Source organism: Cupressus sempervirens, chromosome 9 (genome assembly GCF_028749045.1).
Source record: "Cupressus sempervirens isolate cs-2001-9-10 chromosome 9, ASM2874904v1, whole genome shotgun sequence".
In the NCBI taxonomy this organism is placed as follows: domain Eukaryota; kingdom Viridiplantae; phylum Streptophyta; class Pinopsida; order Cupressales; family Cupressaceae; genus Cupressus; species Cupressus sempervirens.
Genome location: NC_143126.1, coordinates 222,941,496 through 223,013,584, shown reverse-complemented (window position 1 = coordinate 223,013,584; position 72,089 = coordinate 222,941,496). Strand labels below are relative to the sequence as shown.

Genomic DNA, 72,089 nt, shown 5'->3' with positions numbered 1-72,089 from the left:
TTTTGATTTATTTTGACATCTAAGGGACCTAGGATTTATTTTGGTGGTAAACGATTCACCTCTCACTCTCAGTTACTCTTCTTATAACATAGGAGTGGGTTATCTCAACCATAAATTATTCATTTCTAATCTTTGTGACTTGAACTATACTTGATTTCCTCAACACCATACAACCCTTCCTCTTAGTAAGGATTATTTCATTGAAACTTATACACCACAACCTTTGTACATTTTCATACAAGGTAGAATAGTAAGTTGTAATTCATATATAATTAATTGTATACAAAATCCACTTCAAAACTATAGCCAAAGAAGAGAAAAGCCACTCCTTGTTCTTTTCCCAAATGGAGTTCCAACCTTTAATATAAAAGAATCGACCATATATGCATCTCTCAATATTCCAATTAGATAAATAAAACCACTACAAGAACATACGTTGAAAGCATTCATGAAGAAATGAAAATAATATAATACATTCTCATCAATGACTAAAGCTATTATTGGAAATTGATAGTAGATTGTGGGAAATAATCCCATGTAAATAATACCTTCCCTTTGGTGGCATTTCTACAACTTTAATTGGAGACCTTTTCCAACTCTCACATTTTATGGATAAACTTATCTATCACATTCACATGTCATAAATATATGGCAAAACTTTAGTATTGATTTAACATTTCATATGATCTATTGACAAGAAGGTAATGATCATTAAAAAATATGTCCAATGTAGAACCAACTGAACATGATTTACAATACTTAATGAAGCACACAAACTAGAAATTAAGTTTAATTAAAAGAGAAGAGTTTGACCAAACAACACATGTATTTTCTACTAATGTACTAGTGGTATATCATAATAAGAAATAGCTAAAAGAACTACATGTACCTATTGCACTCCTTGTTTCACTAAATTCACAACGTCTATCTATAGGCCTTGATAATGACCTTGATAATGTAATGACCCTTTTTGGTGATTCATTTATTTACAGCTTTTTCTTTTCTACTTTTCAAATTTTAATCATTCCATTACTACCAAGACTTAGCCTCAGGTAAAACAGCCCCGTCGAATACTTCTTATCTTGCATTTGTACATGGCACGATCAGTTATACAAGTTTATTCTCCATTCTAGTAGAATGCGTGAGATTTAAATTTTCTTGGTCCTCAATATTTGATAGTCAATTTCCAACGATTTGGTTTGTTACTCAAGACAAAGTTTGACATTGTGTACATCCATGAAGGGTAAGCCCTCGTACATCTTCCTAACACCTTGCCGATCATGGTGAATATTGATCCCACGGTGAATAGTGAATGACAAATATGTTATGAGGTTGCTTGGTTACGTGGAAACCTCTATCATTTTGTTTGATATACCTTCCTATATTCTAGCTTTGTCTTACTTTTTGAATGTCTTCCAATCTTCTCAAATCAATGATGAATGTAGTAGTGTCAGGCTTATTTCTTTAATGACTGATGTTTCAAACTAATCTTCTCTTTCATTTGACATCAACCTCTATACATCTTACACTCTGTCCAATTTGGAATCAACTTTATCTCCTATCTTGTTGACTGATACACATTTGTCCTCTAATTTCCTATGATTAGCCAGTGAGTATTGTGGGTACAGTGTAACTTTCTTATCATGACCAAAATGTAGTTTTATTTTCTGAGCCTCTTCCTTCCTATTATATGTCACCAAGAGGAACCTTGTGACTCTTCATTTAACAATCACATCTCTTCATTTTAACACCCACATCTCTTTGGCTAATGAATATTGACTTCAATAGATTGTATCTTTTTCCATATCATAATCATTATCCTTAATTTGGCATCCCCCTTCTCCTTCTAATCATAAATATGTTTCCTTTTATATCTAAAATTTGGCCCAAAGAGCCACGAGGAATAATTGCTGTCCTTATTGATGATAAACTTGCACCCTTTTGATATTTTGCCATGGATATACTTGTGAAGTTAGTCTACCATGGCTTCCAAATTAGATTACTATCTTTCATTATACAAATAGTATTCTAAGGTATTATTATTGTTTATTTAATAATTATTATTATAAATTCTAATTATATTTTATATTAATTATTAACATTGTATTGATTAATTTATTAGTTATTAATAGTGCTTATATTTGAATGTGATAATAGTTAGATATATTATTGTCTTATCCATTTATAATGGAATTATAACATTATTGTTTTTATCATGTGTACAATTGATATCCATCAATCTTGATTACCTTACTAATATTATCAATCTTTTATTTATTATATTTTAATACTATTATCACATTATAATTATAATGTAATATCATACTGTATGATAATGACATTATTATTATTATTATATTTATTAATAATGATTTGACCTTTAATATTACCTTAGTAATGTATTATTATATCCATAATATATTATTATTTATTCTTTAATAATATATTATACCATTAATAATATATCAATATTTCTTTTAATATATTATAACATTAAGAAATAATATATTTATTTATTCATAATAATTTACTTATATTACTCTAATTAGGGGTGATTCAATATATACAAGTTATATATTGGAATGAAAGAATACATAAGGTATGCATGTAGTTAATGTCGTAATGCATGAAGTAAATATCTGAGTACTTGCAAATGTGAAGCATACATGAAGAAGACACATTAATGCATGAAGACACGAAGTATACATGGTGCAGACACATGATGCATGAAGGAAAAAAGCATACATGATGCAGACACATCATACATTTTTTGTTGATTTTCACAATGAAGTAGAGTAAAAGGATAAATATACTTCCCCAATATGCCTTTTGATCTTGGATCCTGCAACACAAATAATTATTAGAATATAATAGCTCCAAAGAAAAATGATTCTTGTGGTGATTCCTTCCCTCCTTATTACGATCATCATAAGATGGTAGATTTACAGTGCAAAGGATGCATGAAACAAGCTACAAGTGGTTCCCTAGAGGATATCTGTCATGTGCCCAAATTTACTCTGCCTCTCCCTCCACCAACTCCCTACCTTAGGATATCATAATGTGGATGAGAAGATGAGTGTTAAATTTAATTTACTTAGCTCATTTGAAAGATTTCCTCTTATAATACACAGAAAACTTTCTCTTGGTTATGATCATCTCAAGATGTTAGATTGACGGTCCAGAGGTGCGTGAAACAAGCTACAAGTGATTCCCTAGAGGATATCCGTCAGGTGCTCGAATTTACTCTACCTCTCCCTCCACAAACTCCCTATCTTAAGAGATCTTAATGTGGATGAGATGATGAACATAATTATTTGACATAGGAATCTTTCTCTATCCTTATTACAATCATCCTGAGATGGTAGATTGAGTGTGCAAAGGGCACATGAAAAAAGCTACAAGCAGTTCCCTGGAGGATATCCATCAAGTGATCGAATTTATTCCACCTCTCCCTCCACCAACTCCCTATCTTAAGAGATCTTAATGTGGATGAAAAATAGATCCCTATTTCATCTGTATGAGTTTTATAATCTTCTATCTGATCATTATTTAATCCTAATTATCATATTATATTATAATTATCATATTATAATATGATAATTGATTATTTCCTATTTATTTGAAAATTGATCCCATTTTATTATAACTATTTAGTCAAGATATTGATAGTAGGAGTTAGACTATTCAATAACAAAATATGTCAATAATGGGAAAGATACTAATAACTATATCTTGTTTTAACAACTTTTCATATAATAACAATATAACAATTTTCCATATAATAACAATATATGAATAAGATATAACTTACCTCCTTACCATACCTTATTACCATTATGCATTTGAAGTGGTGATTTAGAAGTATGGGATAACTTCTTATCCACTTTCCCTTGTGTATTTATATACTCAATGTATATATTTTAATATGTTTACTCGTTATCATTAGAAAATACATTGAGTAATCTATCATTCACTTAAATCATAGATTCATAATGAAATAAATAAATAGTACTTACCTTAACATTACGTCAATATTACCTTTAACAATATTCTCTGTAATCTTTTCCCGTGCTTTCCTTGTAACTCTTTGTATTTATATCTCTTCTGATATCACTTACCATTGTAATAATAGATTTATATCCTTTATATGATTTTGTAGTCCTGGTCGATTAAGCATCCTCAAGTATTTAATAAATTTGTTATTAGACTGTAGTCTTAAATACTCAATAATTATAATATTGAGACAAGTAATTTCATCTCTATCATCAAACACTAATTTTATCTTTTTCTGATTATTTAAAAAATAACATTTATATTTATATTCATCTTGACCATTATGAATTATTTCATATACCTAATAATATTATTAGAATTTTGTTTCAAAATAATATTATCATAAAAATTAACATAATTTTATAAATAGATAATTTGAATTGATACTCTTTCAATTAAATAATCATACTTACCTTATGGAAGTCATTTTTGTACTTACCAAGCATTTTCCTTTGTTTCTTTAAATTGCCTTTATCCTCTCTTCGCAATCAACTTAGTAAAATCCTTGTTGCTGCTTCAAATTCCAATAATGCATTTATATGGATACTTTTATCTATGCTTTAGTTGGGTTTCTCATTGTAATTGACCTAGCAACCATTCCATCAGATGGTATGCAAACTTTAAGCAATGTTTTTACTTGGTACTTACTAAGATCTAGTCATCCATGACCCATTATTTATGCACCCATTTTGAGCATGAACTCAACTTTGCATATCATGGGTATATTCACATCAACTAATGCACAGGGTTTTGATTGGTTTGAATAGGCTCTGATAAACTTCTCTCTTTTTAACAACGCCTTATATCATTCCAAATCAGACTTATCTTTGCGGGATGGTTAACACTTGGGATCTTTATCTATCTTGAGCAAACAATTACAATTCATTATATGTGCTCCCCTAATTTGATGAGGCATTTCATAAATAACTCTTCTAAAGTCTACATGATATGGGGTTTGATTATCCACTGCAATCAATAATGCTTGTAGCTACTCATTCCTCCAACCAAGATGACTAGGGACTGTGCTAAAGTTTTTGAGATATGGGTACAAATGAGATTCCATCCATTCCATTCCCCTTATGTCATTTTGAATCTATGTCGATTCATTTTATTTGTATGGAAACATTTTGTAATAGAATACTAAAAATGGTACCTTCCAATGTGAATGGTAATTCTTCTGAGTTGTGATAAGCGAATGTTGCAGGCAAAAAAAAAGAAGATTCTAGCATTGCAGAAAATATGATTTCTCTATGGTTAATTTTTTCAACTGTCAGTGTCTTTAGTCATAATCCATATGCATTGATATGTCATAGTCCATACATAATATTGGTTGAAGGTCCACTTGTATTATATTATTATTTTTATTCCAAACTTCACTGCACTCCATGATGCAGGTTCGTATGTAAGAGCAAATCCTTCACCATATGTGGAGGACAATATTTATTACATCCTTCCTTGTTTTATTCCAACTTTCACTTTTGATATGCATATGACCACATATTCCTGATATTCTAGGACCTGTGACAGCCATTTGATATGTCCGTACTTTTCAATAATAATTGGCATTCATCTTTCAGCAATTCTAAATTTTCAGAGAACATCTTCAACTTCTATATCCTGATCTTCCACCATTTCTGCTGCAATTCCCAAAACTCTATAGCATCTCCACATGGAAACTGCTTCTAGTTTTGACTGCATGTTTTTTTTTTGTAAGCTTTTCTCTAGGCTCTAATTTTTGCATTTCTGCAACCTATTTTCATTATGCTTTTCCAATAGTATTTCTTAATACAAACATTCTTGAGGCCCTCGCTGTTCTATAGTTTTCAAAAACAACTTACATTGATCGTTCAACAATTCTACGTGTGCAAAATATATCTTCATCTTCTATATATTGATCTTGTTCCACTTCTACAATTCTTGAGGCCTTGCAACGTCCACACCCTAAAATTGCTTAGAAAAATCTATCATTTCGGTCATTCTTCTGGTCACACTTGAAAATCCATAGGGGGGCAAGATCGATGCTCTGATACCAATTGTAATGACCCTTTTTAGGTCATTCATTTTTTTGGCTTTCTCTTTGACTATGACTCCTCTCCTTGCATGTAGGTTTCCTTTCTTGGGGTGTGTGGGTTTCTTTCACATCTCTGCGTTGAGTATGTTGGCATCCATATATGTACATGATCAACCAACTATTCATTTATGTGATATGCCCATCCTTGGACTTCTCCAATCTTATTTTATCTTATCCACATTGTATGGTGGTTTGGGTACTGACGCAACTCCTTGCCAGAGTTTGTTTGTAATGATTCAGTTTATTTAACTCTCTTATTTGCTTTGATTTCTTTATTTGAGTATGTATGCATTTGTGGATTTGATTGGCAGTAGTGGAAACATCCACGTTATCCTCACAATTGACAAGATTTTCCCATCATTAAGTCTGTTCTTTCTCCATTGCTGATTGGTGTCCCGTTAGTTTCTATTATGTTCTTTGTCCTTCGTATTTGGTCCATGCATCTTCATTGTTATTGCTTCAGTAATTTGTTAGAGATGTAATCAATTCCATCTCTTCCTTATTCACCCTCCACATATAACATTTGATTGGATTTCTTTATACGTGTTGGTCGGTATTGGCCAATAGTCACATCCTTAGGTGTTAACTAATTCATAGTTATATTAAAATATATATATTTATATGTTATTTAAATATGATGGTTATCATATATATTTACTTATATTATATGTTATTATAACATATTTGATTGTATTATCTTTTATATTAACTCTTGTATCATTTATATAATTTTATATTGATTATTTTATTAATCAATTAATATTATATATATTCAAATGTGATAATATCTAGATATGTTATTATTTCATTATTTATAATGTAATTGTAACATTTATTTATTCTTATATCTTAATCTTATTATTATGAATAACCATAATTTATATTATTACTATGAATAATAGAAATGATTAAGTAAAATAAATAGATCATAAGTATTTATCAATATTATTTCTTTTGTGAACAATCGATAATAGCGTATGAACTATTATTATATTTTATCCAATTATAGGATTCCCTCTTAAAGTATGATATAAGAATAAGGTAATATATATGTATTAAGGTACATATATACAAAGGCATGATAGTAATACGTTTGATATAGTTACGTAATATTGAAGAATCATTCTAATCAATGAAATGTCGACTTGTTTGATTTTGAATATAAACTCATTTAATATTAGAATTGAGGTCGATGAATAATAATCTACAAATGATGTGATAGATATCCTTTCTCTTGGAGACAAGCACATATTAATATGTTTACTTAATGAAAAATTATATCATTATTATTAATACTTAATTTATCATTAAATTTTATAAATATGGGGACATAACATATAGTGATAAACAAATTTTACAAGAGTCCTTATGTAGATTCCATCATGTTAAACACAAAAAATCTATGGATATAAGTTGGACTTGTTAATGGATCTCTTGGAGAGGTCAAAGATATTGTACATACATTTGATTCTAAGCCCCCAAGATTACCAACTTGCATTATTGTTGAATTTTATAACTATTGTAGTACATCCTAGGACATGAACAACATCCAAAAAATATTCCAAGACAACCCATCATTTGAGGAAAGAATAGATGACTACCTTTAGCTATAGTCTAGGCTATCACTATACACACATCATAGGGCCTTACTCTAGATAGAGCCACCATTGATATAGGTAGAACTTTAAGGAAATACCTCACATTCATAATGATCTCAACCAAGTCCCTAAAATTCCTTTGCATTGAGTTTACCTTCTCTTATGAATGCTAGTACAAACTAAAAAATATTCCATAGAAAATTATTAGGAATATATACAAAGCTTTCCTACAATTACTCTAGCATGATGCTCTTGCATTGGATGTTTCTTGAACAAACTCTTCTATAATTTGATACTCCATGTTTCCTTTCTTGACATTCAACCATGTTTTTGTAGCTGATCCTTTATAATTTTTCCTCTTCTATAGGTTCATCCCTATCATGAAGAATGATAAACTAGATGAAATTATTGTGTCGCATCCATTTAACTGTAATAGTTACAATACTACCTTCTATAATGATAGTTTTGTGTAAATTGACACTTTAATAACTTCCTTCTATTTGAAAGCATTTAATTTTTCTCATAAATTAAGTTGAAGATATTTAAATGGTCTTGTATTATAAATTTGATAATTTTATTACTCTATTTGATGCAATTCACATTTATAAGATTATGGAATAACCTTTATTTGTGAGTATATATCCACTCATTCAAGTATGGAGTTGCATCTATGAAATTTGACAATTGAAAGAAAATATTAAAGTTTTTTTATCTTCTTCAATTTATATACTCAAGTAGTTATATATATTTTTATTTATTTTACAAATTTAGAGTGTGCTATGGAAATAAACCTTTATTTTCTCCTATGGTTTTCGACATATCACCTTTCTTGTGTTCTATATTCCACTTTTTCTCTTTATTGATACTAATTGTGGAATATGTAAAACACAATGTGTATAGTGATATTGCTATTAGGATTTAACTGTGTATTTTTTGAGTCAAACTCATTGACCCATATATCATGAGTAGTGATTCACACATTAACCCATCTCTCATGAGAACAAATGGACTACTTAGCAATCATTGGATATAGGTGATGTTCATAGAGGTGAACCACAAGGACTTCCCAAAAGGCCGCCCATCGCAATACTACTCTAGCTTAAGTGCTCTTAACTACTTGGTTCCCTCAATGGCTAAACCCACTCTTCTTGTAATCCCATTTACAAAACCTTCACCAAGTGTTGTGCTTTACGAACCATTAATTAGAAATCTCCTTAAGCTCATCAAGTGATAAGTAGGAGATATTTTCTATAGCAAGTCAAATTGTGATATTGCTATTAGGACTTAACTTTGTAGTTTTTGAGTCAAACTCATTGACCCGTATATCATGAGTAGTGATTCACACATGAATCCATCTCTCATTAGAACAATTAGAACACTTAACATAGATTGAATCTAGGTGATGCTCATAGATGTGATGTACCAAGACTTCTCGAGAGGTCACCCACCCCACTCCTACTCTAGATTGAGCACACTTATCTAGAGAGTTCCCTCCATGGTTAAACTCACTATCCTAGTAACCTCATTTTCAAAACCTTCACCAACTATTGTGCCTAATGAACCATTCATTAGAAAGCCCCTTAAGCTCATCAAGTGATAATTAGGAGGTATTTTCCATAGCAAGTCAAATTGTGATATTGCTATTAGGATTTAACTATGCAGTTTTTGACTCAAACTCATTGATCCATATATCATGAGTAGTGATTCACACATGAATCCATCTCCCAATAGAAAAAATGGAACACTTAGCACTCATTAGATCTAGGTAATGCACAGAGTGGTTAAGCACTGAGACTTCCTGGGAGGTCACCCATCCCAGTACTACTCCAACTTAAGCGGTCTTAAAAATAGAGTTCCCACCATGGTTAAATCCACGCTACTTCCAACCCCATTTGAAAAACCTTCAAAAAGTGTTGTGCCTTATGAACCATTCATTAGAATGCCCTTTAAGCTCATCAAGTGATAAGTAGTAGATATTTTCCATAGCAAGTCAATTTGTGATATTTCTATCAGGACTTAACTATGTAGTTTTTGAGTCAAACAAATTGCCCCATATATCATGAGTAGTGATTCACACATGAATCCATCTCTCATGAGAACAAATGAAACACTTAGAACTCGTTGGATTGGGATGATGCTCATAGAGGTGAAGCAACGAGAGGTAATCCATCCCAATATTACTCCAGCTTGAGGAAAATATCACAATATTATAATTTGACTTGGTGTATAAAATATCTCCTACTTATCACTTGATGGGCTTAAGAAGGTTTCTAGTGAATGGTTCATAAGGGACAACACTTGGTGAAGGGTTTTCAAATAGGGTTGTAAGCAGAGTGGATTTAACCATGGAGGGAACTTTGTAGTTAAGCGCACTTGAGCTAGAGTTGTAGTGGGATGGGTGATCTCCTGGGAAGTCCTGGTGCTTCACCTTTGTGAGCATCACCTAGATCCAATGTGTGTTAAGTGTTTCATTACTACTCATGATATATGGGTTAATGAGTTTGACTCAAAAACTACACAGTTAAATCCTAATAGCAATATCATCATTTGACTTCTTGTGAAAAATATCTCCTACTTATCAATAGTATATGTAGTATTTAACTATTCAAATCCGTTAACATGCGTCTAACTTGTTGGTAAACAGATTTGTTCTTCTTCCAATTCTCCTTTTAATATTCCCAATTTGTAATAAAGAACAACGTTACACAACATTTGGGAAACTATTTCTGAGAATAACTAGTTACCCTCAGAATTAAGGTATAGCTCCCTATGTGAATGGTATTCAAAGAATTATGTTTTATCCCTAAAACTAATGTGGGGTATGCTCTTAACCCAAGAGCAGAAGAGGCAAACCAAATTAAACCTAAATAGAACTTAATTCAGGCAAGAAATATTTCTAAATACCAAAAAAAAATTCACGTATCCACACCTCTTATGAATCCATAAATCTATTCGCATAAGACTTAGAACAAATTGAAAATCAAATCAAGACTATGACAGATGGATCAGGAAAAATTAACAGAATCCTTTCATCAAATGAATTATAACAATACTTATTACATTCATTCACATTTTGAAAAATAGGGGAAATGAAACTCTGTTCTTCCTTAGTTCTCTGTAACACAGAAAGGAAATACTAGCTAATGACAATACTACTGGAATGAAAAATGATTGAAACGAAGTGCCATTCAATTGTCTTTGCAACAAATAGTACTTCATACCAAAATTTTGTTGACCTTTGATTAACAATTAAATTTCATACATATAGGATTTGAGAGATGACCATTACAATAGGAATATCAATCGGTTCATCTTCTCTGGATGACAAATGGCAAAATGCCAATTTATCATATCAAAACATTAACAAAGATTTCAAAATTTACAATAGAAAATGATAGGGGGGTATTCTAAATCACTTGGACTTCTTCCCCTTTTCATTTTTCATCCTATATGTTTTAGCAGCCACTATGATGGGAATCAATTCTTCATGATTGGATACTTACACGTTAGTGTATCTCAAAAACCACCTTGAATGTTCTAGAGCTAGCTCTTTTACTTCATTCAGCTGACTTGTCACTTCTTCAGCAGCCACATGCATGCACCCGCCAAGTGTTTGTGTCATGTCCCTCTTTTAGCAACATAATTATAACAGGGGATTTGCCTATCATTGACCCTCGTAGGCAAATAATTATGGGAAAAGGGTCGATTCTGTCTTCCAATTAAGTAAGCGGGGCCTACTCATTCCAATATTTAATAAAGGTTGTATTCTAACTTTATAAAGTTAATTATTTAATTTTATAAAGTTAATATTTTTAGTGCAAGATTATTCCGGATAATTTCCAGAAACTTCTCGGCAAGGAGATAAATAGAGGACATAGGGCTCCCTTCTGAAAGCAAGCGATTTGTGGATTCAATTTCTTTTTCAATTGAGGCAATTTGTAGCCATTGGTCTGCAAATTCCCATGAGATCTCTGAGAACGAAAATTCTCTTAGATCTTCATAACTAAGGAGGTGGGATATCTTCCGAAGGGTTGCACATTGGAGATGGTCTTCAGCCATTTCATGCTGAAACTATTTTGGATCGTTGCTGGAGTGACGTCTTGGAGCTCCGAGGATTGGTGAAATTAGAATCATTTAGCCAACAACAACAGTCAGGGTATTTGTGAAGAACAAACGATGAGCCAACCAACACATCAGGAGCAGATTAATCGTGCATCCGTTTGGGAACATTTGATTTCATGAACGAAATCGTTTTAACAAGAAGCGCATTGGATTTACATACTGGTCAAACTTACCCTACAATCTGTGGACTTTACATTCCCGTTGGGGGCGCGATAACCAGCACAGTCTTCCCTCATCGCCACCGAATCGCTAGGGATACTGTGGGCACGAAATGATGATCCGTCGGCCGACCAGATGATTGGGATCGACGGTTAGATTAGCAGATTTCCAAGTTTATTTTGCGGAGGGCCGGCAAAAGGTTTAGGGGTGCACTCGTTTCCTATTGGCTTCTTCCCTCCTTGCAACCACTAGCTCCGCCTCTTGACAGAGCGGGTAAGTAGCAGATGAAGCGCATCCTTAAGGAACAGGGTAGCCGCAGCAGAAGAAGATACAATCCATCGACCAGCAGACTTCCCACGGCAGGCTGTACAGAGAAGAGACAACCTACATTCCCTCCAACCTAGGATAGCTGAATCAAAATCATTCGATTTCTAGGTTTTGTTTATTGTTCAGTTGTAATGCTTCCAGACTATTATTTTCCAATTAATTGCTAATATAAGTAAGGGAATCATATTTCTTGCATATTCATTGTGGCATAAAGATTCAATGTGATGAATCGACATTATCAAGTATCGTTACTTTAGTGTCTCATCCTGAGAGGTTTACTCAGAGGTGATCCAAGACTGAATGCAGACTGATTGACCCAAAGTGTCGAACTCCTAAAGTAACAAGTTTTTCTTGGGGAGCTGAAGAGGATATAATAACTGGTTAGGGTTATTTCAGTGGTATCAGAGCAGTAGTCCTACCATCCTGATTGGGTAAAAGTACTTTAATTTTCAGAGTTGTACTCGAGAACAGTATTCAAGAACAGGGATATGGGTGAAAGACAGAGTCTGCCAAGATTTCCCAGAGTCAACGAGGATGAAACCAGAGAATTTTATAGAACCATGACTATTGGACAACAAGAAATAACTCAGACACTACAGGCTTTGACTACCATAATGGAAAGAGTTATTCAGGATCAAGGAAGAGGCACATCTGATCACGATGATAGGAGTGTGGCCGGATCACAAGGTGCTCCTAGGCGCAGATCATGGACAGCAAATAGGCCTACTCGTCCCACCTTCCTAAGGGAAGAGGCTCAGGAGATGGGAGAAGACGATGCACCAGAAGATTTCCAGGATGATCTTAGGGCTGCTACAGCAGAATGGCAGCCATTACCCCCGCATGTGCGTGAATTATTAAACTTCGATCGATATCTAAACCAAAGAAGGGAACATATGAGGAACAGTCACCAAAATAGGAGACCTAGAGGAGGTTATGATAGTGAGTTACAGCGAGCTGTCAGTAAACTTACTTTACCCTTTTTCGATGGAAGTGGTCAGATGACGGCACAAGCTTGGATTCATAAGTTGGACACCTTTCTAGCGTTAAGGCTTATGTCTGAAATAGATGCCATCAGATATGCTACCTTGCATCTGGAAGGCGCAGCTCATGACTGGTGGTCACATGGAATGGTTACTTTGCAACACAACCAGGTAACAACGTATCAAGACTTTGTAGATAGATTAGTTGAACGTTTTGATAAGAAGGATCCAGAAATTTATTTTTGCGACCTTGCACAATTAAGACAAACTGGCAATATCAAGGTTTATATTAGTGAATTTCAGAGGTTGTCAGTCATGGTACTAGATGTATCGGAAAGGAGGTTAGTTATCTTATTTACAGAAGGATTGTCTAAACCCCTCAAGGGATGGATTAAGGCATTTGATCCACCAACACTGTAGGAAGCCATGAGGAAAGCACGAAGTATGGAACTTACAGCTCCTTCTAGCCGGTTCACTCCCAGGAGTACTACCTCTTTCAAAGACAACAGGAAGTTTGATAAAAATAAAGGGAAGAGCATTGAAACCAAAGGGAAATCTACCACGCCCCTAGATATAGAGGCATTAAATGACTTGCGAAGGAAGAAATTATGCTTCTATTGCAAAGGCCCATATGACAGGAATCATGATTGTCCCTTGCGACCAAAAGGAAAAGCCAATAGAGTTATGTGGGCATATTACGAAGGATCAGACTCTGACAGTACGGCAAAAGAGGATGAACACACTGGTTCAAAATCTGAGGAAGAGACAGGAAAGTTAGAACAGAAAGAAGAACCTGAATTACATCTACAGCAAGGGCATTTGTCTAGTATTCAACAGGAAGGATCTTTCAGGTTACGTGGTGTCCTAGCAGGGTACAAGGTGATTACATTGGTGGATACCGGAGCCACACATAACTTCATTGATGCAAGATTGGTCGAGCATCGTGGTATTAAGACAGAAGAATTTGAAGGTCTTCGTGTACAGGTTGCTGACGGATACACTCTTAAGTGTAACAAGATAGTCAGAGACATGCCTTTACGCCTGAATAATTATGAGTTCAAAGCGGATTACCACGTGGTCAATATGGGTGATTTGGATATCGTTTTAGGCATGACATGGTTACATTTATTGGGTGAAGTTACCTTTCGTCTCAGGGACATGGAGATTAAGTTCGAAGTAGATGGGAGGCAGCATGTATTGAGAGCTATTCAGAATAGTGATATCCGAACAATCTCTCTTAGACGATTGGAAAGATTGGTGAGACATGAGGATCTTGAATGGGCAGCCATGTGTACTCTCATGCCTACACGGGAGGAACAACCAAAGACAAAATATCATCCCGACATACAGATACTGAGGAAAAAGTATAGTAAGGTATTCAGCGATATTCCACCTGGTACGCCACCTGATAGAGGGATCGAGCACATCATCGAACTAGAAGAAGGCGCTAAACCAGTTATGATCACTCCATACAGGCATCCCAAAAGGCTTAAAGATGAGATAGAAAAAACCATCAAGGAGCTTCTCGCAATGGGACACATCAGACCTAGTAAGTCTCCTTTTGCTTCTTCAGTAGTTTTGGTTAAGAAGAAAGATGGTTCATTACGGATGTGTATAGATTACAGGATGTTGAATAAGAAAACCATTAAGAATAGATATCCTATCCCACAGATTGATGAGCTAATAGATGAACTGCATGGGGCATGCTACTTTAGTAAGATTGATTTGAGATCAGGTTACCACCAGATTAGAGTCAGAGAACAGGACATTAAGAAGACTGCATTCAGGTGCCATTGTGGACATTTTGAGTTTGTAGTAATGCCATTTGGATTGACCAATGCACCAGCCACTTTCCAGTCCACCATGAATAAGGTCTTCCATCATCAGCTGAGAAAATTCATGTTGGTATTCTTTGATGATATCTTGGTATACAGTCGAACATGGCAGGAGCACATGACGCATCTAGAAACCGTATTGAAGACCTTGCAAGAAGAGTCCTTGTATGCCAAGGAGTCCAAATGTGATTTGGGAATGATTGAGTTGTTGTACTTAGGCCATATTATCAGCCGAGAAGGAGTACGGATGGATCCTGATAAGATTCGTGCTATTGTGGAGTGGCCTACTCCTGAGAACCTAACTTAGTTAAGAGGATTCCTTGGGTTATGTGGCTTCTACCACAGATTTGTTTGCGGGTATTCACGACACGCGGCCCCTATAACAAATTTGCTTAAAAGGGGAGCTTTCATTTGGACAGCAAAGGCATAGGCTTGTTTTGACAGATTCAAGGAGATCATGACTTCATGTCCGGTACTAGCATTGCCTGATTTTTTGAAACCATTTGAACTCCAGTGTGATGCCTCAGGAGATGGTATTGGGGATGTTTTAATGCAGGATAAACACCCAATTGCATATGAAAGCAGGAAACTCTGTGGGCTAGAGAGATCATTCAGCATTTACGATAAGGAGATGTTAGCTATCATGCATGCACTAGCTAAGTTCAGGCAGTACTTAGTAGGTGGCAAATTCTGCATAAAAACTGACCACAACAATTTAAGACATTTCCTCGGGCAAAGGGATCTCAATGATAGGCAGCAGAAATGGGTCAGTAAGTTACAGGCATATGACTTCGATATATCTTATGTTAAGGGCACCCAGAATGTGGTAGCAGATGCCTTGTCACGCAGACCACATCTTAGTTCAATGATTGAGATCTCTGAGAATTGGAAGCATTTGATTATTGCAGAATATGCCAAAGATTCATGGGCATCTAAGATAGTTGATGGGACACTTGTTGATACCAGGTATACACTTGTGGATGAATTGATTATTTACAAGAGCAGGGTATTTTTAGTCCCAGGATCGAAGGTGAGGCAGTTCATTATGCGAGCTCTTCATGATTCACCTATAGCTGGTCACCCCAGATACTTTAAAACATATAGACAGGTGCGAGAACGGTTTACATGGAAAGGACTTAAGAAGGATGTTTTGCAGTATGCTCGTGAGTGTTCCATTTGCCAACAGAATAAACAGGAGCACACTTTTCCAGCAGGGCTGCTACAGCCACTTCCCATTCCATGTCAGAAGTGGGAATGCATATCCATGGACTTCACTACCGGATTGCCCAAGGCTCAAGGACGTGATTGCATTTATGTGGTGGTGGATAGGCTAACAAAATATGCTCATTTCTTTCCCATCACCACTACTTACACCGTAGTACAGGTAGCTGAAGTATTCTTCAGGGAGGTTTTCAGGTTACACTGGATACCCCGCAGTATTGTCAGTGACAGGGATAGTAGATTCTTGAGTCATTTCTGGCAAGAGGTGTTTTGATTATGCGTCACTGAGCTCACACCCAGTACTAGTTATCATCCGCAAATCGATGGACAGACAAAAATTGTAAACAAATGGGTGGAAGGCTACTTGAGGAATTACGTAGCTGATCAGCAGAAGGCTTGGGTAAGATGGATTTATTTGTGTGAGTATTGCTATAACACCACTTTCCATATGTCTATCCAAATGACACCTTTTCGAGCATTATATGGCTATGATACACCCAGTTTCATTGACTTATTGATGAGTGATGTTTGGGTTCCACGTGCTGGGGATTTACTGCAAGAAACTAAAGATATCATTAACTCTCTACGTGATAACATCGCTCGAGCACAGAATCAGTATAAGCAATACGCAGATCAAAAGAGGACGGAGAGAAGCTTTGAGGTGGGCGACATGGTTTACTTAATGCTTCAACCATTTCGACAATCTACTCTCAAAAGGAGTGGGTCAGAGAAGCTTAAACCCAGGTATTATGGACCTTTCAGGATCATTAGGCGAATAGGGGAATTGGCTTATGAACTTGAGCTTCCAGCAGACAGCAAAGTATATAATGTGTTTCATGTATCACATCTCAAAAAGGCATTGGGACAGAATGTGATACCTTCTGCAGTCTTGCCGCCTCTGGATGATGAAGGGAAATTGATCATGGTACCGGAATTCATTTTAGGAAGCAGAGAAAAACAGCTCCGCCGAAGAGTAATCAGAGAATATTTGGTTAAATGGAAGGATCTACCAGTCGAAGATGCTACTTGGGAGAATGAGACCATTTTGCAGCATCCAGCTCTGAGATTGCTTGAGGGCAAGAAATATCTGGAAGGGCGGACTGTCATGTCCCTCTTTTAGCAACATAATTATAACAGGGGATTTGCCTATCATTGACCCTCGTAGGCAAATAATTATGGGAAGAGGGTCGATTCTGTCTTCCAATTAAGTAAGCGGGGCCTACTCATTCCAATATTTAATAAAGGTTGTATTCTAACTTTATAAAGTTAATTATTTAATTTTATAAAGTTAATATTTGTAGTGCAAGATGATTTCGGATAATTTCCAGAAACTTCTCGGCAAGGAGATAAATAGAGGACATAGGGCTCCCTTTTGAAAGCAAGCGATTTGTGGATTCAATTTATTTTTCAATTGAGGAAATTTGTAGCCATTGGTCTGCAGATTCCCATGAGATCTCTGAGAACGAAAACTCTCTTAGATCTGCATAACTGAGGAGGTGGGATATCTTCCGAAGGGTTGCACATTGGAGATGGTCTTCAGCCATTTCATGCTGAAACTATTTTGGATCGTTGCCGGAGTGACGTCTTGGAGCTCCGAGGATTGGTGAAATTAGAATCATTTAGCCAACAACAACAGTCAGGGTATTTGTGAAGAACAAACGATGAGCCAACCAACGCATCAGGAGCAAATTAATCGTGCATCCGTTTGGGAACATTTGATTTCATGAACGGAATCGTTTTAACAAGAAGCGCACTGGATTTACATACTGGTCAAACTTACCCTACAATCTGTGGACTTTACATTCCCGTTGGGGGCGTGATAACCAGCACAATCTTCCCTCATCGCCACCGAATCGCTAGGGATACTGTGGGCACGAAATGATGATCCGTCGGCCGACCAGATGATTGGGATCAGCGGTTAGATTAGCAGATTTCCAAGTTTATTTGCGGAGGGCCGGCAAAAGGTTTAGGGGTGCACTCGTTTCCTATCGGCTTCTTCCCTCCTTGCAACCACTGGCTCCGCCTCTTGACAGAGCGGGTAAGTAGCAGATGAAGCACATCCTTAAGGAACAGGGTAGCCGCGGCAGAAGAAGACACAATCCATCGACCAGCAGACTTCCCACGGCAGGCTGTACAGAGAAGAGACAACCTACATTCCCTCCAACCTAGGATAGCTGAATCAAAATCATTCGATTTCCAGGTTTTGTTTATTGTTCAGTTGTAATGCTTCCAGACTATTATTTTCCAATTAATTGCTAATATAAGTAAGGGAATCATATTTCTTGCATATTCATCGTGGCATAAAGATTCAATGTGATGAATCGACATTATCAAGTATCGTTACTTTAGTGTCTCATCCTGAGAGGTTTACTCAGAGGTGATCCAAGACTGAATGCAGATTGATTGACCCAAAGTGTCGAACTCCTAAAGTAACAAGTTTTTCTTGGGGAGCTGAAGAGGATATAATAACCGGTTAGGGTTATTTCAGTTTGCAGTTCTGTCGCTCTGTTTTGACTGCTCAAAGCTATCCCAGATAGATTACTCAAATATGTAGAGAAATCATTTTTCATCACTTCTACATTAATAAAGGATTTCTCTTGCCCGCTTGTTTGTGGCTCAGTGTGCAATCCTTGCATAAGCTCAAATGCTCTGTCCTAGGTCTTCTTCATTTCGTCCCTTGTTCCTCTAAGTCCTTTCTCAACTTCTTGAATCATCTCCAGCTTCAACTGCATACTCTGGAGCCATTCATTCAGGGGCTCATTTCCTTTTTGCAGAATCTTTGCTTCAGCTGCATCCTTTGCTTTCATCTAAATAACCATTTTTTGGAGGGAAATGCAATCTATACACCTCTCCCTTTCTCAAGCTAAGGCATTACCGTTAGATATAATATTATCCTTCTTGGTTTCTAGTCGAAGGATAATGTTTCCAATTTGATCGATTAGGGAAACTCCATCTACATTGAGTTTCTCGATCCATTCTTTTCCAATCTAACCCAAATGCCTATCTTTCTGGAGCTGTGATATGAAAGCTTGTACCTCTTCTGCTAAAGGATTTTCAGTAGCAGGCACACCAGTAATAGTTTCCAATGGAATAATTAATTGCCTAATAAACCTTCTTAACTCTTCTATTTCATCTTTCATTTTGATCTTTGACAACTTGAGGTTCTCCAGTTGCTCTTCTATCACCTCATTACCCAATTTCCATAGGCATAATTTTGTATCATGTAGAGCCTCTCCAAGATCGATTGAATGTAGAGTGAAGTCCTTTGGTGTCATATCTTCAATTCTCCCTACCTTGTTTGGTTTTGCTACCTCCATAGTTAAGTGCCCTGTTTCTGGATCTTGTCCCACAATTGGCAAGGTCTTCTGCTTTTTAGCTCTCACTATGGAAGATCCTGAGCGAACCGCTTGTGATACAACTCCTTTGAAGGAAAAGTTTCATCTTTCCTTTTCCTCTTCTTTTCCAAAGTGTCTTCGAGGCAAGAATCTTTACTAATCACTTTGGAGGCTGTTCCAAGTGATTCAATGCTGAACATCTTCTTCTTTACTGGAGTCATTGTCACTATAGTTGTGGAAAAGAGGTTCTTCAAATCTTAAGAAAGAAGCTCAGATGAACCTGGAGCTTTTTCTTCTTCTTGAGTTCTCTTTGCAAGATCATTAGACTCAGTGGATTCACTACTACTACTTTTATCATCTCCAATCTCTACTATTTGAATAGGAGAACTAGCGACCTTTAGAACAGGAGCACTTATAGATGGAGTAGGGCTATGATGAAGGGATAAGACAGGGGTACCATGAGGAGATGGAGTTGGAGAAGGCTGAGGGGATGAGGGTAGAGTGGCATGTAGAGATAAGACTGGAGCAAGAGCTCCATCTCTCTGCTCTTCCATTCCTTTTTCAGCTTCAACTTGAGCTCCAATGACTAGTAGTGATCCACCTTGACAGGTTGGGGCTATTGGAATATTCTTTTTTAGGGGTTGATCACCTCCTCCTATGGATTGGGTTGGTCCTTGAGTAGCTATGGTAGTAGCACTGGGTGTGGCACTTTGAGATGAAGTAGGAGTAGCTGTAGGTGGAGAAGCTTGAGTAGTTTTGCTCTTGCTCTAGCATTTCTTAGCTATCCACTCAACCCACTTCCCAGTCCTTTTGATAATTCTTGCCATCATGACATCAAAGTCTTCTTCTGTATCAACATATGGTTTGGAACTAATGGGAGTATTCCTCAGCTTAGTCAAATATGTATTACTGTACATATTTTGACCATCATCTTCTAGTCCCTCCACATCTAAATTTATACCACATGTCTTTACCTGATCAATTGTAAATCTGGCAAAGGCACGATCTCGACTCTCCAATTCGTTCTTACAATCTGCCCAATAATCCTCCATGTTTGTCACATGTTTAATTGTGCTTCCCATTTGGAGTACATCTCTAGCATATCCATTAGGATCAAATAGGGGCCTTACTGCTTCATACTCTTCCAATTTGTATTTACTCTCAAATGCTTTGAGTATATTCTTTGCATCTGAACTGGTTTCTCAACTGTATGCTCCAACTTTTATAGGGAACTCATACCCTTTCTTCCTCAAGTTGGGACTTAGCATGTTCACTTGGATTGCTTGCCTCACTATCTCCATGAGCATGATCATATCATCTGGATACCTGGGTAGCTTCAGTGGAAATCCATCAAACGCTACAAGACGCAAATAAAAAAATGATGAGAACTAAATGAAATAACTGCAAAATTGACCGATAGTCTCCATTACTTCCAGATCGAATCTCCACTTTGGACACCCTTGGAGCTCCCTACAAATCCTCATGGTGAATGCATCATTTACTCGAATATACTCCGCATAACTATTTTGTAATTGCAAGCATGGGTAAAACTCATAACTTTTTACATTATCAGGAAAATTCTCAATTCTAGGGAGTCCTGACCACAATTGAAGTGAAGCCAACATGTATATCCAAAAAGAGGACATATAAAATGAGTTATAAAACTTAGCTGCACTGAGAACCCTAGAAAGATGCTCACTGACCTCATACGCCTAGTCAATAAACTGTGTATCTGAGCAAATAACTTGCACCAAAAAGAAGTACTCCTCTACAAAATTAAAAGCTTCTACCTAACCTTTGAGTCAATACAACAAAACCAAAATGTCAACAATTTTTGGTTTGAGGTTTGTGCCAAAAAGAGTTTTAGGGACTTTACTCTTAGCTCTCCTTGGCTTTTGAAACCAAGCTTGCATGATCTCCTTCCTCTAGACCATCTTCTTTAGAGAGAACTTAGACATAGCTCCTCCCATCGTCAAATCAGAGAACTCCTCCCATTTTGGAATCCGCAAGAAATTCACTAGCACTTGACGATCAATTGAAATCAACACCATTTGATCATGCAATAGAATTTTCTTTGTATCCGGGTTGTAATGATTGATGCATTACAAAATCAACTTTGGAGCTTGTACCGCTAAAGGGAACCCAGCCACTTCCACTAATCCGCTTCCCCGAAGCTTCTCCATTATGGGATGAGCTGGCTCTACTCTTAATCTCTTTTGAAAATCTTGCATATCATAAAAATGGAGTGAAGTATCTGTGATAGTTGACCACGCCGACTTAATTCCACCGAATCCATCGAAACTTGCGAATCTTGTTGCCATTTTATTTGATGTATGATAGCAAAAATTCAAACAATTGCAAATAATACAAGAGGAAAACTCTATAACTTTGAAAATTACTTGAAAGCACTATCCAATACAATAGTATAATAGTAAAACGGTAGTTTGAAAATCTGTTACTTCCCTCTTTATAAAATAACCCTAGATTTTCCCATTGAATTTCAAAAATCGTGCCACATGAGCGAAATTAAGGGTAAATCCGTTGGATTGGTGGATGTAAAGGTTCTAATGGATTTATCTTTGTCTTTTCACTATTTCTATTGGCTCAACAGTAACTTTCATTAATTATCGATTTACTTTCTGTTTCATTCGTCTTTCGAAAAAACAAGAATGGAGTACTTTTTAGGGTAAAATCTGCTTAACTCAATTATGCTCGCAAAAACCTTATCAATTCACTAATTTGCTTCTATTTATTTGCCCAAAATAATCTGCAATCAATTCACATACTTACCATGCTTGCAGGAATGATTTTTCATCAAATGCGAAAAATGACCTTCGAGGGTAGAAAACCCGCGACGGAGAAGCTAAATTTTGATTTTCCTCTTGAGCTTTCATTTTACCTTTTCTACCCTAAGCACTTTACTACAAAGCCCTTGGAAAACATAGAAGAGGCTTTGCAAGCGAAAAATGGGACCCGCTAGAAATTTTACCCTTCTATTTAGGCCTTTGCGGAAAACTTACTTCTTGGTTTGAAGCCCGCCAAAGGAGAAAGTACTTCTGAGTTTTCTGCCGATGTTTATCCTGCTCATCCCAATGAGTTTTAAGTAATTTGCATTATTGAAAACATGATGATATTTGAATGATTTAACCATAATGTGGCTTACCTATCCTTGTTTTAGCCTACAATTAGCAGCTATGGATCCCTGCAGAGTTTCACCTTCTGGGTGCGAAACCTTGTTGTGGAGAAGAAGAAATTTGATTTTCTGCCAATGCCCATCGTTTTACTTCCTCTGCCCTATCCACTTTAATTTAAGCCTTTGAAAAAAAAAATGGACTTCGCAAGTGAAAGGTGGGGCCCACTGGTGCTCCTTATACCTTTACATACTTCTTTTTGGAAAACTAATTTCTAACTTTGGAACTCGCCCCAGAGAAGCTCTTTCCTAATTTTCCACTGATCACTGTTTTGGTTATTTTTCGAACTTTAAAATGATTCTCGCTGTGAAATCATGACATCATTTGAATGATCTTTTCATAACATGATTTGTTTTACTTCAATAAAGCTTACAAATAACATTCGCCAGCCTTTGCAAAAATTCACCTTCGGGGTGCGAAAACCCACTAAGGAGAAGTCAGAATTTGATTTTCTACCAATTTCATTTTCTCTATCTCCAGATTAAATGAGCTGAAAGAAAATCAAATGACGTAGCACAATTTGAGAATCTCTATCGAGTATGGCTCTAAATTACCCCTAAGACTCATGACAATCAAGAAATACCCACCTGAGCTATATGTGACACGGGAGAAGGAAAAAGATGAAAACCTGATGGAGAAACTCAACACCTAAAGAGGAAAGACATATTGACCAGACTTTGACAAAACATGACATTAGTTCACTTTCCACTTTGCAAAATTTGTATATGGTGAAAAGTGGGGCAACACAACTATACTTGTGCAAGATTCAAGTTAATTTCCATCCATTATTTTTGAAATATAATTTCCTACATTAGTTCTTTTCTTTTCACATCTACAACCCATAGACACCTATAGACGTATCCTTGCACCTTCTTCATATCCCTTGCACCTACGTCCCATAACACAATTCCAAATTCCTCTCTTCTACATGATTTAATTCATAGATTTAATAATATTTTTTTCTTTTTACTGCACTCATGCATTGACGCACATTCACTACTTCCAAATGTAAATGATCAAATGCATTGTAGACCATTCACATCTCTGCATCTTTCGTCGCTTTTCAGTACCACGTAACATCAAAACCTACAAAGTGCAATTATATCAAAGTAGAAATAGAATCCTACGTAGCCTGCACTACCTAAGAAGTTGCCCATTTTTGTTGACCAAATTGGGCTGGTTCACACCACTCGAGATTTTCTGGTTTTTCCAAGTTGATATCATCTTTGACGCAATGAATAGAATGTAATAGATATCTAGAAGGGCCAGCCTTAAACATCACACACAAACCAAAAAAGTAAGCTTGGAAAAGTAAGTCAAACTTTGACTATTTAACACTTTTACTCTAGGAATGAAGCATTAGTGTGTGATGTTTAAGCCATTCGATCTAGAAGCTCTACGCCATTGTGTCTACAAAGCCAACGTTTTCTTAGCATAATTTGAATTTGCTGAGCATAGTGCAGCAATCATGGTCCACCCAACTCTCGCTTTCTTTTCATTCATTCTCAGCAATTTCCTTTTGCTTGCCTACTGTGCTTCCCTCTCACATGACGGACTAATTTTGATTAATATCAAAAAGGCCGATTGGAGAGACAGCAGTTATGCTTTGAGCAACTGGAACGAGTCCCACCAAACTCCATGCGCTTGGAAAGGAATTACCTGTGATGAGCTCGACAGAGTTACCACTGTTCATCTCACCGGTGCTTTGATTTCAGGCAATTTGACTTCTGCCATTTGCAACCTTCCCAAGCTCACACAATTGACTCTTCAGAGCAGTGGTTTCACTGCTCTTTCCCCAGACACCCTCTTCAATTGCAAGGGTTTGCAAATGCTCGATTTGTCCAGCAACAGCTTCACTAGAACACTCCCCACTCATATCTCCGAGATGAGTGAGTTGAGAATCTTGAATTTGTCATATAATGATTTCAGCGGCTCCATTCCACCTGCTTTCTTGGGCAATTTAACGCTGCTGGAGATCTTGGATCTGGCGGAAAATGATCTTTCAGGCAGTATGCCTACCGGTTTGATGTCTCTGTCAAATTTGACAGAACTCTCTCTTTATAAAAATAAGTTGTCTGGACGAATTCCGGCGAACATTGGCCAGCTGCAAATGTTATCCACTTTGGATTTGGGTCACAATGAGCTGGAAGGCAGAGTTCCTGATTCGATTGGCAATCTTACATATCTGAGTCTTCTTCAATTGCAAGACAATCGGCTTACCGGATAGATACCTTCTCAGATTGGGAAGCTGCCTCAGTTGAGTAACTTGATGCTCTACAAAAACAACTTCAGTGGCCGGTTGCCCCAGAGTTTGGGCTCATATTCCGATTTCGTTGTCTCTGATGTGTCTCAAAGTGGACTGGAAGGACCTCTGCCGAAGAATCTGTGCAGGGGAGGAGTGTTGTACGGCTTCGTAGCCACTTCCAACAAATTCAAAGGTACATTTCCTTCCTTCTTTGCGGATTGCAAATCTCTGGAGTATCTGTACCTCGACGATAACCAGCTGAGCGTTGAGATTCCAGCGGGGCTATGGGGTTCTGCCAAACTCAAGGGAATGTTTCTAAACAACAATAAGTTCCAAGGCATGATCTCAGCTTCTATTGGCCAGGCGAAGAATCTGACGAGATTGAGGATTAGTAACAATCGGGTGGAAGGAACAATTTCTGCGGAAGTTGGACAGCTGGTTAAACTTCAAGAATTCGAAGCTAGCCACAACAGCTTGTCAGGACCAATTCCGCGTGAGCTCGCAACCTTAAATCTGGTTAGTATTTTCAAGCTCGACCATAACTTCCTCTCACAAGAAATTCTCAAGGAAATAACATCGCTGAAGAATCTCAATCAGCTCAATTTGGGTTACAATCGACATACGGGAGAAATCCCTTTATCTTTTAGCAACATATTTAGTCTTGATTTGTCAAACAATTTGCTTTCTGGAGGGGTTCCTCCCGAATTGGAAGGACTAGATATGAATTTTTTCAATGTTTCAAATAATCACTTGTCTGGGCGAATTCCCGAAGGCTTAGACAAGCCGGCTTAGAAGGAGAGCTTTGTGGGTAACGTGATGCTATGCGGAGGCCGAAATGTGATGTTACCTTCATGCTCCTCTTCCAGCAAAATGTCACGTCGGAGCTTAGCGATCATTGTGGTGTTATCTTTATTTATAGTAGCCATGCTGATCTTGAGCTGCATATATTTTTGTCGCTCCTCGAAGCCAGGCAAGGCAGATGTACAATGGTGCAAGAAGACGCCGTTGCATTCCACAGAAGCGGAGGAGGCATACATCTTTTGCAACTTGAGGGAGAATAAGACGATTGGTTGTAGAGGCACTGGAAAAGCTCATGAGGTAACTCCACACAACGGGCAAGCCGTAGCCTTTGACAAGTTCCCTGAAGTGAGTGTAGATTTCTGAAAGAAGCGGCCATGCCCTCTGAACTAGCAGATAAGAATATAACAGCAAGCAATGGTAGAGTGCGCAAGTACGGAGTGCTCTGTACTTTATAAGTGAAAATCAGGTGCAGACTGTCTTATTGCTGCCGCTTTTAAAAACACAAACTCTTGGATTTTAATAGCATTTGCAGCCCAAAATATACATAGGAAATAACTAGAGTTCGCTGCTACTTAAAGCAGTTTTATTTTATTCACTGAATGTTAATCTAGTTTGGAATGATTAAATGGTATTAAAACTACCAGTTTTTATACATGCTGAGATACTGAAGATTACGGAGCTAACCAGAGCAACCAATGTATTATCCCGCATTTGTAAATGCGCAAACTAATTGGGAGAGTCAAGCAACTAACTGATAGTAAACTAATTAAATAACTGTCTAAACAACTGATTGAAGGAGCAAACTGGAGATCTGGTTTTGCATCGTAGCATTAGTTAGCGACATACTCGCCAGTGCCGTTGATGAAACTCGGAATATGATCTTGAGGCTTTGAACAACTGGAATCTTTGCCACTCACTCTCAATAGGACAAAGTCAAGTGTTTAGAGACAACTCTTATAGACAGAACTTGAATAATGTCATAATTTTATTTTTATTTCTATTTTGATTTTTTAATCTCTAGAGTGATATATGTATGTGTGTTTCTGAAAATAAAATTAGAACGCAAAATTTATTTTCATCCCTCTCCAAAATTTATTGAACAGAGATAATGTCTAAGATTGAGGGTGGAGAGAAGGTAGAGTGGTAGTGGTAAGGGAGGTAGTTTGAAGGCAAGTTTAGAGAGGTTCAACAATTTTTCTTCCGAGGAAGCCCTTGTTTATGAAAAAAGTGCAGAATTTGTTCTTGATGGCAAGATTAAATTGTTAATAGATTCTGGTATAGAAAGGGAAAAAAATCACCAAAATTCTAACTATGGTGTTGTGGATCTTAAGCACCAAGCTGAAGATCCTCCACTCCAAACTTGAGCTTCTCAAGACTATATTCTTGATCAAAGAAATTAGAAGTAATCCCTTTATTCTTATTGTTAGTGTATTTATTTAATTATACTTAGGCTTATTAATCCTTCTTAGTCATCCATGCTTATTTGACACTTGCCTACAGAAGTTGTAATCATTCCGGAGTCTATTAGAGAAGTTTATGTTCTATTTTGACACATCATCCTAGTTAATGGGTTGTGTAATGCCCCACCAAGGGACCCAAAAGAATTAACCTAATTTTCTACTAAGTTTGCCAATCAATTTTTTTATTTTTTTGAAACATGAATGACAACATCATACACCTCAAACACATAGTAGCGGAAGCAATGAGATGTAATCATCTAAAGGATACATAACAAGTTACATTCTTTAAGGATCCCTAGATGTTGAGTCACACTTAAATTAAATTGAAACTAAGTCTAACTACCACCACATCCATACAAATTATAGAAAGTCTAAAGTTGATAATATTCATTTGTTCTAAATGCATTTTGGCAAATCAATTCAAAATGCTCAATCATCTGTTGTACATGTCACATGGTATGAACGGCTCAAAAAGGATATAAAAATGCAAAGATAATGATTCATCAACCTTATTAAATCCATGATACAAGTACATTCAAGTAAATGAAACTAATAACATACATGATACATCTATTCATCACTAAGGATATAACAATCATCGTAAAAGATAACCATCCATCATAAAACATAATTAATCTAAGTGTGTGGTTCCTCCCAACCGTCAATAGCATCATTAGACCATCGTGGGCCCTAGCCATCCTCTGTGCGTAACATCCCAAGTCACCGAAGAGATCATCGGTATTATCATAGTAAGAATGTCACTCCTAAAACATACTACATCATATGCAGAAAGAAATCTAACAAGCTACAACATATGCATGAGAAATCTAATCATACAAAATAAAGCACAAGATGATTCTATAAGTAAATAGCATTGTCTATCACTTGCTAATCATCAATATAAAGAATCATGTTAGCAAATAACATCTAACATAAGATATAATATCCATCATAATGATCCAAGAATAAAAGGAAGGTAAATGCCAACAAAGAATGTGTTGAAGGAGATAAACTCAAGTTGAAATCCAAATGTCAAGAGTACATCATCCAAAAATCACCAATCATCATCAATGAAAATCAATAATCACAATAAGCACATTCAACAATAAGTACACCATTAGAGGTACACACAAACTTTATAGAGGAGACTTAGGCTACATTCTAGGGAGTGTCATCACATGGCTACTTAAGTTACCCTGGACTGGTCTCTCATTAGACCCCGGACCCTCAAGTGTTGAGTTACCCTAGACTAGTTACTCTGAACCCCGGACCCTCAACGTGGCACATGTGGAGCCAGAAAGCCCTCTCATGAAGACGAGGCAATCATCCCATTCCAATCCTTAGTCTATACAAGCACTCAAGGTATGGGCGGGTCAAATATCCCTAACTTATCTTTTTAGTGTGTTTTTCCAAAATTATTAACTACTAAATTATCACTCGTTACTTAACTTCCAATAGGTTACCCTGGTACTGACCACTTTAGGCCCTGGACCCCTACTGCAAGCAACTCCCAAGACATGTACCTAGACAACCTCTCTTAAGAACATAATACACAGTTGTGTCCCATACCACAACATTCATAATCAAACTTGGTTCCTTAACAGGCAACTTGACAATAAGAGGCTACTTCCATCCAAGTACACCTAAATGTTCCACAAGGTAAATCTTATAAATATAAATTTCAATTTGAATCATAGGACATATCATGATATCCAGGCACATAGCATAAAAGAAATATCGCAAAACATTTCAATCTTGTACAAGCGACTAGTAAGCATCAGTAGACAATTCACTATATTCACAACAATTCTCTATGAGTAACTGGAAAGCATTAAGTTGAATCCGCAATATCCATGACATAACCTAATTATAAATTAAATTTAATTAATTCTACAATTAATTAAATTAACTAATGGTTACACGACTATATCAATAACAATACTTCATGTTTATCATGCTCTCAAGTAAGTCCCATTTGTTTTAAATCATTAGAGTTATGCACTTTGATTTTCAAGAAATTCATCTTGAACTAATATTGTAATAATTGCAAAACTTAATTTAATAGCTTCTCTTATTATTTTATCCTAATTAATTCTCTCTTAATTAGATTAAATAATAGATTGCCACTTACAAACCTAAAATATTAATAATGATTTAATTGAGACTTCACTAAATATTGTTATAATTTAAAACTCCCAATTAAAATTATTATTAATAATAGTTTATTGTACATAATTTAAATGGGTAATAATAATAACTCACATTATTTGAATTAAAACTTATGACTCCTTTTAAACAATATTTATTGGCCATGAAACAATTACAAACTCCAACAAAATAAGTATTATTTAATAATTAATTAAATAATACTCATAAATTACTATTATAAATTTATTAAACACAATGATTAATTACTAATATTATATATATTAGTACTACTACCTATATTGATTATTAATTTTGTTAAGCATAATAATATTGCTTTAATTAATATCAATATTAATTCAGTACTATCGTTAATCCTTTCATGAATAGTGGAATTGACAATGTCTGAGCATATCATAATTGTATTAAGAAATATATTTGAATTGATAATACTTCAATTAGAGCTCATGATGAACTCTTCTCAGGAATTGAAGAGAAGGATAGCTCCTCCTAATGGTTCTTCTAAGATCATGACAAAGACTACCTTTATTTCCATGCTAAACTCTTTCTATTTTTTGAAGATTAGATCCTAGGTTCGACATACCAGGAGTTGTGGAAGTTGTCTCCAGTGAAATTGAGCTTCAAACCCATAGTTCCTACTGACAATTAAAATCTCGATTCTCTTCTAAAGAGCCCTAATTTAGAGCAATTCCGTGCATCACATATTTTAACTTCCAGCCCAATTTCATGCTACTTTTTCCTCGTTTCTACTTCCAAGTACTTTTATATGGGTGAGAACAAATGCAACTATCTAGTCCCATGCCTGATAAGCAGTCGTATGTCTATTAGAGAAGTTTAATGTAGTAGTATCATTTCTAACAATACGTGTTTTGATGATAAGTTCTTAGTAGCATCTATTTAATATATAATGGAACAAACATCATTCACTCATTCATTATGAATTGATCTGATTGTTCATCTTTTTAAAATCGAAAGCTCTCATCTAGTTTTATGTTTCTTTCAGGAGTTTCTATTTGAAAAAGTATTTTTCTCCATTCTATGTATTGAAAATTAGAAAAGAGAAAGAAATTGGTGACAGCAGATAACAAAAATTATTTTATTAATCTGGCTGCACACAAACAACCAATTACATAACCTCTATAAATAGAGGTCTTTCAGCTGTTTAGAGCTTACATGTGGATCATCTAATGTGACAGCACTAACACTTCACGTAACAACCTTGCCATGTGTTTGAAGACAAATTCAATTGTGCATACATGTGGTGGAGTTAACTACAGTCCTACAAAACTGATGGCTAGAGAATAGGGAGCAACAGTCAACTATTAAATAGAATAGCAAATTTGGTGCAACAAACTAGTGACTTATTCAAACATCATCCCTTAATTTCTACCACTAAAGACTCTTTCAGTGGGAGAAATTACAATAAGAAATTTAAACATGATAGGTCCTGGCATTAAGCCTTTTGAGGTACACATTTACAACATAGAAATTTTTAGTTTCCCCTATCACTATCACTATGAAAAATTCATTTTTCTTGTTAAGTGGTTTTAGCTTACCACAAACTCTTCAGAAAAAAAAATGCTTTAGGATCTTTCACCCAAACAAGTGGTTTTGGTTTACCACAAACCCTTCAAGACTTTTAGGTTTTTCACCTAAATAAGTGGTTTTGGCTTACCACAAACCGTTCAATAGATTTACTTAAACAAGTGGTTTTAGATTACCACAAACCCTTCAAACTTCACAAAACCATTGATCCAATGATCGGTAAACCAACTCTAAACTTTTCTCTAACAAACTAATATTAAGTCCATATGAAAAATAATCCATCTACCGAGTCACATGGGTACCCAGCTGCTGTGCTCACTAGTTCTCTAGGAATATTTTTCAAATACATGGTTCATCAATACAGTAAAAAATTTTGAGGTGTCGGGTTCAACCTCAATTAAAACAACAACTTCTTAAAAAATCACAGCCCAAAATTGCAAACACACCATTTCCAGCAATATATTTTCCTTCAACAAAACCCTCTAGCAATATTTCTAGCTGAACTTCTAAATGAATCTCCAGCTAAACCTGGATAAACTAGGCTCTGATACCATATTGAAAATTAGAAAAGAGAAAGAAATCGGTGACATCAGATAAAAAAAATTATTTTATTAATCTGGCTGCACACAAACAACCAATTACATAACCTCTATAAATAGAGGACTTCCAGCTGTTTAGAGCTTACATGTGGATCATCTAATGTGACAGCACTAACACTTCTCTTAACAACCTTGCCATGTGTTTGAAGAAAAATTCAATTATGCATACATGTGGTGGAGTTAACTACAGTCCTACAAAACTGATGGCTAGAGAATAGGGAGCAACAATCAACTATTAAACAGAATAGCAGATTTGGTGCAACAAACTAGTGACTTATTCCAGCACTATGGAATTCAGTTAATGTAAGACTTGCTATATGGGCCTTGTAACGCCCCCTTAGAAGATATATATATATTTTTAATCCCAACACCAAACATTACCTGAGTTTGCGGCCTCAACAAAAAGGGGTTGTGTTATATCTCTAGACGATAAGCACCAGGTAGGACTTCTTAAACACAAAATCACTGCTATCACCACTCAACTCACCAACCTCGAACTCTCCAACTTTTTATAGTCAGGGAGGAACGAGACATAGATATCATGGAGACACAACTAACTTTCCATATTACTAATCCGAACATTAACCAGTGCCTGGTGATTTCAATAACAAGAATGGTCCATTCACAGTTACATCAACATGTGGTGGAGAAAAAATCAACCAAAAGCAATCTCACATACTTTGTAACTTTTACAAAGTTTAAAAACAAAATAAAATAAAATCTACTACCTACTGTTCCCATAGTAGTCACATCGCTATCTTACATGACAGCCTGTGCGGCTTAACATCAGTGTCGCTGCCAGTATAAGAGACGTGGGGGCAAACAGAATAATTTATGCAATTTAATTTATATGAGATTTAAATCGCCGACATGATGACAGTGGTGAAGGGGGTGGGTGTCAAACTGCCCAACTATGATGTACAATATATGTATCAATTAATAGATATGGCATCGGCTTGATTGTATCCACTATGGACTGGTTAATGTAGCCGCATGGTCAAAACCAGCAGGCATGCGTGGTCAACTAAAATTAAATTAATAACATCACTAAACACATTGCTCATATAGTATAAACTTTATAATACAATTGGGTCTTAAAACAACCACTTTATAAACTTCATCAACTGAAGGAGTAAAGTAGGAGTAAAGCATAGCCCACAAAGGACAAGGGGAAGAGTAATAAGGTCATGGACAAGATTCTGGCTCTACCACGGTGGAAGACCCGTAATGCAAGAAAGAGGACATGATCAAATATGGCTTGAAGTAGAGGATAGTGTGAAAAATCAAACTATTGTAGTCACTGATTATTAATCTCCTATCATAAATGATTATTAAACTACTGAAAACAAATTCCCAGCTAATATTGAAAAATAACACAACTGCAATTTCACTTATAATACGGAAAGAAATGAACAACACAATGAATATTTTCGGACAAATTGTCCCTGGAAAAACCTCTAAGGGAAAACCAGTTCTACAGATGAGGAATTATATTAAACTTCAACAAATCAAGAGATACAAAATTCCTTGCCTCACTGGTAGAACTCCGACAACCTCCTAATTTTTCCCGCTGATATTCCCCACTGCTATCTCCACGCTAACACTGCGCCCTTGCTAACATTGCAAGACTATTTGCTAACACTATAAATGTTTCTACAAAACTTCTTAATCCAAATGACCCAATGACCCCTTTTTATACTACTCTTGTTGGTAAACCAACGACCGAGATTAAATCAAACCAACGGCTGAGATTAAGACAACTCGACAACCAATAATAGAATTGGTTGCAAGGTGTCCAAAATGGAATCTCTAAAATTAGTAAATAATAACCATTTACTAATTCTTGGCAAGTGGAAAAATAGCTATCCAGACCACCCATAAATACAATTGCTATTCATAGATAAGGACGAACAACTGTCCAAGCTACCCATAAATACTACTGCTATTTTCGGGTAAGAAATAACAGTTGTCCAACTAACAATAATTAACACTCCCTCTTAGCGAGGAAGTTGTTCTGCATGACACCCATCTTATCTCTGAAGAAGATAAATTTGGCCTTTCCCAAAGCCTTCGTCAAAATGTCTGCTACCTGCTCATCTGTAGGTATGTATTGTAGTTGAACAACTCCCCTTTGTACATAATCTCTGATGAAGTGATATCTGATATCTATATGTTTAGACCTATCATGAAACACTGGATTCTCAGACAACTTGATCCAACTCTGATTGTCACAATGTATCATAGTAGTCTGAACCTTCTGACCAAACAAGGCTACTAACAACTTTCGAAGCCATATAGCTTCACATGTCGCCATGCTAGCTGCTATGTATTCTGCTTCTGCTGAACTTAGAGCCACAGACTTCTGCTTCCTGCTGAACCAAGTTACAACTCCTGATCCCAAGCTGAAACAACACCCTAAAGTGCTCCTTTTGTCTCTTGTACTTCCTACCCAATCTGTATCAGTATAGCCTATCAACCTGATACCTTCACCTCGAACATATTTGATCCCATACTCGACTGTACCACGCAAGTAACGTAGCACATGCTTAGCCACTATCCAATGCATTCTCTTTGGTTCAACCATGAACTGACTAAGAGAGTTAACTGCAAATACTATATCTAGTCTAGTGTTGACCAAATACATAAGCGAACCAATCAACTGTCTATATAAAGTGGAATCTACATCTTTTTCCTTAGATGTATCTACCTTTCTCCAATTCATGATCATGGGTGTAGACATGGCTTTGCAATCCTCCATCCCAAATTTCTTCAAGATTTCAATTCAATATTTCCCTTGACCAAGGAAAATCTCCCCATCTGTCTGTCACACTTCCATGCCTAGAAAGTAGTGCATAAGTCCTAAATCCTTCATCTCGAACTCTTCTGCAAGATTCCTTTTGCAATCCACTATGAGCCCTAGTGAACCTGTAAGAAATAGATCGTCCACATAAAGAACAAGAATGAGAATCTCACCCCCAACCATCACGTAGTAGAAGTTAGCATCTGCTTCACTCTTCACAAAGCCCATTTTCTGCAAGTATGTATCAATGTGCTCATACCATGCTCTAGGATCCTGCTTGAGTCCGTACAATGCTTTCTTCAATTTGCACACGTGGGTCTCTTTGTTGTCTGCTACAAAGCCTTCTGGTTGTTCTATGTATACCTCCTCCTTCAACTCACCATTGAGGAATGTTGTCTTGACATCCATTTGATGGATTTGCCATCCCATCTGTGCTGCAAGTGAGATTACAGCTTGTATAGAAGTATACCTAGCAACTGGAGCAAATGTCTCCTCATAGTCTATTCCCTCCTTCTGAGAGAACTCCTTTGCCACGAACCTAGCCTTGTATTTCTCGATGCTACCATCTACACCGTGCTTTATCTTATAGATCTAGCGTGATCCAACTACAACCCTATCTGTTGGTCTAGGTACTACCTCCCACACATCATTTTGCATTATTGAAGAATATTCCTCAACCATAGCATCTCGCCATACCTTATGTTCTGCAGCTTCTTGATAGCTAGAAGGCTCACTATCTACCAATTGACTAACTAATACCACATAGTCATTGAACTTGGTTGGTTGTCTTCGGTATCTAGTACTCTTCCTAGGAGCTCCCACAAACTCTTGAGTATCCCTTTGTGTATCTGGAACTAGATGGTTCCTACTACCAACTGTAGAGGATGAAATGTCAACCTCTAAGTCTTCTAGATGCATTTCCTGTTGCACCCAGCTCCATACTCTGTGAATCTTCACTAACTGAGTGTACACTATTACTGGTAATTTTACTTGAGCTTTGCTACCCTTGACTTGGTCTTGGAGCTTCTGTTGGCTACTCACTCTGATCATCTGCTAGCAAATCTCTAGATCTCTTGAATGCCTTGTCCTCCATGAACTTGACATCCCGTCTAACAATAATTGTTTTAGTCCCTGGAATGAAAATCCTGTATGCCTTTCAGGTCTCACTGTACCCAACAAAGTACCCCCTCTCTGTAGTCTAATCTAACTTTGTACGTGTATCTCCAGGAATATGGCAATATGCCAAACTCCCAAATATGCTGAAGTGACTAACATCTGGCTTCTTCCCTGTGAAAGCCTCCTCTGGTGTCATCTTCCCTAGCACCTTGTGTGGAACTCTATTATGAATGTAGACTACTGTATTACATGCCTCTGCCCATAAGTAACGAGGCATGTCCTGGTCATGTAGCATAGCTCTTGCTGCCTCCGATATAGAATGGTTCTTCCTCTTAGCAACTCCATTCTGCTGTAGATTGTAAGGAACAGTCCATTCTCTCTTGATTCCTTCTCTGGTGCAGAACTCCTAGAAGACATTTCCTTTGTATTCACCTCCATTGTCTGACCGAAGAACCTTTATCTTCTTTCCTGTCGAGTTCTCCACAAGAGCCTTGAACTCTTGGAATCGACTGAAAACCTCATCCTTAGTCTTCAAGAAGTATATCCAGGTCTTTCTAGAGAAATCATCAATAAAAGTAACATAGCACTCATATCCTCTGAGATATTTCGTCGACATTGGTCCACAAACATCTGAATGTACTAGATCAAGCACACCCTTAGATCTAGTGTCACTCCTTGGAAAAGATTCTTTCGCAAACTTCCCCAACACACATCCCTTACATACATCATCATGCTTTGTGCTCACCTCTGGAACACCTGTCATGGTCTCACGAAGCAATCTAAGTGCCCCATGATGAATATGGCCCATCCTCCTATGCCATAGCTCTCCAAGATCTCTAGGATTACTGTTTCTCATAAGTGCCTTAGGAGTATCAAACCGCAATCTATAAAGGCGACCACTCCTAACTCCAATAGTTATGGGTGATTTCCAATCATTGTGCTTAATCAACACATGTGTCCCTCTAAAGAGTACATTATACCCCCTATCCTGAAGAACAGATACAAAAATCTATTCATACCTAAGCCTGGCACATATAACACATCATGAAGTGGAATTATCTTTCCATTCTCCCTCTAAAACTGAACAGTCCCTTTCCCAACAGGGTTGAGTTTGGACAAGTTTTCCATAGAAATCTGGATGTTGGTGTCCGCCTCCTTGTAACTGGAGAAGTACTCTCTAACTCTTGTCATATGAAATGACGCCCCACTATCTATATACCAAACAAACTATGAGGTTGAGCTAACCATACAAGCTATGAGTGCAAACTCATCTTCCATTCTACTGGAGAGTTCTTCTACACTTGCTGAAGTTGCCACCTGCTTCTTACCCTTCTTCCTCTCTGGGCAATCACTGACATAGTGGCCAAACTCATGACATCCAAAGCACTTGACCTTAGAAAGGTCCTTCTTCTTTTCACTTTGTGAATTTGATCCTTTGCTAGATCCCTTCTTTTCTTTCCCTTTACCTGCTAGGGCAACATTCTCTTGTTCCACCTCATTTTTCTGACTCTTGTTGGCCCTATTGACAAGACTTATTCTAAACTCCTCCTGAGTGAAATCAGTCCATATTCGATCCCAACTCAGTAAAGTATCTCGTCCACTAACAACTTGAACAAAGACACTCCATTGTTTAGTAAACCCATTTAGGGCTATTCTCACTAGCTCATCATCACTAGGGCTATCCCCAACAGCTGCTAACTCATCCTTGACAAGTCTGAGCCTGGTGAGGTAACTTGTGACGTCTTCTCCCTGATTCATCTGGGTATTCTTTAGCTTCTCTCTAAGAATCAAATTCCTGTTGGTGGTAGCATTCTGGTACAGATTTAGAATGGCATCCCACATCTTCTTCGTTGTATCTAGCTCTGAGATATGTGGAACAATATGATCCTTGACACCATCAAGGATAATCCTCCTCGCTTTCGCATCATCCTTCCTATATGCTGCAAGCTGTGTTGCATCCATTGGTACAGGTACACCACTGGTAGCATAATCCTTGATACCATTCTCTTCCAACAATAAAGAAATTCCGGCCTTCGAGACACCAAAATTTGAGGCACCATCCAATCTATCCTAATCTCTCAAACCACCTGAAGCCATCTCAAGGGTTTAAAGCAATAATAAATCTAAAGAGATCAAAATTTCTTTCCTAGGGCAAAACTCTTCTACCCTTAACAATGCTCTGATACCATGTGAAAAATCAAACTATTGCAGTCACTGATTATTAATCTCCTATCATAAATGATTATTAAACTGCTGAAAACAAATTCCCAGCTAATATTGAAAAATAACACAACTGCAATTTCACTTATAATACGAAAAGAAATGAACAACACAATGAACACAATATTTTTGGACAAATTATCCCTGGAAAAACCTCTAAGGGAAAACCAGTTCTACATATGAGGAATTATATTAAACTTCAGCAAATCAAGAGATACAAAATTCCTTGCCTCTCAATGGTAGAACTCCGACAACCTCCTAATTTCTCCCGTTGATATTCCCCACTGCTATCTCCACGCTAACACTGCGCCTTTGCTAACACTGCAAGACTGTTTGCTAACACTGCAAACGTTTCTACAAAACTTCTTAATCCAAATGACCCAATGACCCCTTTTTATAGTACTCCTGTTGGTAAACCAACGACTGAGATTAAATCAAACCAACGGCTGAGATTAAGACAACTCGACAGCCAATAATAGAATTGGTTGCAAGGTGTCCAAAAGGGAATCTCTAAAATTAGTAAATAATAACCATTTACTAATTCTTGGCAAGTGGACAAATAGTTGTCCAAACCACCCATAAATACAATTGTTATTCATAGATAAGGACGAACAGCTGTCCAAGCTACCCATAAATACTACTGCTATTTCTGGGTCAGAAATAACAGGTGTCCAACTAACAATAATTAATAGATAGACCCACTGTTTGGGAGTTGTAGCATTTAATAAGAAGGAGAGTTAAATTCATTTTCAACTAGTATTATATGTCGAAAGAAAAGAATAGGATTCAAATAAAATAAGCCAAGATATCAATAGTGAACAAATCCACCAAGATGATAGGCATCAAAGGGAGAACAAAATTAGTAGAGGACAAACAAGGATCAATGCATTATATTACAGAGGGAGATCCCACATCATCAAAAGCATTATGTGAACAACATATTTTTTCAGCATCCAAGAAGGTAAACTGTGGATTCTTGTAATACGTTTTTTTTTTCTTTCTATTTTGAAGTTCACTGAATCCAATGGCATGGTTACTTTCTCACACTCTCCGTTGTTTGACCTTAATAAAGAAACTGGGCAGACTATTTTTGACTCCAAATCAGAGCTTCTACCACATTTCGATGGAAACATAAGGTATGAAATGGATGCTTTCTCAGGTATTGTAAATCATAAACAAAGAAATGCCAACCGGTATTGTGAACTTACAGTGATAGTGATACTAAGTATAAAATAATGAGCATTGTATCAGAGAAACAATAGACATTGCAAAATAACATGAGATGGAGGTGGAGAAAAGCATACCCGTGCTTGGTTAATACACTAGCTAATCCTCCAAATGCAATTTGACCAGCAGTTGCCAGCAAAGAATTATCACCCATTCGACAAGGACTACAACAGACTTTGACTCATTTCCTCATGACAGTGTACGTGTGTATTATTCCCCGAGTGGCCTTCAAGAGAAATTTGGAATCAATCCCATGAATGGGCTTGTCCACTGATTGAGTGTGTCCCTTCAGTATCAAGATATTCGAGGTCTACCCTCCATAGATCCCTTTCTAAAGTGACATAATATGCCATCTCTGCAAACCAAGTCTTTTATTCTTCCTCAAACATTCACAGCTCCTCCAAGAACCGAACCGACCCCCCAGCTACTAGGAGTGCTTGTAGAAGCATATGAGGATGTTTGTATACACTAGAAGAGCCTCTATATAAAGGCCTCTAAGATACATCTAGAATGTTTCTAGAAAGAACTAAGAGATAAGCATTGACAACTCAGCACAAGCCTTATCTCACCTTCTAGGTAACAAAAAAAGAATAACGAGGTTGTAGACACCATGTGCTTAATCAGTGCACTAACTCTCGTGTCATAGACAACTCATGCATAAAAGGGGTACACATACTCCTAGGTGAATAATTATTAAAATAATTCACATTACTTTATTTAATATTTACTTGACCCTTTTCTTTCTTAAATTTTATTAATTTTTAAATCTTATGCACTTATCATGCAATCATGACATTTTTAATAAATTTATTTATTTTTCCCACTTTAAAATTTATTTTTGGAAACTCAATTTAATAAAATATTCATTAACTTAAATAATAATATTATTTAACATTTATGAACACTAAACATATTATTATTAAGTTAAATAAACATTATCACATTCCAACTTTGAACTTACAATTTTCATCTCCAAATTTAATTCTTTTATTTAATTAATTTTCCAATTAATTAAATAAAATAAAATAATAAAATATCGTATTAATTTTCCATTTGATTAAGTCATTAATTAAATCTTTTAATTAGACCTAATTAATACAAAATACACCAAGGACTCACAAAGTGAAATACAAAAATATATCATTGCAAACTACAAACTAGGGTAGGCACTATAGGTTGTTATTTTTTATTTGTGACCGCTCATATTTGAGGATTTAATATCATTTCATGAAAGCACTAGAACCTATATGTATTCCTCTTTTATGCATTATTTGATACTTGCCTCTTGCTCTCATTTTGTATTGGTGTGTTTCTAATTTATTTCTTAGATAATACTAGTTTATTCATGGTATTAGAACCTATTGGCTAAGTGACCAAGTATAAGGGCATGAGTGTTGTCATTGATAGAAACATATTCATATGGTAAGATTGCTTGAAGGAACAACCACTTTTGGTTTTGGTTAAGTATGAAAAAATGTCTAAGTGTTTAGCATAAAAAATGCTAGCAGTCAACTTGTTTTGTTCAATGACCTTAGCCAAGTAAGTTTAATTGGCCAAACTTTTGGAGATAGTCAGTATCATGTCTAAATAAAATGTCAATATGTTTTCCTAACTTTTTATATTAAAAGAAGCCAATATGTTTTCATGAGTTAATAAGGTAGTTGGTTCATATTTTGGTTAAAAAATATGAAGATAGTTCCATATTGTAATTTATACATGACAAGTGACAGAGCTCGAGAATTTTCACCTAAGGAATTGAATTCTCTTGTCATTTCAATTACTTGGAAATGTAGAGATGACATCCTAGATATTAAGGTGTTCCCTCTATAATCAATTTTTGAAAAATAGTTTTGGATGTGCTACATCTTTCATCATTTTCATTGATTGGAAAAAGTATTTGAAGGGGTGTATAAGTGGATCAATTTTCACATGTAAAGTGTGGTAATGTAATGTGACATTATGGGATCTTTATGGATGATGCTATGATGATCAAATGTGTGTATTTTTTGTATAGTGAGAAACAAATATGAGATAGACAAAGGACTAATCAAATATTCAGATATTAGTATAATCACTTTTTAATTTTATATATTACTCATTGTATTGATTTAATATCATTATAGAGAAGTGAACTTCTATTTTATTACAACTCATAACAAGGTTGACACCTCAAACACGGTCTAGTGCTATTGCAATAACTTGTCTACTAAGTATATATAATAACTTTGAACAGGATGATATATATGATATATTCTTGTACTTTAAATTTTATTTTTATTTTAATTACTTATTCTCCTAAGCTTACTTTTTGTATTTTCTTGTTAATTTGATTTGAGTATGTATTTATTTTAGTTTAACAATAGTCCATGGTCTTCTTTTAACAATAAGGATTGATGAAATTTGTGTATAGGTTTAGACATTCTATTATAGCTTGGAGGTGCTTCTATAACATGGGTTTCATAAAATAATCTGGTATTCATGGTGTTATCACATGACTGACATTGGTAGACATAAGATTTCATGCAATTTAGCTTTATGTCCAACCTCCCAGGATTTGAGAGGACATCTAATCATTCAAAAAATTAAGTTACCTCAATTATCTTTAGTGAATATAATATCATTTTGTATTTAAATCTACCAATTCACAACCTAATTATGTGTAAATTGTGTTTTTTTATGATTGAATATGCTTCTACTTCTACACAATATGGAAATAGATGTACAACTATGAAAACTACATGTAAAATGTTATATATATATATATATATATATATATATATATATATATATATATATATATATATATATATATATATATATATAATTGTGGATGCTTCTTCTTAGCACAATATGAAGATAGACCTGTAGTTGTGAATGTGGGTGCTCTTATGGTTTATAATTCCACAATTTGGAGAGTGACCAAAAATGCCATTGAATTGGTAATGGAAGATGTTACAAGGTGACAAAACTTTGCTCAAGGAATCTAACTTGAGTTGCTCGAGGAATCTAACTTGAGATCACCATGATGGATTGTAGTTGAAGGGGCTTTTACTAGAAATTTAGTGGTTTCTTTAGATCAGCATGATGGAATGCAATTGTATGGATTTCACTCAAACTTTAGTGGTATGTTCAAATCTGTAACTAAGTTTAGTATATAATTTTTATATTTGGAAAGTTATTTTTTTGTTTAAAGAAATGTGGGCATCTAAGATGATTTCCTAGAAGAAAAAAGTTGTAACCTAAATTTTTTGTTGATATCAAATATCATAATTATTGGTGCAAGATGATTGAAATAGAAGACACAATAACAAGTATCTACTTTTTGTCAACACTTGCAAGTTATATACTTGTTATAAACTTTGAGTGCAAGTATTCATGCTTTATATTTATGCAATGGAAAGATGCATTGACTGTTCCATACTTATTAAACATTTCTAGAATTTTTGAAGGGAGGAGTGTCAGATTTATGTTCAATCCTAAATTGTCATGGAAAACTTGTCGTCCATTTGTAGCTCTATTACAAAACCATAAGGAGCTCTACCTTTTAGTGTGCAAAGCCTCTTACCAAATATAAGAGGTTAGACCATTGGGTTTCTACAATTTCCACCATGAATACAATTTTAAAATAAATTATCAACATATTTGGAGTTATATTAGCATAATTTCTACTATAAAATAATTAATTTTTTCATTTTTAGTATTAATTATTATACATTATTTAATACGGTATTGTATTGTCTTCTCTTGACTAGTGTGTTTGCACAAATGGAATATATTTTATTAAAAATTTAATTTCTAAATTACTATATTAAACTATTAATTGGGTATATTATTTATTTTGTATAAACTATTATATATTTAAAATTATTTAAAATATAATATCTTGTTAAATATAAATTTAATAAAATTCAATTTCAAAAAATACATTTACCAATTAAATTTGACTAAGTATAATATTAAAAATAAAACTTTAAAATTTTGCATGAAAATATGCCACAAAAATTATCATTTTTGCCACCATTATGTGTATTAACAATATTTATTGTAAGGTTTGTGCACTCTCCATGATGACTCATTCCAACATTCATGTACACCACTTGAAGGGTCAAATATAGTACATTTACAATTTTGATAGCACAAATATTTCATACTTCATGCAACAATTTGTGCCTAGTGAATGGCACTCTTGTTGATGCTTCCATTCTTTTGGAGGACAAAGAGCTTGTGAAGTTTGTTGTGGATGACATAAGGTGTAAAGATATTGGTAAACCTATGAAGAACATAAATTTTAGAAAAGATAGTATGAATCTTAACCAAGGAAAAGTCTAATATGATATATTCAATGTGTACAAGAGAAGAAAATATAATAAAGATCAAAACTATCTGTCTAATATTTTACTATACAAGAAAACTTTGTACATCAGCATTATAATAACATCATTTAATATATAACAATATCATTGTAGCTTCAAGGATAAGATATATTAAATGAGGACCAAATGAATTGGAGATTCCTATGATATCCTTGACCCACCATGCATTACATGCACATCGAAAACTTTTGTACAGACAAATAGGATGAAAAGCATTGCAGGTTGTTCACATCTCCTCGTCTTCCATCGCCTTTTCAGTAGTAAAAAGCTGAAAAGCTGACTTATCATCATTTTTCAGCACCACATAATGTCCAAGGAGAAATTACTTCCTCAAAAGGCTGTGCTCATAGCTTCCTTTCTTTGTATTCGTTGAAAAATTTGGCTAGGCCTAGTGCACAACACTTGTGTTCTGGTTTCTACAATTTGATATCAGTAGCAACATCATAAAAATATGGTACCGAAAAAATGAAACCTATTAAATTAAGTAGCAATCACACCTTAGTGTGCAATGGGTATGTTGTAGAGTTATGAAAAGTCAACTATATGTTTCTTTGTTTGTCTCTCCATCTCATTCTATATCTCCTTATCTATGTATCAATCTATCAAAAGCTACTACCTATCTTCTATTTACTTGTTTCACAAGAGGAGCTCTATAATTATAATTAAAAGATAATAGAATTGATTTGACTTCTAAATATTCATCTATAGCTTCCTCTTAATTTCTCTTCCTAGTTTCCATCTTTCTCATGGCATCAATCTTCTCCCACTAGAAATACCTATCTCTTCCTCTATCTATCACTATCTATCCTTCATTTATCTCTATATTTGTACCCCTTTCCTTCCCTCCATCTCTTTTTTTTCCTCCCTTATTCACACACTCTTTGTTTCTCCCCATCTCTATTTATAACTGTCTTCAACTTTATCCCACCCTCTCTTGCAAACATAATATGATCCTTTTGATAGTGGAGTCTAATTATCTTCCCCATTCATTTCTATATGTGTCTTCTTCTTACCACTCCATCTCTAAAACACATCTCCCACTCTCTTATCTATATCTTCCTCTCAGCACTCCATTTCTAGACACATCTCCAACTCTCTCTCCATCCCTCTTCATCACTCCCTTCAACCTATACCTTTAAATCCTTACATCTCCATATTTTTTCTCCCATCTCCCCCTCTCCCTCTATCTTGATCTTGTTATCTATCCATCCCTCTCTATTCCCTATATATCTTCCCTTCTCTACCTCTCTCTATATAACACTTCCTACCTTTATCTTCACCTTTATATTTCTCCATCTATCATTCTCTCTTTTACATATATGTATATCATCCATCCCTACCCCCTCTCTCTATCTCCCTCTCTCCATTTGTCTATCTCTTCCTCCGTCATTGTTTCCTTATGTATTCTATACATATATTTATCTCTACTATTTCTATCTACCCACTCTCTTTATCAATTCCTTTTCTTCTCAACATATCCATCTCTTCCATCTTCATCTCCATATTTATCTTCCTTTCTATCGTTATTTCCTTACTTCTTACTCTCTCACTCTTCCCCCTTATATTGATGTATCCTCACGTAGATATCTCTCTCTCTCCCCATTTGTAATATAACATGACCTTGTCCATTAATAATGTAAATAATAAATCATAAAATTATATAAATAATTTTTTTAATGTAAAATTGAACTATTCATTCTTTATATATAACAATTTTTTAAAAAATATATATACAAAATTTTCAAAATATAACAAAATAACAAAATAATTATAAATTGAACTATTGCATCACTATAAAAATTAAAGTGAACTATTATTTTTTTAAATGATAAAATAGATATAATATTTTTTATCAATATAGTAAATAAAATAAATATAATCTAATCTTCTTATTATTTAAAAATACAATTCATTTTTTTTGTAATTTTATATTTACATTTAACCATTTGCATTATATAATATAATAACTATTCTTCTATATTATAATATTATATTCTAAATTATATTAAATTACAAAAATACTAATTACAATTCTACTTAATTATTCTTTGAGAACCCAACAAATAAAATATTGATGATAGAAATATCAATATTTGCTTTCTAAAATTTGAGTGTACAATTATTTATGAAGTTTACATTTATTAAAATGCAGTGTGGTGTGTTTTCATTCTTTGACTAATTTTTAATTCTAGAATTAAATATTAAATGAATGGTACATATGAATGACTAATATTAAACCTATGCACAATATCTTTCTGCAACTTAGCATGGGGATGCTTTTTACGAAACCAAAAAATATCAACGGGTGGAGGTGCAATGGTTGTGCTTTGCTTTCACTTTTCCTATGCTACATCCTTCATCCTCGTACTCCGCTTTCCACTTACTTTTTCATGCGTAAGTTGGTTGTTGTTTATTGTTTAAAATATCAAACCATGGTCCCTATATGTAAAAAAGTAAAGACAGATCGACGCTTCAAATTGTTTCAATGGTAGTCATTTTCTCTACACCATTTTCTAACTTTGGATTCAAATTTTAGCTCTTCACATTCATATAGGGAACACCTTTGGCATAACTCGCAATCGCACCTTAGTGTGCAATAGCTACGCTGTATTTTGGTGTAAAATTTGTTCTTAACTAACAAAAATGAGACATTTTATTTGTTCTTCTTAGTCTCCCTCTCCACACATCTTTCTGCCCTCTTGCTCTCTCATTCTCTTCCCTCTACACCACTCCCTCTATATTTTTCCTCTCTCTCCCCCTCTCTATCTCTCTCCTTCTCTCCATCTTCATCTTTCTTTGTCTCTCACTCTCATTCTTTCCTCGTGTCTCCTTTACAAATATTTTCTATATAGTATTAATTAAATTAATATCAAGACATTAGATTCTACAATATATATTATTTAGAGTAGGCTTTGGATTTAACTATTCCAATTTTATTTAAGTCAAATAATGTTTCAAATCATACTAAATGAGCCTCCATCGAGAAATTGTGTCATATCTATCTTTACTTCTTTCTTCCAATCTATCTCTCTCCCTTGTTTGTATCTCCTTACCTTTCCCCACACTATCCCCCTAAATACAAATCTTTTCTATCTCCCTACCTCTCCCCACTCCCTCTGCCTACATATGTAGGCTTTCTTTCTCCCTCCTTTGTCTCTATCTCCTTATCTCTTCTCGCCCCCTTTCCCCTTTCCTACATATGTATCCTTTCTATCTCACTCCCTTATCTCCAACTCCTTACCCCCCCTCTCCCCCTATCTTTACATATGTACCCAATCTCTATGTATATCTCTCTGCAACTGTGAAGATTGTAAAATGGATATCAAGGATCTTCAACCAAATTTCAACACTAGTGAGCTATTTTGTTGAAATCTTTTCTATGAAAAAATATTCTGAAAAAACTATTATGTCCCAGGTTGTAGCTTGGGATAAATTTAAAACCATCTACAATTTCATCCCAAATAGTAGGGACTACTTGGATAAAGCTAGTAACCTGACTTAATCCACTTTTTTTTCTTACTAGGCAGGTGAGTGGGGAGCCCTATCTACTTATCTGTTGCTATCATATTTAAAAGCATCAATTAGGATGGATCAAGCTAGAATGTATCTACCTACATATCTAGCGATATAGATGGACTTTCACCCTACCCATCTGATTTGTCTTATCAAAATGGGATAGAACCAACTGATCGGTTCATACCACATGTACCAAACCAGAAGAGTGACATGGGAGATCAATGAAGACTAGTGGTGATAGTGCCCTTCCCAGTCCCCTCTCCCTACCTTAGGAAAGAGCATATAGATGCTATCTCCCTCTTGATTAAGGACCTTCTCCCTATCAAAGCACCATAGAATTGTAGGGGAATGCATGAATGCTAGCACCCTATTGATCCCCCCTAGTACTTAATAATAGATGATATAGCAACATCTACACCAAAATATAAAAAGGCAAGCTAGATAGATTTGGTGCCATGTTACATACTTTACTTGGTAGCAATATAGAATATAGTCAAATATTAGAGTAGATTGTTGTCGTCAAAATAATTTTTCTTTTGGCAACATAGTCCCTCAATCCATCATGACCATCTAGACTCCTTGCATATAAATAATGATAGAAAAACATGTATAACTATTAATTTTTACTACATGCATTTCAGCCACCATAATAGAGCCATATTGCTATATTCTTCCTTTATTAAAAATTATTTGCTCTTACTGAAGAATGTTCGTGAGGCTAGTATTTATCCCCACTTTGAAATTACATTGTTATTCAATTTAGATTTTGATACTTGCTATAATGTCGTAAAGTGGGAGCACGTGGTGCAACCTTCTACAACACTCTCAAAGGTTGCTTAGCATATACAAAGCTTGTTGCTTTGCATGTGAATCTCAGTTTGACCATGAAATTATAGCATCATGCCCATAGAAAATAATTAAGAAACTAAGTTGGAACTATAAACAGTTAGATCGACACCCTTTGATAACAGATATATTACAAAAAATAACAGAAGAAAGTCATAAAAAGACAATTTCTACTTACAATGGTAGGGTTGCCCACACACAAAGGAATTGTGCATACCTATCCCCACCCAATGACACCATTAGGGTCAAAGAACTAAAAATAAAAGACCCTTAAAAAAATAATGTGAGAGTTATCATGTTATAGAATTTTGAAATAAAACTATGAAAATCATACCAACTGTCCTCAGTAGCAACAAAACGACGCCTAATGCTCATTGGCCCTTCAGGTTCCCATTCTGGCTCCAGCTCCAGCTTTGGCTTTGGCTCTAGTGGCTCAAATTCAAGGGAATCAATATCAGCCAAATTCTTAAGGTTAACAATTGATAGTTCATCCAAGTCTATCACCACCAAATCAGTTGCTCCAAGTTCATACACAGGATATTTGCCTACAACAGCAACACACTTCATACAAATATCATGGGTTGCTTCCACACTTGTGTTTGAGTTCCCAAAAACAATACAATGCTCTATTATAAAATTTAAAAGTTGTGCTGCATACATGAACATCTTTGGGTCCAGTTTACCCCTACTCACATTTTCTGCTGCCACAACAACATTGAAGAACCCTTGTGTACCAACAACTTCAATTGCTGCTTCCAAATACTCTCTTGGCCTGGTGGAGTCAATTGCAATTGGTCTATTATAATCCTTCAATATAACTACAAATTCATACGAGCCAGGTTGAATCCATTGAACACCACCCTGCATTTCCTGATACAATTCCTCTCTCCTGGCAGCCAATTTTCTCACTTCCATGGGATCCCTTGACCAGCAGAGCACCTCAGATATAGCATGCTCACTTTTCATTCCTTCCACCCTTTTAAGATGTAAGCTTGTGGAAGTATTTCACCTTCCTCCTCTACAAGCACTAACCATGACCCATTTTCCAAGTCAGAATCATCTTCAACTATCATCCCCTCCCACTCCATGATCACCGAAAACAAACCACAACCCATATGCTCCAAATGCAGTAAGGGATTGGCCAACAATGGATCATCTGCTCTATTGGGTGGAGGTCTGGGTATTGTGCTGAGACCACTGCATCTTATAGAATACCCTCTTCCAGAATTTCCCTTTCTATCATTTGGTGAAAAGGTTTGTGTTGTATTATCCATTAACAGTGCCTAAGCACCAATTGTCCTAGATTGTCGAAAATACTTCAATTGACAACTTCTTTTCAAATTTTCTTCCACTATAGTTATCCCATGAATCCATAGCCATCTATCAATTATAGGAGAAATAAAAGAAGACATATTAATAGCACCATGTCTCCTTCTTTCACAAGTCAATTTTGGTAAACTCCAACTTTTTCTATGTGCTAGCAAATTTTCTAATTTTGGCCCACCAAATCTACTATAGGTGTTAGTATGAATCATCCCCTTTAGCCCATAATTTTCCCTTCCACAGAGGATAGACAAGTCCTAGGCAACCACCAATCCTTCCATTTCTATATATCACCAACCACTGATTTTATTCTGATTATACCCCAAGTCAGGCGACACTAAAAGCAACAGTTTTGACTATAAACCACCATTCACATAATCAATTCAACAATATAGTCCAAATTTGATATTCTGTTCATTATTGACCAAATCGAACTAATGTGTATTCAATAAAGTTGTCTAAAACCTACTAACAAAACCTATACTTGTGTGGTCGAAAAAATATTCCCAAAACCACACTTATGGCGAGACAAAACGGTATTCCAAATATGGCATCAAGAAATAATTTCATATCAATACAAGGATCATTTAGAATTTCCTCTGTACTTCAACCTAAACACTCCCAATTTAAGAGAAGTAGAGACATCAGCTCAACCAAATCCAAATTTGGTAACAATTGACGTTGAGACTCAAAAACCGTAATTGGCTTCTTATGTTTTCTAATATTTCGAACCAACTTTTACCCAACCCTGAATTTTTTCTTTTAATTGATCCAACAAAAACTACATGAGTTATAGGTTTTTGAAAATTGATAGTTCCTCTCCTAAATGTGTATTGAAAGATAATTGAAATAGAGGGGAGTTTTAATTATGTTCTCAGAAGCTAAACTTTTATCAGCCAACAGAAAAAGAACATTGGATTGAAATTTCTCAACACAAATCACACCTGAAATTGGTACCAGATGGTTTGGAATTGCCCAGAAATATTTGATCCCCTCAGCCAACAAGTCCAACTAAAAATGCCATTGGCAATGCATGATCTGATATGCAGTAATATTCATCTAGAATGCATAAACATACCCACAAAATACTATGCCAACTTTACTGAAGCCGAATGAAATAGAACCTTTTTGGTGATGTAGGCTTCCTGATGTCCATTTAATCTTCCCTGTCCTCACCTACTCTGAATACTTTATTTATTGCTATCTTCTCATCGATAGTTCTAGATCTCTTATTTTAAACTATGCTTCTAAATTATTAGGTTTAGGTTTAGGGTTTTTTTCAAATGGTTGAGTTGGCTGTAATACTTTTCAAAAAGTTTGTAGATGTTTTGTCTTCTCGAGATTTCTCTAGAATATTGTATACTTTCTTATAAAAGGCAGTATGTACTCATTTGAGATTATGTGGAATGAAATATAATATAGTTTATTGTGCAGAAACACATCGTATTGTTCTATGTCTTTGTTATTTTTGTCCTTTGCCCATCCATCAAATTGGTATCACAGCCATAGAAAATTTGGGCATTATTTTTATAGGCAGATGTGATTGTGGGTGAAGGAAAAATAAGAGCAAAAAGATCTAAGTAGGAGATCATAGTTGCGATGTGAGGAAGGAAGAGAAAGGGTTTGTAGTGGTTACAAGTCTGAAAGTTTTACTGTTAAATCATGGCAGGAACTAGTGGAAGTATTTCATAGCCACAAATTCCTACTTTCAATGGAAAAAATTATGATTATTGGAGCATCAAAATGAAAACACTTTTTCATTCTCAGGATGTTTGGGATTTAGTTGAAAGTGGGCTCTCTAAACCAGTAGACCAGTAGGCATATCAAGCTCTTTCACAAGCTAAAAAAGATTTATTAAAGGAAAATAGGAAAAAGGATGCTAAGGCATTGTTCTTTATTCAACAGGTAGTGGAGGAAGCAATATTTCCAAAGGTAGCTGCTGCCGCAAGCTCAAAGCAAGCATGGGACAACTTGCAGTCATCATACCAAGGCACAGGAAAGGTAAAAATTCAGATTCAATAGACTCATTCTTCACTCCAACAATGGGGATAGTAAATCAAATTAGATCATATGGAGAAACCCTTGGGGATCAACAAGTTGTAGAGAAAATACTTAGAAGTCTACCCAATAAGTTTGATTCAAGAGTTGCAGCCATTGAAGAATCTAAGGATCTCTCCTTGCTATCAATAGATGAGTTAATGGGTTCTCTCTTATCACATAAAAAAAGGTTGAATCATTTGAGAACTTCATCATTGGAGAATTCTTTCAAGACTCAACTTTCATTTGGAAGAACAAGAGGAAGATCAGATCACAATAGAGATTGAGGACATTTTACACCAAGAGGAGGAAGACAAAATCAACAGTTTGAGAGTAGAAGGCCAGCATCAAGCTCACACACCAATTCACATCAATAAGAGGAAGGGGGAGCAACCATCATCAAGGAGAAAGGTATGGGTAAAAGCACAAACCTGTGTCACCTTTTTATAAAGAAAAGTGATATCAGAATGTGACAGTTCAACATTAATGACAAAAAAAATGGTATTTGAGTTTAAAATATGAAGATGATGTAAACTGATGAAATGTGTAGAATTGTATGAATTTTATGCCTATAATTTTTATTATTTTTTTGACTAATAATTTATTCATTTTATTTTATTTTGAAGTCCCTTTTTTAACTGTAAAAAATATAGGATGTAGTTCCCGTCAAACAAGTATGTGCAAATCATCTTTTTTTGTTATGATTTGAAAATATTTTATAGATGACATGTATAGCTAGTGCACAAAAAAAGAAATAATTATTTTTGATGTATATTTTCTTTGTTATAAGTACTCAAGTTCGACCTTGTCAGAATCCAACAGTTTTTTCCTCCCGTCAAAACTTCCCTATCAAATCTATACCTTCTTGAAAAAAAATTACATATTCATGAAGAGGATTCTCTCCTCTAGTGATAAATATATTTTTTTAATTTTTTTGATATGATTTACTATTTTTATTCATTTTTTGAGAGAGCATCTTCTGAAATGTTGAAATATCGACTTATAATATTTTTAGATTATAGCATATTATAACTAATCAAAACACTCAAAAATTTGTATAATGATGATATTGAATCTGAAATCTATAAAAGGGTATTTTTAGTTTTTAAAAAAAATTGAGTTTTGATAGAGAAATGAGATTTGACCAAAACAGGTTTTTGTATCACAAACGGTGACACAGATCTATGCTTTTACCCATATGCCAAATCTAACATCCAATATCATTATTGTAATAAATTTGGGCATTTTGCATCTGGGTGTAGAAAAAGACAATATGACATGAATAGGAAAAAGACACATTTTACAAATGAAAGTCAGCCCAACACTAGTGAGCAAAACACCATCTTGATAACATGCAATTTTGCACAAGAGAGTTCTAAAGAAGTATGGTTCTTAGATAGTGGTTGTAGTAACCATATGAGTGGGTCTAAGGAGATATTATAAACAATAGATGAATCAATAAAATCAGAGGTTAAGTTGGGGAATGATCATCAAATCTCAGTCATGGGAAAAGGGTCAATTAGCATAAGAACTAAGAAAGGTGAAGAAAAGGAAATTATTGATGTATATTATGTTCCTAGATTGCAACACAATCTCATAAGCATTGGACAACTAGTATAAAAGGGATATAGAATACACTTTGAAAATGGTGAATGCGTGATTCTAGATAAAAGACCAAGCAATAGGCTAATTGCAAAAATTGAAATGACACAAAATAGAATGTTCCCACTTAAAATCCAAAGTGAATTATTCTTAGAGCCAAATGAATTGCAAAAAGTAGCTGAATCTACATTCAAAGCTTTACACAAAAATGAATCTTGGCTATGGCATTTAAGTTTTGGTCATTTAAACTTTAAAGGGTTACAACTCTTATATAAGAAACAAATGGTATATGGGTTGCCATCAATAGAGCGACTTAAGACAACATGTGAGAGTTGTATTTTGGCAAAGTAGCATAGAGAAAAAAATTTAGTTGGAAAGTCTTATAGAGCAATACATCCACTTGAGATAGTCCATTCAGATCTTTGTGGGCCAATGCAAACACCATCTTTAAGTGGAAAACTTTATTTCTTGACATTTATTGATGATTTTTAGTAGTGAATCATCTAATTCAACACTTGCTTCATTAAGATCAAGATCTATAAATACTTCAAAGCAGACACAAAGTCTTAGAGACATATATGATGAACTACAAGAGGCTGAAAATGATGATTTATTCATTAATTTTGCACTCTTAGCACATGCTGATCCAATTTATTTTGAAGAAGCTATTAAAGATGAAAAATGGATTTCAGCCATGGATGAAGAAATTCAATCAACAGAAAAGAATGATACTTGGGACTTAGTAGATCTTCCTAAAGGCAAGGATGTGATTGGAGTTAAGTGGGTATACAAAACAAAATATAATGCTAATGGAAAAATAGAGAAACACAAGGCAAGACTAGTAGCCAAAGGCTTCACACAACAACCAGGTATAGTCTACAATGAGACATTTGCACCTATGGCAAGATTAGACACTGTTAGAATGATTTTATCCATTGCGGCCCAAAATAATTAGAAGGTTTATCAAATGGATGTGAAATCAGCATTCTTAAATGGCATTTTAGAAGAAGAAGTGTCTATAAAACAACCATTGGATATGAAATCTTGAGAGAAGAACATAAGGTATACAAGCTAAAGAAGGCACTATATGGCTTGAAGCAAGCTCCTAGAGCTTGGTATAGCAGAATAGACTCTTATTTTGTTAATAATGGTTTTAGTAAGTGTGGATATGAACCAAATTTGTATGTCAAAGTGAATAATGAAGGAAAAATATTAATAATTTTATTATATGTAGATGATTTGATATTCATTGGTAATATGTCAATTAAAAAATATAAGGCAGCCATGAAAAATGAATTTGATATGACTGATTTGGGACTCATGAGATATTTTCTTGGGATACAAGTAAATCAAAATGATCAAGACATTTTCATTTGTCAAAGTAAGTGTGCTATTGATTTGTTGAAAATGTTTAAAATGAAAAATGTGAATTCAACCCCTACACCCGTTGCATTGGGTATAAAACTTAGCAAGAATGATGAAAGTCCTAATATAGACACAACTTTATTCAAAAGATTAGTTGGCAGCCTTTTATATTTGACAGCTACAAGACCAGATATAATGCATGGAGTCAGTCTCATTTCTAGATTCATGGATGAACCAAAAGAAACTCATTGGAAAGCTGGAAAGAGGATTTTGAGGTATATTGTTGGAACAAAGAACTTTGGGATCTTATATGCACATTCAGATCATTACAAGCTGATTGGCTATATAGATAGTGACTGGGCAGGTAGCTTTGATGATAAAAGAAGCACTTCAGGACATATCTTTCACCTAAGGTCAGAAGTTATTTCTTGGGCATCAAAGAAGCAACCAATTGTGACATTATCATTAGCTAAAGTAGAATATGTTGCAACAACATCAGCAGCATGTCAAGCAATGTGGATAAGAAGAGTACTTTCAAATTTGAAGCATCCACAAGAAGAACCTACAAGTTTATATTGTGATAATAATTTTGTAATTGCTTTATCAAAAAATAATGTCTTTCATCAACGTAGTAAACATATAGATAGAAGATACCATTATATTCGTGAATTAGTCAACAATGGTGACATATGTCTTAAGTTTTGCAGGTCCAAAGAACAACTGGCAGACATTTTCACAAAGCCTCTTGTAAAGAATGTCTTTGAACATCTTCGAGAAAGTATTAGTATTACAGACATACATGACAATGAAGATTAAGGGGGAGTGTTGGTGATGTAGGCTTCAAGCTATCCATTTAATCTTCCTTGCCCTTACCTACTTGAAAACTTTATTTATTGTTGTCTTCTCATCGAGAGTTCTAGATCTCTCATTTTAAACTATGCTTCTAGATTATTAGGTTTAGGTTTAGGGTTTGTTTCAAAAGGTTGAGTCGGCTGTAATACTTTTCCAGAAGTTTGTAGATGTTTTGTCTTCTCGAGATTTCTCTAAAATATTGTATACTTTCTTATAAAAGGCAGTATGTACTCATTTAAGATTATGTGGAATAAAATATAATATAGTTTATTGTGCAGCAATACATCGTATTGTTCTGTGTCTTTGTTATTTCTGTCCTCTGCCCATCCATCAAACTTGATGTCCGGTAGGCAATAAGCAGACCCTATGACTTTCGATGGCCAAATATCCGACAGTCCTCAGTTTTCATGAACAAACGGTCCCCATGTCAGCACCCTTCTTTTTTGTTGAATAGCGAAAAGGTAAGATCTATGTCTCAAATCCTCTCAATGGTAGTCATTTGCTCTCCCTGATTTTCTACCATTAGATGTAAAACTGAGCTCCTCGCATTCAAATAGAGAATGACTAGGGCGTAAAAATCATATAATAGTGGTTCTGTGAACATTAAATTAATTAATAATTAATATATTTAGGCAATGGTCAAATAGGGGCATATTTTCATCTGTTTAGACCAGGGTCTTCTCCCTTTTATTCGGTGCATATTTTCGGCTGCTTAGGAAGGGTTTTCTCCATTGTACCTACAAAGCTAGCATTTTTCTTATCATAATTCAAATTTGTAACGATCATGGTCCACCCAGTGCTCGCCTTCTTTTCATTCCTTCTAACCTATTTCCTTTTGCTTCTCCACTGCTCGTTCCTCTCCCCGACAGAGCAATTTTACTTGATATCAGAAATGGAGATTGGAGAGACAACAATAATGCATTGAGCAATTGGAATGAGTCTCATCAAAACCCATGTGCTTGGAAAGGAATTGCTTGTGATGAGTTTGGCACCGTTATCACAGTTGATCTCACTGGTGCGTTAATTTTTGGCAACTTGACTTCTACCATTTGTAGGCTTCCCAATCTAACAGAACTGACTCTCCAGGCCAATGCTTTCACTCTTCTTTCCCCAGACGCCTTCCTCAATTGCAAGCATTTGCAAACGTTCGATTTGTCGACTAACAACTTCACTGAAACTCTGCCAAGTCATTTCTCAGAAATGAGAGAGTTGAGAGTCCTCAATTTCTGAGATAATTCTTTCAGTGGCTCCATTCCGTCTACTTTCTTGGGCAATTTAACGCGGTTGGGGATCCTGGATTTATCGGAAAATGATCTTTTGGGCACCATTCCTACCAGTTTTATGGCTCTCTCGAATTTGACACAACTCTCTCTTTGTAAAAACAATTTGTCTGGACTCCGAAGAACGTTGACCAGCTCACAAGGTTATCTATTTTGGATTTGGGCCACAATCAGCTTGATGGCACAGTTCCCAATGGAATCTCACATATCTGAGACTTCTTCAATTGCAAGTCAATCGGCTTCTAGGAAAGATACCTTCTCAGATCGGCAAGATGCCCCACTTGAGAAACTTGATGCTGTAATACAACAACTTCAGCGGTTGGTTGCCCCAGAGTTTAGGCTCATATTCTGACTTCGTTGTCTCTGATGTGTCTCAAAGTGGATTGGAAGGTTCCCTGCCGAAGAATCTGTGCAGGGGAGGAGTGTTGTATGGCTTCGCAGCCTCTTCCAACAATTTCAACGGGACTTTGCCTTTCTTCTTTGCAGACTGTAAATCTCTACAGTTTTTGTACATCAACGACAACCAGCAGAGTGGTGAGATTCCTCCTGGAATATGGGGCGCTGCCAAACTCAAGGGGTTGTTTCTAAACAACAATAAGTTCGAAGGACAGATTTCACCTGCAATTGGCCAAGCGAAGAATTTGAGTCGATTGAAGATAAGCAGTAACTGTTTCGACGGAACAATTCCTCCGGGAGTTGGACAGCTCACGGAACTTCAAGAATTTGAAGCAAGCAACAACAGCCTGTCAGGCCCCATTCCACCTGAGCTCGCAACCTTAAGTCTGCTCAATGTTCTCAAGCTGGACCACAATCTTCTCTCAGGAAAAATTCCAGAGAAAATAATGTCACTGAAGAATCTCAATCAGCTCAATTTGGGTTACAATCGACTAACAGGAGAAATCCCTGCGATTTTGAGCATCGTAGATAGTCTTGATTTGTCAAACAATCTGCTTTCTACAGGCGTTCCTGCCGACTTGGGACGAATGAATCTGAATATTTTCAATGTATACAACAATCACTTGTCTGGGAGGATTCCCGATGGCTTAGACAATCCGGCTTACAAGGAGAGCTTTGTGGGCAACCCGATGCTATGCGGAGGACGGAATGTGATGCTACCTTCGTGCTCCTCGTCAAGTAAAATGTCACCGCAGAGGTTAGCGACCATTCTAGTGCCATCTTTAGTTATATTAACCATTGTAACCTCACTCTTTATTTATTTGTATCGCTCCTCGAAGCGGCGTTACGCAGACACGCAGTCGTGGAAGATGACGCCATTCCATTCCATAGAAGTGGACGAGGCATTCATCCTTCGCAACTTGAGAGAGAGTAACGTGATTGGCTCTGGAGGCGCTGGAAAAGTTTACGAGGTTATTCTACCCCACGGGCAAGCTGTGGCGGTTAAGAAGATACGTAACCGCCGGAACATGAGCAGATCGGGAAGAAATCGCAAGAGAAAAGGTTTGCACGAAGTAGAGAGTAAAATGAGGGAAGTGGAGGTGGACAAATTGGGAAACATCAGGCATGCGAAAATCTTGAAGCTTCTCTGTTCCATTTCAAGTGAAGACTCCGATTTCAAGCTATTGGTCTACGAGTTCATGCCCAACAGTAGCTTGTTCGACTGCATGCACAGAAATCGATCTTGAGCACAAGTAAATCTCCAATGGCCAATCCGTTATCAGATTTCTCTTGTTGTAGCTCGTGGGCTGAGTTATATGCATCGTGATTGCTCCCCTCCACTATTGCATACAGATGTGAAATCCAGTAACATCTTGCTGGACCGGAATTTTGGGGCTAACATTTCAGATTTTGGGGTGTCCAAAGAGCTAAACAAGATGTCATGCCCAAAATAGGAGGGCAAAATACATTCAATTTTTTTTCTTTTTAAGTTAAAAATTAACATACTTTTAAGTTTGATATATTTGTGTTCATAGTTAAAATATAAGTTCTCCACATAACATCTTAAGTTATAGTCTTGATGAGGAATTAAATCATTAAATTTACTAAGCATTTTAAATTTATAATAATTACCAACTAATATTAAGAAAAACCATATAAATTTGTTTACTCATCAAAACTCTTAACTATAATTAAAACTTTATTCTAATAACAATTTTGTTAAAAGTATAATCTATTTTAAATAAAACATTCTAAATAATAACATTATACCTAAAATAAAAAACAACTAAATAATAAAATAAATGAAACATAATATCATTTTCAACTAATCTAATCATTCACTACAAATAACAATCTCTAACTTTCAACCTTTTATTAATCTATCATACTTAAAATAAAATAACACTAACTAAAATTTAAAAACAAAACAATTATAATTGTTAAAAAAATTATTATTCTTTTTTGAAAAAAATTTACTAATTAACTAACATTAAATAAAACATATACATTGAACATAAAACTTAACTAAATACACTTAATAAAATTAAAGTCTAAAATTATCAAATATTAACACAACTTTATTAAACTAAACTAACCACTAACATCACACTATTAAACTAATACTAATAGTAATTAATAACTACTAACCTACACGAACCCACATAAAATAATAAACAACTAATATCTTAAAAAAACATATAAATCAAACCACTTAATAAATAAATAAAAGCAAACTAAATTTAAACTAAAACTAAACAATACAACTAACTAACTTAAAACTTTAATAAAATAAATTAACATTAAATAAATCCTAACTATCCTAACATTAATACTAACTTAGCACTAATACTAATCCAAAATTAAATCTAACTAAATCTTACTAAACTAAACTTAATTTATAACTAAACAAACTATCCTAACAAAAATACTAACCTAAACTAACATATATATTAAATCCTAACACTAACCCACTTATAACACACCCCCCCCCCCCCCCATACACATGATACATCCCTCTACTAAGTCAAGCGCTTCTCAAAGTGCCCATTGCCCAAAACACTGCACTAACCCAGACCTACAGTACTATGGCAACCAATGTTTAAAAGGGTGGGAGAAAGTTTGAAACAAATTCCCTCTTGACAATGCATTCACAATAAGTCACATCTTAGGATTTGCAAGGGCTACGAATTCCTATGGTGGAACTAGGGTGATGTCACCCTAAACATGCTAAATTTGACTTTGCAAAAAGACAAATCATATCCTTCCTAAAGAGGTGGCGCCAAGAAGGAAGTAGTAAATGCAAAAAGTTTATTTGGTAGAAGATAGATATTTAGGCTATTAAGTTGCAAAGGTTTAATAACTTATGCAATTTACATGATATTATTTACTTTTAATTTCTAATTTTAAACATAAGAAGATTCTCAGAATATTCTCTATTGCAAGGAAAAAAATAAATTTGTTTCCCATACAAAAACTAGAGAGTTTTTGCTCTCTTGGGGCAATTTTTTTGTCTTTATTTTTTTTTAAGTATAGATTCTTAAGTTGATTTATTTTCCAAGAGGGGTTATATTTTTATTTTTTCAAAATAAATCTAATAGGTCTTGTTACAAACTAAATATATCAAGAATTTGAGTGATCCATTTTAACAACAATGTAAGAATTGTTTTGTTTTTAAATAATCATGAAACTGAACCTACGTTCATAACATAATTTTCATTTTCAACATAAATGAAACTTGATTTTTTTCCTAATTGAACATCATCATTTCATCTTACTTTTGATGTGCATCCATATAACCAAAAAATTATAAAGAAAACTCATGAGAAGCAATAATACTCCATCACTATTTTTATTGGCAACCTAATTTAAAAGCTCAGCTGGGAAAGAACCAGGAAGAAAACCTGGTGTCATTGCCATTACAACAAAGTTAAAAAATACAATTTACATAGGATTCCAATCTCAAAATTTCAACAATCCAATTAAATTTCCTTCATGACCCTTATCAAGGGATCCATATCATTTTTTGCAATACATTGCTAAGATCATGGAGGGAACAAAATCTGGCTAGGTGACAGACAAGCATAACCAGGAGACAAAATCAAACATTCATATCCATACTAGGTTTTCACAATAGGATTCAACATTGAATCAAAACTAGGAAAATGTGGATTTTTCCAACAGGAGATGTCAGACACAATACCAAACCAAGTGCCCAATTAGGGCTATAACTCAAGAACTTTCGTTCTTCCTTTCTTACATGCCAAAACTCATACATGGTTTGTGCTAATAGGTAGGGGCCCATAACACCCTACCCTCTCTCCCTCTTCTCATCCTGAGAAGAGACTCTACACTGTTGGAGTCCAACTAAAAAGACCTTTCCTGAAATTGGCCACTTCTGTCCTATCCAAGGGTGAGTAATGCCAAAACACCCATACAAGAAAACTTCGAAATTCAAACAAAAACATGAAATAAAAGCATTCAAGAAACATGGTTTCAATATTTCCCAACATAACCAACATACATACAAGCTTACAAGTAAAAAATCCCAATAGCATAAGCATGAAACAAGCATGAACAATCTGAACAAAGGAGATGAAGAACTCCTACGTTCACCAAGAGGTTATGGTAATATGAACAAATTGAGAAGAGCTTTTCTTTCCTTGCCTTAAATCTTCCAAGACTTCTCTCTAAAGGTAGAGATTGGGTAACAACCAAAACTACTCCAAAAAGGCCCTCTAAATAATATTCAAACTCAACCACCAAAAAGGGCCATAACTTCCCCCACTCACCTAAAAATCTAGAACTTTTTAACTCAACCCAACCTAAGGTTAACCACTAAGTGGAGTTGAGGTTATGCAACTCATGATAACCACTTTCAATTTTCGCACAAAGGCAAAAATAGACTTTTTGAGTGATCTCAAAAGTCAACAAAAGGCACTTAGGTGGTGGAAAATGCCCCCAACCCATACCCATACCCCTTGGGTATAAATATTTCATGTTTCAAGGTTTTAGGAATTGATTTGGGACCCAACAAATGCTAGAAATAATTTGGACCATCTAACAACTCCAAAAATGCAGATTAATCACTAATCTGGATTAGGGGTGACTAAACTTGATTAAAAAAAAAATTAGCAAAAATGACACTAACTTAATCTGACTTAGGTCCAAATGTTACCTAGATAATCCTAGCTAGCATGCTGAAATGCATATGCAAATTCACAAGTGTCAAGTGACACTATAAGAAACAATTATGAAACATTAACATGTACTGATCACGGAAAGATACATTCATACATCTCACAATACAATTAAGTTGCAAACAACAAGTTTTCCACTAATGGCACATAGGGATCAGTTATGTTCCTCCGTCAGGTTTCTCAGCTAAAATTTCTTGCACACTCATTGCACACATCAGTAGCCCCAAAAAAATCACATGCACATATGTATATACATATTAAGAAATCACATAAATTAAAACATACATCTTTCAAATAAATTAGGGTTTCTCTTGTTCTACTCATATTCTCAATCATTACAATTTCATAATCAAAGCGTTAATACTGCATTTACTTATTTCATCAACATACATGTTCATAAAACATTAAATGATGAACTCAAATATTTGAAAGAAAATGTCACACAACATGAAATAATATAATATGTTTAGTGTATCCAATAGTGTCTCAACATCTCGAGTCGTGAGTATGAAAATAATAATGTATCACTAGGCTATGAAGGGTCGAGGTGAGGCCTCACACAAGCTGGGGTATGAATTCATGGTGTTTGGTTATGTAGGATCACATGGATACATCGCCCCAAGTATCAAAACTCACTCTTTCAGATCGACATAGTATATTTTTTGTGCAACAATTCTCTTCTTTCTTTTCATTATATTCTAAGAAATTTTTGTGATGCAGAATATGCAAATAGGAAAAAGGTGAATGAGAAGAGTGATGTATACAGTTTCGAAGTGGTGCTGTTAGAGCTACTTAGCGAAAAGAAAGCTATGGGTGAGGCAGACTATGGAGAGGATGGGGACATCGTGGAATGGATATGCAACAGAATATTGATGGGTGGACAAGAGATGGCAGTGTTTGATGATCGCATGGTGGGAGATAATTGCATAGAACAAATGATGCGTGTCTTGCATTTGGGTTTGGTTTGCACAAATAGAGTGCCTAACTAGCGGCCTTCTATGAGAATAGTCATGGAGAGATTACTAACGTGCGGTGGAGATGTGCACAAGGAGAGATTTCAAAATCTCGAAAGGAAGTGGAGTGATGATTCTGACAGCGATAATAATGAAGCGGTTTACTTCCACGAGACAAACTTGTAGATAATTGTCTACATCTAGTTTTGTAGCATTGCTTCCTCAGGCAAAAATACATGTTTGATTTTGTCCATATAAAGATAGGGCCCAACTTAATTGGCCTTCTTGAAGCATTGACTTCGAGTGCATTGTGTCATGTGGGAGCCATTTAACATGCAACTTTGAACTTGTGTTTTAAAATTTATTCACCCATTTATCAAAGACAATAATTTAATTTATTAAAATAAAGTTGAATTCCACATTATTACATGGTGGAATAAAAAGGAGAAGGGGATTTTGAATCTTTTAATTTTAAGAGTTACTTTGATTTTAGTTTATGTTATGGGTAAAATTATTTTCAATCTATATAATTTTTTTTATTTAGAAATAATAATATGTAATGAAAATAAACTATCTAATAATTATTTTAATATTTTAAGTAAATGATCAATTTTAATAATTTAAAAAGTTTTTTTAAGTTGATAGGCTTATATGTGCGAGCTTTGCTCCTAGTTTTTGCAAATTCCTACTGGCAAATTGTCAATCTCACTAGAAAAAAAATTTCATCACAAGTTTCCATGCGAAAAATCTTTCCATTCTTGCCCCTTGATTTGTTTCATTCCTACCCCTTGATTTCTTTCCTTTGAATTTCCCTCCTCCATCGCATCCACATTATTTTTCTCCTTCAGTGGTATTTTCTAGGCTTCTTACATTGTCGTAGTTGTTTCAAATTTTCAACGTCTTCATTTGGCAATGGTGGTAATCACTATCGATTGAAAGTTTCTGCATCCAATCGCTATCGATTGAAGGTTTCTGTATCCAATCGTTGCGAAGGTTTCTGCATCCAATCACTGAGTAAGTCTTCCTTCCAATCGCATTCATTAAAGGCTATAGAATATTCTATATAGTGGCCCTTGAAATTTTTAGTCCAAAACCTTCTTGTTAAAACTGATATCCACTATCTTACCAATTCTAGGCTGCCATATCCAACCTCTATTTCACACGAGAATCTTTTGGAAATCTCCACTATCCATCTTACAATGTACAAAAATAATGTCCCCATCTTCTAAAGAGATCTTGCATAAAAAGCATCCTAAGAGAGGATTTCATATTGTTTGATCCCCATGATCATTGAGAATAACCTTCCCGCATTTTTAATTGAAATTTCTCCCCATCTGCCATTGGTTAACTTGAAAACAAGCATAAAGCAACAGTGCAATGACTGCAAAAGAGAATCATTCATATATCTCGTGGCATCATACCTCATACCTAAGGACAATAAATACAACATATCTTACCAGGGGGGTATTGTAATTATTTTTTAACAGTCTTGAATTTGATAGGCAATACAATAAGTATATTTTGATGTTAGAATTATTTAAATATAATAAATTTGTCATGTTGATTGTCAATCATTCGTATTGTTGATTTAGGGCATAGAAACCTCTCATGCCCAAAACTTTGATATTATTTGTTTTTGTTGTCACTCATTCATATAATATTTTAAATATGATTTGTGATTTGAGATCTCTATTTTTGTATAGTTTATTGAATGTTTGTGAGTAATTTAGACAAAGTTTGGGTAACTGTGGTATGACTATTTTTTAGCCAATTTTATGCTTTAAGAATCACATTGAGGGGTTATAGTGAATGACATGTTCATTAGCAGGCTTAGATGTCAGGTATGGTGGTATTTATCATAATGGTGTTAATGGGACCTACCTTAAACATATCCCTTCGACTAAAATTTCTTTTGGGAGGGCATATTACTTCTATATTGAAATATCCCGGTGGGATTCATCAGCTGTAAAACAATTATTGATATACAACATCATCGATTCAGTTTCTAGTGGGCAATTTGGGATTGTGCTTTCTGTCTTTGTGGCTTGTGTATCTATTTTCTCATTTATTACTTATTAGATTTAGGGAAAATGAGGTTGTTAGAAAATGGTGACTAGAAATATAATGTGTCAAATAAAGGAGATTTGTAGATATACATTTTATTAGAAAGACTTTTTCATAATGGATTTAGTTTTAAGTTTCTATAGATTTTAGGAGAGCACACAACCATTTAAATTGGTTATTTGAGTCCACAACACCTACAGTCCATTTTTTCCTCTCCAAGTTTGGTGTCATCATTGTCTAAATCTAGTCCATGGCCGATACTTTGCACCACAAACTATTGTATGGCTTATTGCTTTTCCACAAACAAATGGATGAATTTGTTAGAAATTCTTTAGAATAACTAAGAGTGGGGTGAATCAGTTATTCAAGGTCTATATGTACTAATAAAATTTTCTTTAGTGAACCCATTCGCCATCCATACATCCAAGCTAACCATTCAAATTTGCAAGTTACTAATAAATCAATATGCAACAATGAAACATGAAAGATCAACACACATAACATAATGATTTAATGTGGAAACCCAACTTGGGAAAATCATCAGTAACATGCTACTTCTTTCTCACTCTTCTGAAGTGATGCCCTCTAAAAGGCCAACCTTGTCAAAGGTTACAACACACACTATTAAGTGTAACCCAGTAAAGGGATTTCAATCACCCTATTAGAAGTGAGCTTGGATAAAGGACTTTAGGTTTGATGAAGGGCCACACCACCCTTACCAACTCATAACCAAGAATGCAAAAATATGGACAAAGAGAAAATAAAATTCTTCAAATAATTGTTACATGCAATGTGTCGGGTTGTAAGGCCTTCCCGATTACAGCCGAATGCAATAACAGTTATGTAAGATCCCTCAAGATCCAACCCAAACTCTAGCTAGTCCAGGTCCACACTCTAGTAGAAACCTGCAAGATCTCACTTGTGCTTGTAAGCCACCAAGAAACCTCCTTGTTTCTAAACCACAGACACTAGCTCTTGTCACAAACTCACAACTCCACCACAATTCTACTGTAAACTACCTCACATTTGGCAATCTATCCATAGACTTAGGAAAACTCACTCCTTTGCTTCCTCCTTCTCTCCAAGATTCTACTAAGAAGATATCACACTTGAAGCCTTCACACATCGAAGCTTCCAAAGCTTTGCAAGCTTTCCAAGCTTGATTAGAAATGCTCACATGCCTTGCTTAAATAGGCACTTACCACCCAAGATGTTGCAACTACTTTTCAACAAACATTTAATTCCCACCCAAATACAACTAAGCACCCAACATATATTAAATGCATGATTTAATAAAATGTCCATTAAATATTTAATTCCCACCCAATACAACTAATCACCACCATGTGACTCAACAAATATAAAATACATGATATATCCACCACCTTCTAGAATTCCACCTACACACTTCGATAAATGGAATGACAACTATTTTATTTAATTTTCTATCTACACACCTATGCACCTTGAAAATATAAATTCTTTTATTTTGCTCCTTTCTCCCCTTTTAATTTTTATATTTTTTTCCTCTAATTTTTGTCACTTTCTCTGTCCTCTAATTTATTTTATTTAAAGAAAAAAAAATTCCCCATGCAAGATGCTCCTGCATCAGACTCCCCAGGTAGATAAAGTGTGTCCCACACTTTGGTGCCAAAAGAAAGATCCACTGCCATATTCATCTTCACCAAAGGCTTCCACCTCAATAGGAACAAGAAAACCACCATGCAAATATTCCACATCATTATGCTATCAAACACCAAAATCTCAACCATCCAATCAACATGCTCACTCCCAGGAACAAACTAAACATAATACTTCATCAACCAACCCTCATTCACATCAACAACTAGTGAATCCACACTAGTAGCAACAAAATCCATATCAGCAAAAATATAAAGATCTACATCAATACATGCCAAACTCACAACACCAGCAGTCTCATTACTCACAACAAGATGCTCTGCAATATACAAGCCACCACCAACAAAAATTGGATCATCCATGACCAAGTGCTCTACAATCTCCATGTCAGACTCAACTAATTGATCATGAAAACCAATCTCCATTCTCACATCAATAAGGTTAGGAATATTCTTAGCAACAACCTCTAGTTGCTCTTTAGGTTCTGTATCAGGCTCCACAAATTGATCAACAAAACCAAGCTCTTCCACCTTGACCTTATGAAATTCCTTCCTCACCTCTTCCTTAACTCGATTAGCCAAACTAGCTTCCAACTGAGCAGACATCTCAGAAAAATTTACCTCCACTATATCACAAATATTTATAATCATCTTATGGTCTAGTCCTCTTAGGGCCATCTCCCAAGATCTTTCTAAACCCTTTGCAACAAATCCTTCCCACTCTCCTTGTGACAACCTCAAATTGTTTGCAAGTCAGATTGCAACCTGCCACCTCGCATGAACAATCAGGAACCACATCACAAGTTTATGACAATGGATCTTCAATCTACAATATCTCTATGATGATGCCTCAATAAGATCAGTCTTCTATCTTCGCATCCATCAATCCATCAGTATGTCCTCCCAAGGTCCTGGTGCAAATTGCCTAAGCTTTGGTGATCTGTCTACACACTCAAAAAGTCTCGCTTTGATACCACTTGATGAAGGGCCACACCACCCTTACCAACTCATAACCAAGAATGCAATATATATGGACAAAGAGAAAATAAAATTCTTCAAATAAGTATTACATGCAATGTGTTGGGTTGTAAGGCCTTCTCTATTATGGCCAAATACAATAACAGTTTTGCAAGGTCCCTCAAGATCCAATCCAAAAACTAGCAAGTCTAAGTCCACACTCTGGTAGAAACCTCCAAGATCTCACTTGTTCTCATAAGCCACCAAGCAAACTCCTTGTTTCTAAACTATAGCCACTAGCTCTTCTCACAAACTCAAAACTCCACCACAAACCTATTGTAAACTACCTCACATTCGGTGCACTATCCACAAACTCAAGAAAAATCACTCCTCTACTTCCTCCTTCTCTCCAAGCTTCTACTAAGAAGAGATCACACTTTGAAGCTTCCCAAGCTTTCCAAGCTTTCCAAGCTTGATTAGAAATGCTCATATGCTTTTGTTAATTGGCACTTACCACCTTAGATGTTGCAGCTACCTTTCAACAAACATTTAGTTCCCACCCAAATACAACTAAGCACCCAAAAAATATTAAATGCATGATTTAAAAAAATGTCCATAAAATATTTAATTCCCACCCAATACAACTAAACACCACTATGTGAATCAATAAATATTAAATACATGAAATATCCACAACCTTCTAGAATTCCACCTACACACCTCGATAAATGGAATGAGAACTATTCTATTTAATTTTCTATCTCTGCCACTTAGGCACCTTCAAAATAGAATTTTCTTTTATTTTTCTTGCTCCTTTCTCCCCTTTTTATTTTTTTAATTTTTTAAAAAAAATTCCCCACGCAAGATGCTCCTGCATTAAGGTCATTCACTTGGAATGCCACCCTATTAAAGGATTTTCTAATGACTATTAAGTGAACCTTAGACCAAAAGATTTTATCCTAACATATAATTGCTAGAGTAACAATAAGGGCTTTTGATCTGATACAACTTACAACATATTATATGGATTTCAAATCTTAATTCAGTTTTTAATTCTACTTGGCTTTCAATCTCTGCAACTTGATAGCTTTTTCACTCTTCAAGCTTTTGTCTCCTTAAGCCTTCTTTCTTGTTGTGCTAATGCAGTCACTCCTGTGGTCACTTGACGATGTAGAGTCTTAGTTCTCTATTCTTCCTTGGTCTTTTCTGACCTTCTCAATATCTTCTCCTTGACACCACACACTCCAACAACTTTGCTTCATGACCAACCATTCCTTAAGTAGGAAAGTATAATACTTTTCCCACTCTATTTTCCATTGTCCAAATTAGGGTTTGGATGGATTAGGTAGGATACAATGTATATACCCCTTATCTTGTTTGAGTCCATTTGAAATCACCTAAAAATGATTAAACCTCAAATTTTGTACCATTAGCTCATCATCCTTATTTTCCACCTGGTTAACAAAATTCAAGATAACAAACTTATTGACTCAAATTTGGTAAATCTTTGACTTTTCAAATAATGTAGCAGCTCGACACACTAATACATTTGGCATTGGTTTGATAGCTAAGTGTCACAATTACAATGGCAATGTGTCACCACTACGACAATAATAAACGTCATTGTTTTTTAGTTGCAAATTACGATGTCTATCCTCTGACATCACAATTTTGATGCAAGTCCGTCGCAATTTAACCATTCTATTCTGGCATGGATCCCATTGCAATGCATGTGGCCTCCGTCACAATTTCGATGTCCTCCCCAAGCATTGTGACAGGGTTGCATCGGCATCTGGTCACAAGGTCATTATGGCGATAGCCTTCCCATTACCTCCCTAGATGTTGCAATTGCATCATCCATTTCAAATTTTGATGGGGATGCAACAGCACCCGGCGGTGTGGTAGCTATGGCATTGCCACCATCGGCCGTCGCAATTGCGACGTCCATGTAAGAATTGCGACGACAACGCTATGACTATGATGCATGTTCTGTCACAATGGTTGTGTGGATGTCACAATTGTGATGTCAGTGGCTAGCATTAGGGCGGGGCCACTGTGGCAACGATGCCAAACTGTCATCGCTACCACATCGACCCCACTGCAAGCATATTCAACCTGTTGTGCCTTCAGCCATGGCATTTTTGGTACTTTTGGCTAGAAATACATTTAGTTTCTTGACTATATTTCTGCAACCTATGTGGATGCATAGCTTTTACACATGACCCATTCATTTCCCTTCCCTTACAGAGAAAAGTACCATTTTTTTCTCCCTACAAAAAGGTACATATAAAGATTCATTAGGACTAAAAGCAATTTTCTCAAAAACAAACATATACACTGCAACATTAATACAAAAAACAAGCACCTGAAATAAGGAACCATCTTCCAGAGATAGGAGCTTAGCAGCCTCACTCTCATTATCTATAGAATTGTGGACCACACTACCATTCTCTAGATGCTCACCAGCTATAAGTTTACCATTTGAATCATTTTTTGGAAGTTTAGTAGCATGATGCCAAGTAATAATACCTATCAAACCATTTGTAGAATGTTTGACATTCTCATGATCTGTTAGCATTAATTTTTGAATAAGCTTCAGAATTTCTACCAATATAGTTCTCATTATCATTGCTCACATCATAGTTTCGAGAATGTCTAACAACCATAATATTAAAATTACCCACAGAATCAGTTCCCTTTATTTCAAATTCCTACTTCTTAACCTTATTACTAGACCCATTCGATGTGCATCCATTACTTATGGTATGACTTGACCAGAAGATATTACTTGTTTGAATACCATTGGTTCTTGGAGGCACCATCTATAATGTAGCATCATGATCTGCTGATGATCTAGATTTACTGCATGACTGGCCAGAACTTGTGTTCTTTTCTAGACTTCCTCAAATGAAATTGACATTTGACAATTTTTCTACCTGTTGGGATATCTTGTTTACACCTGCAACACTAAAAGAGATTGTTGTCATTTGGAAAGAATGCATGTTTTTTGTCCCATGGGGGGCATATGAATCTTGTAAGTGGTTTTCCTTTGGATGTCCAATGTTCAATGACACCCTCTTCTTTAGTTTAGAGCCATTATACTGAGATTCAGACCCACCTACTATTTGAATGCTAGTTTTCTTATCTCATATATAGAATAGCATGTAAGCTTTCTGGGAAAGAACACTTTTCTCACTGACTGAATAGACCTAGAGTTAAAAATGTCATAAGAATAACTTCAATCATTCTAAGTAACTTCAGTATAATTAGCGTTACCATATAAAGAAAAGGTTATACATAAAATTGTAGCTCTTTTGTGTATTCTGTTACACACAAATTATAATGAGCTTGCTCCACAAAATTAACCATGTCTTCACAACTATAGCAAATGTATACCCGATTATCATCTAAAGCATGCCAGATGCCTGTGGATGAATGAATAAAGTAGAAATAATGACCAGAATGTGTGCTCTAGCCATCATAAACAAGAACACCATAAAGAGTGTTCTTAAAATTGCCCTCCTGTGATTAATCAATAGACAGAGAAACTAGAATATCATTCAAATGTGCAAAATTTATTAAAAAACCAGTAGATATTACAAAAACTATATTATTAGATTCCACTGAAAATGTGATCCACTGGAAAATAATATTTTAAGGGCTAATTACATGTGAACTGCTAACAAATAGTTTGAGATCCAATGTACAACCAAAGTCTACTTTTTTGTCAAATTTTCCTCCAGATCCAACTACACTGAAGCGCTTGAGATGAATTGCAAGAACATGTGGTGCTTTATCAATTTTGAGTTGTTCTAGAGCCTTCACTTTTACTTTGCATCTTTCACATTGATATCTTTTCACACCTCCATCTAACTGCTGCACTGTCATGTAATGGGACATTTTTCAATCCATACCGTCATCCAATTAAGATTTCTTGCAATATACAAATGTAGTGCATCCCACTCTCGAGCACCTATACAAAAAATAAATAGACAACTTACAACCGATTTATTTTGAAGATTAACAAATAATTTATTATAATAAAATCTTATAATTTATTACCTCTCACTTTCCTCAATGTACCTTTCCCCATGAAGTACTCCCCTTCTAATTTTTTAAAAGGTTCGAGATCTCAAATGCGATCTACAAGGATATTTGATGCAAACTTAGGAAGATATTCAGTAATGTACACCATAATCCGGTATACCATATATCCCTCTACCATAGAACCCTCAGGATGTGCTCTTTGTCAAACCAAAGCCTTCAAAGATTTCAAATGCCTCTCAACCATCCACATTGACCTAGTGTGTACAGGTCCACACAATTCAATCTCCTCAACTAGGTGTATGAGGTAGTGTTCTTGTGCATTGAAAAAAGTTGGAGGTAGACACATTTTCATTTCACATAGTAAATGAGGAATTCTTCTCTTCCAATAGTTTATATCTTCTTTATGGATTTCTTTAGATGACAACCACCTACATTAAGAGATTCAAGTCACAAAAAAAAATAGATATGAGACTTTAAAAAATAATATACAATAGATTACATAGCAAGAAAAACAAATCGCGAATATAATAAATATATACAAAAAATTGAACAGATATTACTCCTTACCTCATATATTTTCCAAGATCGTATATCACTTGTTTGATGTTATTGTTGGAGTGCTTTGGGAGAGATAGAGGAAGCACGTACTGCAATAATTATAAACCAATAATTTCATTATTTTCTAACATAACATAATGAACAATACACGTAGTATATGAATATATTGTAAATACAGAAGAACATAACTTACCTTGACGAAAGTATGCCAATCATGTGTTTTGAGCCCTGGCCCAAATTCACTTTTTTTTTATATGAGATTGTTTATTTTGCAGCAAATCCTATGGGAAATCAAATTTTTTGTATGACTTCTTTTATGGCATCACTTTGCTACTCCATTAATAACCATGGAAGGGCACTTATATTAATCTGATCTCTATTGCTATTTAAGTGAATGAAATTCTTCAATGCATGATTGGATTCATGTATGTCATTACAAATTTTGACAATTTTTTTCTTTGTCACACCTTCCATCCAATATTTTTCACAATGTCTCTGTTATATTCTTTCCA

At 35.3% G+C, this 72,089-nt stretch overlaps 2 pseudogenes; one reads left to right on the top strand and one right to left on the bottom strand.

Moving 5' to 3' along the window:
- Positions 1–24,321: 24,321 nt before the first annotated feature.
- On the top strand, positions 24,322–62,497 carry LOC149538311 (uncharacterized; annotated as a pseudogene).
- Positions 32,455–49,080, bottom strand: LOC149538312 (5-amino-6-(5-phospho-D-ribitylamino)uracil phosphatase, chloroplastic pseudogene; annotated as a pseudogene).
- Positions 62,498–72,089: the final 9,592 nt, after the last annotated feature.